Source organism: Rattus norvegicus, chromosome 9, assembly GCF_021556685.1.
Source record: "Rattus norvegicus strain SHRSP/BbbUtx chromosome 9, alternate assembly SHRSP_T2T, whole genome shotgun sequence".
In the NCBI taxonomy this organism is placed as follows: Eukaryota; Metazoa; Chordata; class Mammalia; order Rodentia; family Muridae; genus Rattus; species Rattus norvegicus.
In genome coordinates, this window is record NC_141542.1 from 69,381,999 (window position 1) to 69,454,087 (window position 72,089).

Genomic DNA, 72,089 nt, shown 5'->3' on the forward strand with positions numbered 1-72,089 from the left:
CTTTATGACTAGCAGTCTCCTGCTATTTCTACCTCATTTATTTCACAGTTCAAGCTTCCTTCCAGGCTCTGGAGCCATACAGAGGGTCCCTCAACATTCACCTAGAAGTATATTCTTTCACTTCAGACTGCGCTGAGATCACAGTTAGGAAACTAGAAAACTTAGAGGAAGTTAAAACTGCCTCCTCCCAGGATAATGCAAAGGCTTCCTGCTTTACCTCTGCATTATTTAATGGTCAATCCCAAGAATTGAAGCCATGAGAATGTTGTAGTTTCCTATCCCAGAACTATTTTAGGGTTCCTTTCACTGCTATAAAACTGTGGTTGAAAATAATGGGTAGAGTTCCTTCCATTTCATAATTCTATGAAGTTACATTCAATTTAAATTCCTTCCACTTTTTTCCCCTCTGTCACATCGTTAGCAACATTTTTGTGTCTTACGAAAACTTAATCCTATTCAGTTTATTTTATATATATATATATATATATATATATATATATATATATATATATATATGCACGCATGTGATCCATCTGAAATATCTCATACTTCCAATTGCTCAGGCAGTGTCTTGGCAGATTATTTTATTTTAACTAAATATTCAGGCACATTAAATAGTTTCTTAAAAGAAGTTTTTCTTCTGTATTTTGCTGCGTCAAAAAAATATCTTGACACTTAAAACTAAAAACCTTATGCATTAGAAGTAAGTTAGTACAGGAGGCAAATGGTTGGGTGGGAAATGCCTTAGAATGTCTGAAATTTGCTTTCATTCTTGGCTGGTCCTTAAAGAGACAGTGTCAAGTAGATGGAGCTCTATGTACTGTAAGACAAGAGATATCCACAGGGAACAATACAGGCAGGCAATGACGGTTGGGGTGTGATTACCAGCAGTTTATAGAAAAATTCTACTGGCTAAACCTCAGACTCTAAATAAATCCTGAATGTGTGTGTGTGTGTGTGTGTGTGTGTGTGTGTGTGTGTGTGCGCGCGCGCGCGCGCGCACGTGCGCGTGCGAGCGCGAGCGCAGTGGGGATGGCTTCCCCTCTGTCTTGGACCTTTGTCCAGATTAGCCCAAAGAGTCTCACATTTCTTCAACACTGGAGGCATACAGCTGTGACTGTTGTGTGGGAACAAGGACTTTTTGCTTGACAGTCTCTAGAGACTTCATAACTCAAAACATATCAGGAGTGAAAGGTGTCTTAGGTGCCATAGAGTCCAAGAACAGATCCAAGAGGTAGAAAGTCTCTGTTCTACTTTATAGAGAGTAGCCTGAACTCAGAAAAGAGTCTGGCTCAAGAAACCACATACCCACAAAGGTTTTTGAGAGGAAATTTCTCTAAAGTGTAGGTAGCTAAAGTGCTATGAAAAGCTGATAAGGGTTAATTTGTTTTCTGACAATGACATAGCAACTTTAATGTATTCAACAGACACATGAAAAAGTAAGTATGAATTCATTGTTGCTTTTTTAATATTCTGCTATAGATGTATCATGGCAATCCAATGATGATGGTTACATTATTCCTCCCAATACACATCAACCCCAGTATAAATCTTCTTAATTTCATTATTTTTCACATATAATTAATTAGCCTTCATAGTACTTGCAGATTTGAAGTTTAGGTATCTGTCCTTCGTGAAACTCATCCTAGTGATTTGCCCATCCAGATCACTCTTGGTCAAGAAACTTGTTTCTATTCTTCATTATACACTGTTATTAGCTAGGTTTTTCACACCTAGAAAAATCATAAACAGATATAAAATGAATCAATTATCTGCATGGCGTTCTAAAAAGGGATAGAAAGTAGGTTAAACGGTAAGGCTATTTCTCGTGTATCTATTTATTACAATCCAAGTTAATATAGAATAACCCAGTAAATAAATATTGAATTTACTTTCTCCTCCTAAGTACCATCTTAGCAAATTTTATTAGTCAAGGTTCTTTAAAGCAAGTGACAAAATGCATGTATAGTCCAAAGAAACTGTATCAGATTGGCTTGCACGATATAGGGCACATCATCTAACAATGGCTGTCTGTATGTTGGAGAGGTTGAGAACTGTTCCAGAAGTGTAGAAACCTGAGCAGTACCAATCTAGCATTCTAAGCTTGGAGGATTCCTAGAAACCCGGTGATCTTTACTCCATGTCATTGGACCAAAAAGCTGGGTTCCAGTAAAGGATGGCTGCAGCCGAAGCAGCAGCAGGTAGATGCACTTGCCAGCCAAGCGTGAAGGCAGGCAGGGATAGCATCACTACCTGTCCCTCAGACCTCTTCCTATCTGGACCTCTGGAAGATCTTGCCCACCATAGAAGAGTGTAGAAGAGCTCCACCTAATAGTCCTTCCAGGAAATACCCTCTCATACCACTAAGCATATCCCTTACTCTTTTCTAATTGAATCAAGTTAACAACCAAGATTAACCATAATAAGAATTGAACACTATAACATTGTTAATACAAAATATATACGCTAGCCAAATAATTCCACTTTTCAATGTGCTTCTAATTCCTGATCAATTCTAACTTTCCAATTTAATATTCTACCAAGACATGTTTGTAGAACAGAAATTACAATATATTCTTTTTTCATACACACTATTTATGAGAAGACATTATTGAAAATGAAAACATTTGAGTCTATTAATGTTAGACTTTTATGTTTGTTTATTTTCAGAGAGAAAAAACACCACAATCGTTTTGTGTATTTATTTATTTGTGTGTGTTTCACACCTTTTTGGGGTAAGGGAGTAGGGGCGTGCCCTGGTTAGCATCAATATTGACAGCTGCCGTTGAAGCCTTAACTCCAATCCCAAGTGTTGAAAGACTAAAGGCTGACAGATGTGAAAAGTTTCTATCCCAGGATTTTACTGAAACTAGCTTGGGGGCATATGAGGCATAAGGAATGCAGTTTCATGAACTACAAGCCATCCACAAGGTTTCTTATAGATCATCACTATACAAAATCTGGATCCTCTTGTCCTGGTGGCAACCCTTAGGGCTGTTCTGGACAGCAAGGGAGCCCCAGACATATTTGCCAGTAGCAGCGTCCAGCATGGTCTGTTTTCAGGCTATGTTGACTTTGACCTGCACAGATTCTACTTGGGTCCTATTAAGCTCAGCAACAACTTTATCTGCAGAATCTGTCTTCTTATAGGTGACTAAGGCACAGTTTCAGGGTGGATCCACGGATAGGTCGATGATATTTCCAAAGGGAGAGAGGGTGAGGAGGGTGAGTGTCATGTCCTCTCCATACACATACAGTGTTCCCCTTCCAAGGAGCCTCCATTCGGGGAATGAGTCTGACCTGTGGAAAGGACCCTCTAGGTCGATCCTGCTCCCGGTCTCTGTCTTTGGCTTTGTCCTGTTTTCTGTCTTGATCCAGGTCTCTGTCTTGCTCATTGTTCCGGTCCCTAACTCAGCTGTGGTCATGCCTTCAATCCTGGTTGCAACTCAGGGAGGGAAGGCTGAGGATCTGGCACCACTAATTTCTTCATAGCTCCAGTCAACGCCCCAAGGTGGGCCATCATCAGCTTCTGCTTCTTTTCCATCTTGTCTCAGTTCCTGAAGCTGATCACTAGAAGACACAAAGCTTTCATACAGAGATTTCCTCTGGGGACCTCTGGATGGCTCCTGTAGGTCGTCATCAGCAGACATACTCCTCTGGAATGACAGGGAGGTGGGGAGAGGCCCCTTCTCCGCGTCCTTTAACTTCCCTTCCAGGGTCCAAGAACGTTTGAAGCCTGAGTTCTTAAGTTTTTAATTCACATTGCCAAAGGTATTTCAGGTTCACTAAGACAGAAGTGACTTCCACCGATTGGAGACATTATATCAACTATGGATCTCTGGGTACAAATTCTTTCCTGGATTCCATTACCTTTATTCTGATACTGGCTATTTAGGCCATCTTTGACAGGAAACAGCAGACTTCTATTATTTTATTGGAAAGTTTTTATTTCCCATGGGGTAATAGATTTTAGGAAACAAATTAGAGAGCATTTCTAAATGTTGTTTTCATTCTTCACCCGGGGAGATCTCTCTGTTTCCTGCAAGACTCCTGGGACATTTTTCGTTAGACTCGTGCTGACCCTACAGTGCAAGAAAGAATCCTTGACATTTAATAAATACTGTGGAAATTGGCGTCTGGATAAGAAAGAGATTATTTTCTTTCTGTGTTTTCTCATTTCATGCTGCACCTTTTGTTAAAGCACCTACAGTATTAGGCTAGTCCCCCACAGGCGGCACATTTCAATGATTGTCTGCCCAGGAGCTAACTGATAGAAACTGCTCTCTAGGTAGCAGATTATTAGTGTATATAGTCTAAAATGAGAAGCGAGGAGGGTGTCATTGAGGGAAAACAAGCCAAATATTTGCTGCATCAAAATACACAGTTGAAAAATCAATTAGCTGATTGGTTCATACAGATTTGTAAAACTAGTGCAAATATGATTAGAAATATTTCACTTTCAGACAAAGTTTCATTATCCATATAAACATAGGTCTCATATGGAGTGCCATGACTTACAGACAGTGTCTGAGTGAGCTCCTCCCACACTTCCTTACATGTACTCTACATTCCAGAATTTGCTTGTTGGCAATTGAAATATTGATATTTAAGAAGAGAACCTGATTCACATGTAATTTCTGTCACAGGTGGTAGAAACAGGATTGGCAAGGAATCCATTGACTAGTTCATTGTGCTCATTGCCAACCAGGCATTTGTTAAAAGTCATCTTCTGAAGAACTAATGGAATCAATGCTAAGTATCATACATAACTTTCAATTTTATACAGAGATTATATATGGATATAAATTTGTATTTTATTGCATGCTTTGTTTTATGTTTGTGTTTTAATGTTGAACCACGGAACTTAAACACTCAGTCTCCTGATATTAAAATGATTCATAATTTTAATCCATAGAATTGCAAACATGAAACAGTGTCTTAGTTTCTTTACCAGTTGCTATAATAAAATACTCTAACATCAGCACTTTAAGGGAGGAAGGATTTATTTTGGCTCACAATATCAAGTGATAGTCCATCATGACAGGGAACTCACAGCGGCAGGAGTCTGAAGAATCTGGACATGTTACATCTGCTGTTAGAAACCAGAAAGTGACAAATCCTTCTGCTCAGCTCAGTTAGTGCTGGGCCCACCCAGGCCATGAAATGGTGCTGCTCACTTTCAGGAGGGCCACTCTGATCCACCATATGATCCTGCACCAAGAATCCATCCCAGCTCATTCCTGCTTCTTCCAGGTTGACAACTGAAATGAAGCATAACAAGTTGTAACCCATTTTTTTGATCCATTTTACTATCAAATATTCACTATTCTACTGTGGCCATAATCATTTATTGTTAAGTTTTTGATGTTACTACTTTAGATTTTACAGTTTTTCCTTTATTGTGGTCATAACATAAAATCTACACTCCTGTAGCTTTAAGCATAGAATACAGCATTGCAGACTCTCATTACAACTGCTGCACATCTGTAAAACTTCTCGCCTTGCTTCCATGACTCTTTATACTCACGTCCTTTTATTCCTCCAGCCCTAGCCACTTTACTCTGGTTTTGTGTGTCTGTTTTAAACACAATATCCCAGTGAAGACACGCACTGCTCTACAACAGACATGCACTCTTAGTGTCCTCCAATCCACCCATATTATTATACTGACGGCACATCCTTCTTTATGTTGGCTTTGACTGTACTTTGTGTGTCCTTTCTGTTGTTTTTCTAAAAAAAAACTCTTTTATTCATTTATTATACATAAGTACAATGTCGCTGTCTTCACACACACCAAAAGGGAGCATCAGAGCCCATTACAGATGGTTGTGAGCCACCATGTAATTGCTGGGAATTGAACTCAGGACCTCAGGAGCAGTCAGTGTTCTTAACCACTGAGTCATCTCTCCAGCTCCTTCTGTTGCTTTCTTTTTTTTTTTTATTAACTTGAGTATTTCTTATATACATTTCGAGTGTTATTCCCTTTCCCGGTTTCCCGGCAAACATCCCCCTCACCCCTCCCCTTCCTTATGGGTGTTCCCCTCCCAACCCTCCCCCCATTGCCGCCCTCCCCCCACCAGTCTAGTTCACAGGGGGTTCAGTCTTAGCAGTAACCAGGGTTTCCCCTTCCACTGGTGCACTTACTAGGATATTCATTGCTACCTATGAGGTCAGAGTCCAGGGTCAGTCCATGTATAGTCTTTAGGTAGTGGCTTAGTCCCTGGAAGCTATGGTTGCTTGGCATTGTTGTACATATGGGGTCTCGAGCCCCTTCAAGCTCTTCCAGTTCTTTCTCTGATTCCTTCAACGGGGGTCCTATTCTCAGTTCAGTGGTTTGCTGCTGGCATTCGCCTCTGTATTTGCTGTATTCTGGCTGTGTCTCTCAGGAGCGATGTACATCCGGCTCCTGTCCGTCTGAACTTCTTTGCTTCATCCATCTTGTCTAATTGGGTGGCTGTATATGTATGGGCCACATATGGGGCAGACTCTGAATGGGTGTTCCTTCAGTCTCTGTTTTAATCTTTGCCTCTCTCTTCCCTGCCAAGGGTATTCTTGTTCCCCTTTTAAAGAAGGAGTGAAGAATTCACATTTTGATCATCCGTCTTGAGTTTCATTTGTTCTAGGCATCTAGGGTAATTCAAGCATTTGGGCTAATAGCCACTTATCAATGAGTGCCTACCATGTATGTCTTTCTGTGATTGGGTTAGCTCACTCAGGATGATGTTTTCCAGTTCCAACCATTTGCCTACGAATTTCATAAAGTCGTTGTTTTTGATAGCTGAGTAATATTCCATTGTGTAGATGTACCACATTTTCTGTATCCATTCCTCTGTTGAAGGGCATCTGGGTTCTTTCCAGTTTCTGGCTATTATAAATAAGGCTGCAATGAACATAGTGGAGCACGTGTCTTTTTTATATGTTGGGGCATCTTTTGGGTATATGCCCAAGAGAGGTATAGCTGGATCCTCAGGCAGTTCAATGTCCAATTTTCTGAGGATCCTCCAGACTGATTTCCAGAATGGTTGTACCAGTTTGCAATCCCACCAACAATGAAGGAGTGTTCCTCTTCCTCCACATCCTCGCCAGCATCTGTTGTCACCTGAGTTTTTGATCTTAGCCATTCTCACTGGTGTGAGGTGAAATCTCAGGGTTGTTTTGATTTGCATTTCCCTTATGACTAAAGATGTTGAACATTTCTTTAGGTGTTTCTCAGCCATTCGGCATTCCTCAGCTGTGAATTCTTTGTTTAGCTCTGAACCCCATTTTTTAATAGGGTTATTTGTTTCCCTGCGGTCTAACTTCTTGAGTTCTTTGTATATTTTGGATATAAGGCCTCTATCTGTTGTAGGATTGGTAAAGATCTTTTCCCAATCTGTTGGTTGCCGTTTTGTCCTAACCACAGTGTCCTTTGCCTTACAGAAGCTTTGCAGTTTTATGAGATCCCATTTGTCGATTCTTGATCTTAGAGCGTAAGCCATTGGTGTTTTGTTTAGGAAATTAAATCCAGTGCCCATGTGTTCCAGATGCTTCCCTAGTTTTTCTTCTATTAGTTTGAGTGTGTCTGGTTTGATGTGGAGGTCCTTGATCCACTTGGACTTAAGCTTTGTACAGGGTGATAAGCATGGATCGATCTGCATTCTTCTACATGTTGACCTCCAGTTGAACCAGCACCATTTGCTGAAAATGCTATCTTTTTTCCATTGGATGGTTTTGGCTCCTTTGTCAAAAATCAAGTGACCATAGGTGTGTGGGTTCATTTCTGGGTCTTCAATTCTATTCCATTGGTCTATCTGTCTGTCTCTGTACCAATACCATGAAGTTTTTATCACTATTGCTCTGTAATACTGCTTGAGTTCAGGGACAGTGATTCCCCCTGAAGTCCTTTTATTGTTGAGGATAGCTTTAGCTATCCTGGGTTTTTTGTTATTCCAGATGAATTTGCAAATTGTTCTGTCTAACTCTTTGAAGAATTGGATTGGTATTTTGATGGGGATTGCATTGAATCTGTAGATTGCTTTTGGTAAAGTGGCCATTTTTACTATATTAATCCTGCCAATCCATGAGCATGGGAGATCTTTCCATCTTCTGAGGTCTTCTTCAATTTCCTTCTTCAGTGTCTTGAAGTTCTTATTGTACAGATCTTTTACTTGCTTGGTTAAAGTCACACCGAGGTACTTTATATTATTTGGGTCTATTATGAAGGGTGTCGTTTCCCTAATTTCTTTCTCGGCTTGTTTTCTTTTGTATAGAGGAAGGCAACTGATTTATTTGAGTTAAATTTTTTTTGGTTCTTTTTTTTTCGGAGCTGGGGACCGAACCCAGGGCCTTGTGCTTCCTAGGCAAGCGCTCTACCACTGAGCTAAATCCCCAACCCTTGAGTTAATCTTATACCCAGCCACTTTGCTGAAGTTGTTTATCAGCTTTAGTAGTTCTCTGGTGGAACTTTTGGGATCACTTAAATATACTATCATATCATCTGCAAATAGTGATATTTTGACTTCTTCTTTTCCGATCTGTATCCCCTTGACCTCCTTTTGTTGTCTGATTGCTCTGGCTAGAACTTCAAGAACTATATTGAATAAGTAGGGAGAGAGTGGGCAGCCTTGTCTAGTCCCTGATTTTAGTGGGATTGCTTCAAGTTTCTTTCCATTTAGTTTAATGTTAGCAACTTGTTTGCTATATATGGCTTTTACTATGTTCAGGTATGGGCCTTGAATTCCTATTCTTTCCAGGACTTTTATCATGAAGGGGTGTTGAATTTTGTCAAATGCTTTCTCAGCGTCTAATGAAATGATCATGTGGTTTTGTTCTTTCAGTTTGTTTATATAATGGATCACGTTGACGGTTTTCCGTATATTAAACCATCCCTGCATGCCTGGGATGAAGCCTACTTGGTCATGGTGGATGATAGTTTTGATGTGCTCCTGGATTCGGTTTGCCAGAATTTTGTTGAGTATTTTTGCGTCGATATTCATAAGGGAAATTGGTCTGAAGTTCTCTTTCTTTGTTGTGTCTTTGTGTGGTTTAGGTATAAGAGTAATTGTGGCTTCGTAGAAGGTATTCGGTAGTGATCCATCTGTTTCAATTTTGTGGAATAGTTTGGATAATATTGGTATGAGGTCTTCTCTGAAGGTTTGATAGAATTCTGCACTAAACCCGTCTGGACCTGGGCTCTTTTTGGTTGGGAGACCTTTAATGACTGCTTCTATTTCCTTAGGAGTTATGGGGTTGTTTAACTGGTTTATCTGTTCCTGATTTTACTGGTATCTGTCTAGGAAATTGTCCATTTCCTGAAGATTTTCAAGTTTTGTTGAATATAGGTTTTTATAGTAAGATCTGATGATTTTTTGAATTTCCTCTGAATCTGTTGTTATGTTTTCCTTTTCATTTCTGATTTTGTTAATTTGGACGCACTCTCTGTGTCCTCTCGTTAGTCTGGCTAAGGGTTTATCTATCTTGTTGATTTTCTCAAAGAACCAACTTTTGGTTCTGTTGATTCTTTCTATGGTCCTTTTTGTTTCTACTTGGTTGATTTCAGCTCTGAGTTTGATTATTTACTGCCTTCTATTCCTCCTGGATGTATTTGCTTCTTTTTGTTCTAGAGCTTTTAGGTGTGCTGTCAAGCTGCTGACATATGCTCTTTCCTGTTTCTTTCTGCAGGCACTCAGCGCTATGAGTTTTCCTCTTAGCACAGCTTTCATTGTGTCCCATAAGTTTGGGTATGTTGTACCTTCATTTTCATTAAATTCTAAAAAGTTTTTAATTTCTTTCTTTATTTCTTCCTTGACCAGGTTATCATTGAGTAGAGCATTGTTCAATTTCCAAGTATATGTGGGCATTCTTCCTTGATTGTTATTGAAGACCAGTTTTAGGCCGTGGTGGTCCGATAGCACGCATGGGATTATTTCTATCTTTCTGTACCTGTTGAGGCTCGTTTTTTGACCAATTATATGGTCAATTTTGGAGAAAGTACCATGAGGAGCTGAGAAGAAGGTATATCCTTTTGCTTTAGGATAGAATGTTCTATAAATATCCGTTAAGTCCATTTGGCTCATGACTTCTCTTAGTCTGTCTACATCTCTGTTTAATTTCTGTTTCCATGATCTGTCCATTGATGAGAGTGGGGTGTTGAAATCTCCCACTATTATTGTGTGAGGTGCAATGTGTGTTTTGAGCTTTAGTAAGTGTCCCCGCCAGCGGGGACCCAGTTATTCAGGGTCCCGAAGAGGCTTTCTACCTATGGGCCAAAATGGGGGTGGAGAGAAGAAGGAGACCAAGCAAAAGTTCTGTTGTCAAGGTCTCATTTATTGGGATGAACATTGCAGCTTTTAAGGCTTTCAGGTAGGGGGAGTGACCTTTGTGAAATATGAAGGAGGGGGAGATGAGGGTATAGGCAGTGATAGCTGGAGGCAAAGAAGTCAGGCGATGAGGTCAGGTGGTGGAGACACTGGGTGTTGACTGAGGAGATAACTGGTATCTGCTCAAGCTGAGGCATCCCTTGAATGTTATACTCCTGTGCTGTAAATTCATGGGAGAGGCTTTCATTCAACAATCTTAAGACTTAATGCTGTCATCTTAGGGGTGAGTCTCTGTGACCAAACAGCCCAGAGTTACCTAGTCACTTTGAACCATTCAGTCAAAAAGCGGCTAGGCCCAAACCCAATATGGCTCCATGCAAGTAAGGTTTCTTTTACATATGTAGGTGCCCTTGTATTTGGGGCATAGATATTTAGGATTGAGAGTTCATCTTGGTGGATTTTTCCTTTGATGAATATGAAGTGTCCTTCCTTATCTTTTTTGATGACTTTTAATTGAAAATTGATTTTATTTGATATTAGAATGGCTACTCCAGCTTGCTTCTTCTGACCATTTGCTTGGAAAATTGTTTTCCAGCCTTTCACTCTGAGGTAATGTCTGTCTTTGTCTCTGAGGTGTGTTTCCTGTAGGCAGCAGAATGCAGGGTCCTCGTTGCGTATCCAGTTTGTTAATCTATGTCTTTTTATTGGGGAGTTGAGGCCATTGATGTTGAGAGATATTAAGGAATAGTGATTATTGCTTCCCGTTATATTCATATTTGGATGTGAGGTTATGTTTGTGTGCTTTCATTCTCTTTGTTTTGTTGCCAAGACGATTAGTTTCTTGCTTCTTCTAGGATATAGCTTGCCTCCTTATGTTGGGTTTTACCATGTATTATCCTTTGTAGTGCTGGATTTGTAGAAAGATATTGTGTAAATTTGGTTTTGTCATGGAATATCTTGGTTTCTCCATCTATGTTAATTGAGAGTTTTGCAGGATACAGTAACCTGGGCTGGCATTTTTGTTCTCTTAGGGTCTGTATGACATCTGTCCAGGATCTTCTGGCCTTCATAGTTTCTGGCGAGAAGTCTGGTGTGATTCTGATAGGTCTGCCTTTATATGTTACTTGACCTTTTTCCCTTACTGCTTTTAATATTCTTTCTTTATTTTGTGCGTTTGGTGTTTTGACTATTATGTGACGGGAGGTGTTTCTTTTCTGGTCCAATCTATTTGGAGTTCTGTAGGCTTCTTGTATGCCTATGGGTATCTCTTTTTTTAGGTTGGGGAAGTTTTCTTCTATGATTTTGTTGAAGATATTTACTGGTCCTTTGAGCTGGGAGTCTTCACTCTCTTCTATATGTATTATCCTTAGGTTTGATCTTCTCATTGAGTCCTGGATTTCCTGTATGTTTTGGACCAGTAGCTTTTTCTGCTTTACATTATCTTTGACAGTTGAGTCAATGATTTCTATGGAATCTTCTGCTCCTGAGATTCTCTCTTCCATCTCTTGTATTCTGTTGGTGAAGCTTGTATCTACAGCTCCTTGTCTATTCTTTTGGTTTTCTATATCCAGGGTTGTTTCCATGTGTTCTTTCTTGATTGCTTCTATTTCCATTTTTAATTCCTTCAACTGTTTGATTGTGTTTTCCTGGAATTCTTTCAGGGATTTTTGCGATTCCTCTCTGTAGGCTTCTACTTGTTTATTAATGTTTTCCTGTGTTTCCCTAAGGGAGTTCTTCACGTCTTTCTTGAAGTCCTCCAGCATCATGATCAAATATGATTTTGAAACTAGATCTTGCTTTTCTGGTGTGTTTGGATATTCCATGTTTGTTTTGGTGGGAGAATTGGGCTCCAATGATGCCATGTAGTCTTGGTTTCTGTTGCTTGGGTTCCTGCGCATGCCTCTCGCCATCAGATTATCTCTAGTGTTACTTTGTTCTGCTATTTCTGACAGTGGCTAGACTGTCCTATAAGCCTGTGTGTCAGGACTGCTGTAGACCTGTTTTCCTCTCTTCAGTCAGTTATGGGGACAGAGTGTTCTGCTTTCGGGCGTGTAGTTTTTCCTCTCTACAGGTCTTCAGCTGTTCCTGTGGACCTGTGTCTTGAGTTCACCAGGCAGCTTTCTTGCAGCAGACAAGTTGGTCTTACCTGTGGTCCTGAGGCTCAAGTTTGCTCACGGGGTGCTGCCCACGGGCTCTCTGCGGCGGCAGCAACCAGGAAGACCTGTGCCGCCCCTTCCGGGAGCTTCAGTGCACCAGGGTTCCAGATGGCCTTTGGTGTTTTCCTCTGGCGTCCGAGATGTGTGTGCAGAGAGCAGTCTCTTCTGGTTTCCCAGGCTTGTCTGCCTCTCTGAAGGTTTAGCTCTCCCTCCCACGGGATTTGGGTGCAGAGAACTGTTTATCCGGTCTGTTTCCTTCAGGTTCCGGAGGTGTCTCAGGCAGGGGTCCTGCCGCTCCTGGGCCCTCCCCCACGGGAGCCCAGAGGCCTTATACAGTTTCCTCTTGAGCCAGGGATGTGGGCAGGGGTGGGCAGTGTTGGTGGTCTCTTTGGCTCTGCAGCCTCAGGAGTGCCTACCTGACCAGGCGGTGAGGTCTCTTTCCCACGGGGTCTGGGAGCAGAGAGCTTCTGCGGGCCAGGATCCGCGGGTGTGGGCCTTCTGTTGCTTTCTTAGATGACATATATGGGTGTAATTTATATTACATTATATATCAGACAATTTCAAATAAGTCTCTGAGCTCTGTGTCTAGAGAAAAGCATTCGACTAGGATCTCTAAAAATAACATGTCACTCACAGTAGAAAATACTGTACATTGTATCATGTAGTATTTAAAGGCTGAACAGAATGGTGGACAGTATAAACAGTGTAAGTTTATACCTGTATATAAATACTCATTGAATTTTTAGGAGGTAGGATCATATCCTTAGGTTTTTTATTTTGTCACATTTCAAAATTCATTATGGAAACATCTCTAAGTCAAGTGGTAGGGTTCTAGTTTATTATTTTTAATAATTACATAATATCCTTATAATTTTCATAGCCATTCTTCTACTTACAGGGTTACTTTTCATTTCCTCCTCTTTAACTGGAGACCTTTCTGTTCATTTTATTAAGCAACAATATTCTTATTTTTATTTTGGTTTGATTTTTGAGACTGACTGACTTTGCCAACCAGAAGATCCACTAAAACTTTTTATGTTTTATCTGGCCTGGAATTCAATGTGGCCTCCATAAACCAAAATATTCTATTGAGAGATAGACAAATTTTAGTTATGAAATGTTCAAAGATGAACTAATAAAAACACGTGTTAAGGAAAAAGTATGCCATAAATATGGAAAGCCAACATATTCTAACACCCCATGTTCATAAATTTAAAGGAGGTTGTTAATCTTTTTGATGACAAACCTAAAAATTGTTTAATACAAAATATCAAAAATAAATAAAATTTTAAATCATAAATGATATTAAAAGAAGTATGACTGGAGGCTACAGGGATAGATGGCTTAGCAGTTAAAACCATGTTCCTACTCTTACAAAGGGTCCAAGTTGGATTCCTTCCACCCACATTAGGGAGCTCACACAGCCACTTATAACTCCAAGTTCAAGACAATTTGACTCATTTGGCCTTTGTGGGCACATGCACTTATGTGCACATGCCTACACATAGACACACATACTTATAGACATAATTACAAATAATAATAATAAACAATTTTTATAGATAAAGTAAGATCTAAGCAAACAGTACCACCACAGTTCTGGTGAGGGAGCTCTACATTCCCTGGAAACCAAGCTGTTTTGGTCCTCAAACACTGTCTTGTTGGAAGGAAGCAAACAACTTTGTAGAAAACCAAGCTTTTGTTGTCACGATAGACCAAAGTGCAATGAACACTACTCCATAGTCAAACTTAAACATACACAAAACATAAACGACAGCAAACATAATAAAACCCCCAGTAGCTCTTCACCTGCTAATAGGATCGTTGACAGCTGCCACCTCCTCTTCAGTGGGAGGTCTTGTCTTACTTTGGTGCTTCTACTTTATGACTACCATAGAGAAAAAAGTTTCTTCTTGAGAATTTCCTCTGCTGGCTTAGAGCATATAACCTAGTTTCCTTCAATCCTCTACAGTGTTTAAGATTAATACTACAAGAGTTCCATTTGGATATTCTGGAATATTCTGGTTCAGTATGGATCCCTGTGACACATGTTCTCCTTTGCTTCAAATGGCCATATATCAAATGTATTTTTTTTATTAACTTGAGTATTTCTTATATACATTTCGAGTGTTATTCCCTTTCCCGGTTTCCCGGCAAACATCCCCCTCACCCCTCCCCTTCCTTATGGGTGTTCCCCTCCCAACCCTCCCCCCATTGCCGCCCTCCCCCCACCAGTCTAGTTCACAGGGGGTTCAGTCTTAGCAGGACCCAGGACTTCCCCTTCCACTGGTGCTCTTACTAGGATATTCATTGCTACCTATGGGGTCAGAGTCCAGGGTCAGTCCATGTATAGTCTTTAGGTAGTGGCTTAGTCCCTGGAAGCTCTGGTTGCTTGGCATTGTTGTACTTTTGGGGTCTCGAGCCCCTTCAAGCTCTTCCAGTTCTTTCTCTGATTCCTTCAATGGGGACCTATTCTCAGTTCAATGGTTTGCTGCTGGCATTCGCCTCTGTATTTGCTGTATTCTGGCTGTGTCTCTCAGGAGCGATCTACATCCGGCTCCTGTCGGTCTGCACTTCTTTGCTTCATCCATCTTGTCTAATTGGGTGGCTGTATATGTATGGGCCACATGTGGGGCAGGCTCTGAATGGGTGTTCCTTCAGTCTCTGTTTTAATCTTTGCCTCTCCCTTCCCTGCTAAGGGTATTCTTTTTCCTCATTAAAAGAAGGAGTGAAGCATTCACATTTTGATCATCCATCTTGAGTTTCGTTTGTTCTAGGGATCTAGGGTAATTCAAGCATTTGGGCTAATAGCCGCTTATCAATGAGTGCATACCATGTATGTCTTTCTGTGATTGGGTTAGCTCACTCAGGATGATATTTTCCAGTTCCAACCATTTGCCTGCGAATTTCATAAACTCGTTGTTTTTGATAGCTGAGTAATATTCCATTGTGTAGATGTACCACATTTTCTGTATCCATTCCTCTGTTGAAGGGCATCTGGGTTCTTTCCAGCTTCTGGCTATTATAAATAAGGCTGCAATGAACATAGTGGAGCACGTGTCTCTTTTATATGTTGAGGCATCTTTTGGGTATATGCCCAAGAGAGGTATAGCTGGATCCTCAGGCAGTTCAATGTCCAATTTTCTGAGGAACCTCCAGACTGATTTCCAGAATGGTTTTACCAGTCTGCAATCCCACCAACAATGGAGGAGTGTTCCTCTTTCTCCACATCCTCGCCAGCATCTGCTGTCACCTGAGTTTTTGAACTTAGCCAATCGCACTGGTGTGAGGTGAAATCTCAGGGTTGTTTTGATTTGCATTTCCCTTATGACTAAAGATGTTGAACATTTCTTTAGGTGTTTCTCAGCCATTCGGCATTCCTCAGCTGTGAATTCTTTGTTTAGCTCTGAACCCCATTTTTTAATAGGGTTATTTGTTTCCCTGCGGTCTAACTTCTTGAGTTCTTTGTATATTTTGGATATAAGGCCTCTATCTGTTGTAGGATTGGTAAAGATCTTTTCCCAATCTGTTGGTTGCCGTTTTGTCCTAACCACAGTGTCCTTTGCCTTACAGAAGCTTTGCAGTTTTATGAGATCCCATTTGTCGATTCTTTATCTTAGAGCATAAGCCATTGGTGTTTTGTTCAGGAAATTTTTTACAGTGCCCATGTGTTCCAGATGTTTCCCTACTTTTTCTTCTATTAGTTTGAGTGTGTCTGGTTTGATGTGGAGGTCCTTGATCCACTTGGACTTAAGCTTTGTACAGGGTGATAAGCATGGATTGATCTGCATTCTTCTACATGGTGCCCTCCAGTTGAACCAGCACCATTTGCTGAAAATGCTATCTTTTTTCCATTGGATGGCTTTGGCTCCTTTGTCAAAAATCAAGTGACCATAGGTGTGTGGGTTCATTTCTGGGTCTTCAATTCTATTCCATTGGTCTATCTGTCTGTCTCTGTACCAATACCATGCAGTTTTTATCACTATTGCTCTGTAATACTGCTTGAGTTCAGGGATAGTGATTCCCCCTGAAGTCCTTTTATTGTTGAGGATAGCTTTAGCTATCCTGGGTTTTTTGTTATTCCAGATGAATTTGCAAATTGTTCTGTCTAACTATTTGAAGAATTGGATTGGTATTTTGATGGGGATTGCATTGAATCTGTAGATTGCTTTTGGTAAAATGGCCATTTTTACTATATTAATCCTGCCAATCCATGAGCATGGGAGATCTTTCCATCTTCTGAGGTCTTCTTCAATTTCTTTCCTCAGTGTCTTGAAGTTCTTATTGTACAGATCTTTTACTTTCTTGGTTAAAGTCACACCGAGGTACTTTATATTATTTGGGTCTATTATGAAGGGTGTCGTTTCCCTAATTTCTTTCTCGGCTTGTTTCTCTTTTGTATAGAGGAAGGCAACTGATTTATTTGAGTTAATTTTATACCCAGCCACTTTGCTGAATTTGTTTATCAGCTTTAGTAGTTCTCTGGTGGAACTTTTGGGATCACTTAAATATACTATCATGTCATCTGCAAATAGTGATATTTTGACCTCTTCTTTTCCGATCTGTATCCCTTTGATCTCCTTTTGTTGTCTGATTGCTCTGGCTAGAACTTCAAGAACTATATTGAGTAAGTAGGGGGAGAGTGGGCAGCCTTGTCTAGTCCCTGATTTTAGTGGGATTGCTTCAAGTTTCTCTCCATTTAGTTTAATGTTAGCAACTGGTTTGCTGTATATGGCTTTTACTATGTTTAGGTATGGGCCTTGAATTCCTATTCTTTTCAGGACTTTTATCATGAAGGGGTGTTGAATTTTGTCAAATGCTTTCTCAGCATCTAATGAAATGATCATGTGGTTCTGTTCTTTCAGTTTGTTTATATAATGGATCACGTTGATGGTTTTCCATATATTAAACCATCCCTGCATGCCTGGGATGAAGCCTACTTGATCATGGTGGATGATTGTTTTGATGTGCTCTTGAATTCGTTTTGCCAGAATTTTATTGAGTATTTTTGCGTCAATATTCATAAGGGAAATTGGTCTGAAGTTCTCTTTCTTTGTTGTGTCTTTGTGTGGTTTAGGTATAAGAGTAATTGTGGCTTCGTAGAAGGAATTCGGTAGGGCTCCATCTGTTTCAATTTTGTGGAATAGTTTGGATAATATTGGTATGAGGTCTTCTATGAAGGTTTGATAGAATTCTGCATTAACCCGTCTGGACCTGGGCTCTTTTTGGTTGGGAGACCTTTAATGACTGCTTCTATTTCCTTAGGAGTTATGGGGTTGTTTAACTGGTTTATCTGTTCCTGATTTAACTTCGATACCTGGTATCTGTCTAGGAAATTGTCCATTTCCTGAAGATTTTCAAATTTTGTTGAATATAGGTTTTTATGGTAAGATCTCATGACTTTTTGAATTTCCTCTGAATCTGTAGTTATGTCTCCCTTTTCATTTCTGATTTTGTTAATTTGGACGCACTCTCTGTGTCCTCTCGTTAGTCTGGCTAAGGGTTTATCTATCTTGTTGATTTTCTCAAAGAACCAACTTTTGGTTCTGTTGATTCTTTCTATGGTCCTTTTTGTTTCTACTTGGTTGATTTCAGCTCTGAGTTTGATTATTTACTGCCTGCTACTCCTCCTGGGTGTATTTGCTTCTTTTTGTTCTAGAGCTTTTAGGTGTGCTGTCAAGCTGCTGACATATGCTCTTTCCTGTTTCTTTCTGCAGGCACTCAGCGCTATGAGTTTTCCTCTTAGCACAGCTTTCATTGTGTCCCATAAGTTTGAGTATGTTGTATCTTGATTTTCATTAAATTCTAAAAAGTTTTTAATTACTTTCTTTATTTCTTCCTTGACCAGGTTATCATTGAGTAGAGCATTGTTCAATTTCCACGTATATGTGGGCATTCTTCCTTGATTGTTATTGAAGACCAGTTTTAGGCCGTGGTGGTCCGATAGCACGCATGGGATTATTTCTATCTTTCTGTACCTGTTGAGGCCCGTTTTTTGACCAATTATATGGTCAATTTTGGAGAAAGTGTCACGAGGAGCTGAGAAGAAGGTATATCCTTTTGCTTTAGGATAGAATGTTCTATAAATATCCGTTAAGTCCACTTGGCTCATGACTTCTCTTAGTCTGTCGACATCTCTGTTTAATTTCTGTTTCCATGATCTGTCCCTTGATGAGAGTGGGGTGTTGAAATCTCCCACTATTATTGTGTGAGGTGCAATGTGTGTTTTGAGCTTTAGTAAGGTTTCTTTTACGTATGTAGGTGCCCTTGTATTTGGGGCATAGATATTTAGGATTGAGAGTTCATCTTGGTGGATTTTTCCTTTGATGAATATGAAGTGTCCTTCCTTATCTTTTTTGATGACTTTTAGTTGAAAATTGATTTTATTTGATATTAGAATGGCTACTCCAGCTTGCTTCTTCTGACCATTTGCTTGGAAAGTTGTTTTCCAGCCTTTCACTCTGAGGTAGTGTCTGTCTTTGTCTCTGAGGTGTGTTTCCTGTAGGCAGCAGAATGCAGGGTCCTCGTTGTGTATCCAGTTTGTTAATCTATGTCTTTTTATTGGGGAGTTGAGGCCATTGATATTGAGAGATATTAAGGAATAGTGATTATTGCTTCCCGTTATATTCATATTTGGATGTGAGGTTATGTTTGTGTGCTTTCATTCTCTTTGTTTTGTTGCCAAGACGATTAGTTTCTTGCTTCTTCTAGGGTATAGCTTGCCTCCTTATGTTGGGCTTTACCATGTATTATCCTTTGTAGTGCTGGATTTGTAGAAAGATATTGTGTAAATTTGGTTTTGTCATGGAATATCTTGGTTTCTCCATCAATGTTAATTGAGAGTTTTGCTGGATACAGTAACCTGGGCTGGCATTTGTGTTCTCTTAGGGTCTGTATGACATCAGTCCAGGATCTTCTGGCCTTCATAGTTTCTGGCGAGAAGTCTGGTGTGCTTCTGATAGGTCTCCCTTTATATGTTACTTGACTTTTTTCCCTTACTGCTTTTAATATTCTTTCTTTATTTTGTGCGTTTGGTGTTTTGACAATTATGTGACGGGAGGTGTTTCTTTTCTGGTCCAATCTATTTGGAGTTCTGTAGGCTTCTTGTATGTCTATGGGTATCTCTTTTTTTAGGTTAGGGAAGTTTTCTTCTATGATTTTGTTGAAGATATTTACTGGTCCTTTGAGCTGGGAGTCTTCACTCTCTTCTATACCTATTATCCTTAGGTTTGATCTTCTCATTGAGTCCTGGATTTCCTGTATGTTTTGGACCAGTAGCTTTTTCCGCTTTACATTATCTTTGACAGTTGAGTCAATGATTTCTATGGAATCTTCTGCTCCTGAGATTCTCTCTTCCATCTCTTGTATTCTGTTGGTGAAGCTTGTATCTACAGCTCCTTGTCTATTCTTTTGGTTTTCTATATCCAGGGTTGTTTCCATGTGTTCTTTCTTGATTGCTTCTATTTCCATTTTTAATTCCTTCAACTGTTTGATTGTGTTTTCCTGGAATTCTTTCAGGGATTTTTGTGATTCCTCTCTGTAGGCTTCTACTTTTTATTAATGTTTTCCTGTGTTTCCCTAAGTGTGTTCATGTCTTTCTTGAAGTCCTCCAGCATCATGATCAAATATGATTTTGAAACTAGATCTTGCTTTTCTGGTGTGTTTGGATATTCCATGTTTGTTTTGGTGGGAGAATTGTGCTCCGATGATGGCATGTAGTCTTGGTTTCTGTTGCTTGGGTTCCTGCGCTTGCCTCTCGCCATCAGATTATCTCTAGTGTTACTTTGTTCTGCTATTTCTGACAGTGGCTAGACTGTCCTATAAGCCTGTGTGTCAGGAGTGCTGTAGACCTGTTTTCCTCTCTTTCAGTCAGTTATGGGGACAGAGTGTTCTGCTTTCGGGCGTGTAGTTTTTCCTCTCTACAGGTCTTCAGCTGTTCCTGTGGGCCTGTGTCTTGAGTTCACCAGGCAGCTTTCTTGCAGCAGAAAATTTGGTCTTACCTGTGGTCCCGAGGCTCAAGTTCGCTCGTGGGGTGCTGCCCAGGGGCTCTCTGCAGTGGCAGCAACCAGGAAGACCTGTGCCGCCCCTTCCGGGAGCTTCAGTGCACCAGGGTTCCTGATGGTCTTTGGCTTTTTCATCTGGCGTCCGAGATATGTGTGCAGGGAGCAGTCTCTTCTGGTTTCCCAGGCTTGTCTGCCTCTCTGAAGGTTTAGCTCTCCCTCCCACGGGATTTGGGTGCAGAGAACTGTTTATCCGGTCTGTTTCCTTCAGGGTCCATCGGTGTCTCTGGCAGGGGTCCTGCCGCTCCTGGGCCCTCCCCTACAGGAACCCAGAGGCCTTATACAGTTTCCTCTTGGGCCAGGGATGTGGGCAGGGGTGAGCAGTGTTGGTGGTCTCTTCCGCTGTGCAGCCTCAGGAGTGCCCACCTGACCAGGCGGTTGGGTCTCTCTCTCACCGGGTCTGGGAGCAGAGAGCTGCTGTGGGCCGGGATCCGCGGGTGTGGGACTTCCGGTATACACAGAACGTGCCCAGTCCTAGAGAAATTCTGCTTCCGTGTGTCCCAAGCTCACCAGGCAGCTTTCTTGCAGCAGAAAATTTGGTCTCACCTGTGGTCCCGAGGCTCAGGTTCGCTCGTGGGGTGCTGCCCAGGGGCTCTCTGTAGAGGCAGCAACCAGGAAGACCTGGCCCCGGCGGGAGCGAGGGCAGAGGGCCAGGGTGGTCTCCACAGCCCTGGGCGGCTTCGTGCTGCGCTCTGCTTAGAGGGGCTAGAGCCGCCGGTGGCTGGCGTCTCTCATATCAAATGTATTAAACTGCAGGCAGCTTCTTGTGGTCAATAGCTAGAATTAAGTAAGATATAGTATCTTAGTTATAAAATCATAATTTCCTTTATGCTGAAAAGCAATTAAACAATCCTCTTTTATGTCTGTTACAGACTAGAGTTTAGTCAAAATTATCTTGAACTTCATATATAAATAAAATTATACACCTGAGAATAGCACTTTAAAAAACTAATGTATGAACAAAAGGAAAAAGTAAATGAAAGGGTCTCCGTGGTGACAGAACTTTAAGTATATTTATCACTGTGGTTAGTATATGAGACTTCGTCTATGGTGATGTTGCATAGAACTAAATACATGTGTACATTCACAAGTATAGTAAAAGCAGGAAAATCTGAATTAAATGTGTTCATTACACCAATGTCAATATCCTCGATGTGACGCTATACTGCAATTAATGAGAATCCCACTATTAGTGAAAAGCTGATGAACTATATAAAGATATCTCTGTATTACATCTTGTACTGCTGTATGAACTTTAAGTTTCATTAAAACTTCTAATCAAAAATGTTAAAGAATATCAAGGTCTATAAGGAAATTTATATTATTTGAGTGCATGTTTTACTCAAAATCTGTGAATATAAGCGATAGAATTTTTGTGAAAATAAACATATCAATAGACTAAACTATGATATTTAGAGCTATATCAATATATTCATGATTAGCCATACACATTCATAAAGATTTCCAATTCAAATGCCCTTGCTTAGATCACTGGATAGTACTGAAAACGTCCAGCAAACTATACATGACACATGACCTATTTTTGTCTTTCAATTACTTAAGTACTCTAAGATGATATATTTCAAAGAACAGTAAGCAGCATTTGCTCCATCAAAGTAATTTAATTATATTATTAAAATCTACCATATGTCTAAATTATACTTTTTTAATGAGAAATATATTTTATATAGGTTTGATAGAAACCTATACAATCCATGCTTTTAGTTAAGCATTGGAAAACCGTGTCTAATTATAAAACAAGCAAACAAATAACACTTCCTGATATTGTACAAAGCAAAGGATAATTTCTCAATCAACGTACCATATACCCTCATGAGAGGATAAAGGATAGTTCACTTTAAGGGCAAAGTGCTGGTCTTCTAGTCGCCACTATAGAATTTTGGATAAATTCCCTATCTAATGGCCTTTTCCAAAAACTGCCTTAACTCCAGGAAGTGAGTTTCTTGTTCTGCTCTGTTACCATTAATCTTGATTTCGTTAATTATTTTTCAGCTGGTCTCCTTAATCCTCTTAATTACAGCTTCTTCAAACTTTACCCCTTTGTACTTTATTTGCACTATTATCAGATCATTTCATTATCAATTATCTGTAAAATTAGTTCTTAAATTATTCTTGGTTTTTAATAACTTACTGTTCTCACCCATCAACCTTTCTAAATCAAAGGTAGTATTTTTAGGTACATTTCTTATTCTCTTTCCCAGGGCTATTAATCAACGGCCACAATGATATTCTGTGAAATATCCCATCTCTTCACAGTCCCAGCCTCTTCTATTTCTTTCCTCTTTCTCTTCCTTCTTTTCTGCCATTTTCCCATCCTTCCCTTTTACCTTCCTCTCTCCCTTCCTTTCTTTTATTTTCTCCTTTCCATCCTTTCTTCCTTGCTTACTTTCTTTTCCTCTTTTTCTGGTACTCCTACCACAAAACCCTCTCTTTTAACTATGGTCCCTATGGGTTTATTATGGCTTACTTTGCCTGCATATGATTATGAAATATTGCATAGCCCTAGTATTGGCAACTCAGTCTTAGTAATGTCCTTTTAAAGTTAACAGGTATCAAAAGGCTGAAATGTTTTAAGTTGTTTGAGACTTCCAGTATGGCCAAATATATTGTCAATACAATTATATACTCTATGTTCTGCCCAAGTTTGAATAATTTGTTTATTGAGCAAATGGAAAATTAAATACCTAACACCTTCTAGGCAATGTTTTAGATTTTACGCAGTTAAAAGTGTTTACCAAACAAACGTTTGCTCGTCATATATATTAATTCACAATTAAGCACAGGTACAGTGAAACCCCCAAACTGGACCACTCTATAATTAGAGAGACAGTTTATTTGGGCCTGAGAACTTCTGGTTTATCTCTCAAGGGTGTAGGAAGAAAATAGTGGCTGGCAGGAAAAACCTTGTCAGTTAGCTGAGTGAGGCTGGACAAGCCAGAACATCCTGGGATTTAGCACAGGGGCTTTGATCTGTTGCACGCTGTTTGAGTTAATCAGGAACTAGATGTCTGTTGCCTTAGGTAGCTGACAATTAGGGGAAGACAGGGAATTAATGGCTTATCCTGACTCCTGACAAACAAAACCTCCTTCACAAGAATTCTGGGGAACGCTACATTTAGTGGGGTTTTTGGTGGGTGTTGTTGTTGTTGTTGTTGTTGTTGTTGTTGCTGTTGTTTGTTTGTTTGTTTGTTTGTTTTATTCGACAGCAGCTACTTGAGGTAGGAGGTGTCTGCTTTGGAACTAACACCAATCAGTTGTTTGAGTAAACAACTTGTCTCTATTTAAGACAAGTTGAGCAAGTGAGGATGTGAAAGAATAGATGCACTTAGAAAAAGTCTGGAATCATTTGGAATACAGCCCCTCTAGTGGAGCATACCTACTAGTCAACAACCCAGAACCTTTGTACTAGGTAGAACACAAGGGGAAAGATAGTCACAGTAGGAGTTTCCTATAGGTGAACAACCTCAGACTTTCCTGAAGGGGGAAGCTGCAGTCACTATTTCTACCCATCATTCACAAACACTTGTAATTACACACGTGGTAAATATTCACACTTGGACCAGAGGGAGGGTTTGTCATTCCTCAGAACCTCACGCATAAGTAAGGGGAACACTGTACCATCTTCATGTGTCTAAGGCATGGATGCTTAATGTGGCTGTGCCCACATCAAACAATCCAGTACCTTATCTACTCTTACACATTCACTCAGTCTTCCTTGGCTTCTTATATCTTCACTCTATCTTGACATTGCGTCTCATCACTTAGGGACCCCATCCATAAAGTCCAGAGCTCTCAATCTTTGGAAAAAATAGTTGTAGAAAAGACAGAGCTGAGAGCCAGTAGTTTCCAGGAACGCTGACAAACCTAAGAGCAGAGGTAAGACCACCACTTCTGCTCCGGGCAAACTGCATGGAGTCCTCAGAACACAGGAACCCAGGAGAAGTATCTGGTACAGGGTCCTTCTAGTTTCTACCTGCACACAGATCTGATCCTGTGACACAGCTCTCTGTACTCAGATTCTGCTGGGAGAAAGGTAGTCTCCAGGAGTGCTGACACACAGGCTTACAGGAGGGTCAAGCCACTATCAGAGACAGCAAGACCAGCTAACACCAGAGACAACCAGATGGCAGAAGGCAAGCAAAATAATCTAAGCAACAGTAACCAAGACTACTTGGCATCATCAGATTGACACAACTGTCAAAGAAAATGTAAAACCCAAAAGCTCCTAACCCAAAACATCCAGGAAATGCAGGACACAATGAGATCAAACCTAAAGATAAAAGGTACATAAGAGAGTGAAGATTTGTAACTTAAAGGGCCAATAAATATCTTCAACAAAATTATAGAAGAAAACTTACCAAACCTAAAGAAAGAGATGTCCATAAACATATAAGAAGCCTACAGAACTCCAAATAGATTGGACCATGTAATGGATTGCACATGCTTGGCCCAGGGAGTGGCATTATTAGAAGATGTGCCCTTGTTGTAGGAAGTGTGTCATTGTGGCAGTGGGCTTGGAGACCCTCCTCCTAGTTGCCTGAGGATGCTCAGTCTGCTCCTGGCTTCCTTCGGGTGAAGAAGTGTAACACAGCTCCTCCTGCACTATGCCTTCCTAGATGCTGCCATGCTCCCACATAATGGACTGAACCACTGAGCCTGTAAGCCAGTCCTAATTAAATGTTGTCCTTTATAAAACGTGCATGAATTAAGGTGTCTGTTCACAGCAATAAAACCCCAAGACAGACCAGAAAAGAAATTCCTCCCATCACATAATAGTCAAAACAACAAATGCACAAAACAAAGAAAGAATATTAAAAGCAGTAAAGGGAAAAGGTCAAGCAACATAAAAAGGCAGACCTATCATAATTATAACAGACTTCTCACCAGAGACTAAAACACCAGAAGATCCTGGACAGATGTCATGCAGGCCCTAAGAGAGAGCCCAGGCTACTGTATCCAGCAAAGCTCTCAAATAACATAAGTGAAGAAACCAAAACATTCCATGACAAAGCCAAATTTACACAATATCTTTCCACAAATCCAGCCCCACAGGGATAATAGATGGAAAACTCCAACACGAGGAGAGAAACTATACCCTAGAAAAAGCAAGAAAGTAATCTTCTTGCAAGAAACCCAAAAGAAAAAAAATCACACAAACATAATTCCACCTCTAAGACCAATCACTAATCATTATTATCTCTTAATATCAATGGACTCAATTTCCCAATAAAAAGACATAGACTAGCAGACTGGATATGTAAAGAGGACCCAGCATTTTGCTGCACACAGGAAGCACTCCTCAGTGACAAAGACAGACACTACCTCAGAGTAAAAGGCTGGAAAATAATTTTCCAAGCAAATGTTCTAAAGAAACAAGCTAGGACAGTCATTATAACATCGAATAAAATCGACTTTCAACCAAAAGTTATCAAAAAAGATAAGGAAGGACACTTCATATTCATCAAAAAAAATCCACCAAGATGAACTCTCTACCCTGAATATCTATGCTCTAAATGCAAGGGCACCTGCATTTATAAAAGAAACCATACTAAAGCACACACATTACACCTCACACAATAGTGGGAGAGTTACAACAGCCCATTCTCAGCAATGGACAAATCATGGAAACAGAAAATAAACAGAAACACAAAGAAATAAACAGATGATCTGAACCAAATGGATTTATCATATATCTATAGAACATTATTCCATCCTAAAACAAAAGACTATACATTCTTCTCAGGACCTCATGGTACCTTCTCCAAAATTGACCATATTGGCCACAAAACAAGCCTTAACAGATACAGGAAAATTGAAATAATCCCATGGATCCTATATATCACCATGGAATAAGGCTGATCTTCAATAACAGAAAAAGACAGAAAGCCCACATACACATGGAAACTGAGCAATGCTCTACTCATTGATAAGTTGATTAAGGAAAAAAATAAAGAAAGATATTAAAGCTGTTTTAGAATTTAATGAAAATGAAGGCACGTAATATCCAATCTTATAGGCCACAGTGAAAGCTATGTTAAGAGGAAAACTCATAGCTCTGAGTGCCTACAAAAACAACTGAAGAGAGCATACACTAGCAGGTTGACATCACACCTAAAAGCTCTAGACCTAGACCATAAAGACACAAATGCACCCAAGAGGAGTAGAAGGCAGGAAATAATCAAACTCAGAACTGATATCAACCTAATAGAAAAAAAAGAGAACTATATAAAAAATCAACAACACCAGGACCTGGTTTTTTTGAGAAAATCAGCAAGATAGATAAACCCTTAGCCAGACTAACCAGAGGACACAGAGATAGTATCTAAATTAACAAAATCAGAAATAAAAAGGGAGGCATAACAACAGAATTTGAGGAAATTAAAAAAATCATCAGGTCCTACTACAAAAGCCTATATTAAACAAAACTAGAAATTCTGGATGAAATGGACAATTATCTAGACAGATACCAGGTACGAAAGATAAACCAGGATTAGATAAACAATCTAAATTATACCTAAAGAATACAAGCAGTTATTAAAAGTCTCCCAATCAAAAAAAGCCCAGCTCCAGATGGGTTTAGTGGAGAATTTTATGAAACCTTCCTAGAAGACCTTATACCAATACTTTCCAAACAATTCCACAAAACAGAAACAGAAAGTGCACTACCCAATTCAGTCTAAGACACCACAATTACTCCTATACCTAAACCACACAAAGACCCAACAAAGAAAGAGAACTTCAGACCAATTGCCCTTATGAAATTCAATGAAAAAAATACTCAATAAAATTCTAAATCTAAGAATACATCAACACAATCATCCATTATGATCAAGTAGGCTTCATCCCAGGAATGCAGGGATGGTTCAATATGTGGAAATCCATCAACATAATCCACTATGTAAACAAACTCAAAGAAAAAAAACCACACGATCATCTCATTAGATGCTGAGGGAGCATTTGAAAAAATTCAGCACTCCTTCATGTTAAAAGTCTTGGGAAGATCAGGAATTCAAGGCCCATACCTAAACATAGTAAAAGCAACATACAGCAAACCAGTAGCCAACATCAAACTAAATGGAGAGAAACTTGAAGCAATCCCACTAATATCAGGGACTACACAAGGCTGCCCACTCTCAGCTTCCTATTCAATATAGTATTCAAAGTCCGAGCTAGCACAATCAGACAACAAAAGGAGGTCAAAGGGGTACAAATTGGGAAGGAAAAAATCAAAATATCAGTATTTGCAGATGATATGATATTGTACTTAAATGACCCCAAAAGTTCTACCAGAGAACTACTAAGGTGATAATCAACTTCAGCAAAGTGACTAGATCTAAAATTAACTGAAATAAATAAGTAACCTTCCTCTACTGAATGGATAAACAGGCAAAGAAAGAAATTAGTGAAATGACACCCTTCACAATAGTCACAAATAACATATAATACCTTGGTGTGACTCTTACTAGGCAAGTGAAAGCTCTGTAGGACAAGAACTTCAAGTCTCTTAAGAAAGAAATTGAAGATCTCCAAAGATAGAAAGATCTCCCATGCTCATAGATTGGCAAAATCAATATTCTAAAAATGGTCATCTTGCCAAAAGCAATCTATAAATTCAATGCAATTCGCATCAAAATTCCAACTTAATTCTTCATAGAGTTAGAGCAATTTGCAAATTCATTTAGAAGAACAAGAAACCCAGGATATTGAAAACTATCGTCAACAATAAAAGAACACAGAGGCGTATGCCAGCAGCAAACCACTGAACTGAGCATAGGACCCCCGCTAAAGGAATCAGAGAAAGAAATGGAAGAGCTTGAAGGGGCTCGAGACCCCATATGTACAACAATGCCAAGCAACCAGAGCTTCCAGGGACTAAGCCACTACCTAAAGACTATACATGGACTGACGCTGGACTCTGACCTCATAGGTAGCAATGAATATCCTAGTAAGAGCACCAGTGGAAGGGGAAGCTCTGGGTCCTGCTAAGACTGAAACCCCAGTGAACTAGATTGTTGGGGGGAGGGCAATAAGGGGGGGAGGGGATGCCCGGAAACCGGGAAAGGGAATAACACTCGAAATGTATATAAGAAATACTCAAGTTAATAAAAAAAAAACAAGTTAAATAGAAAAAAAAGACAAGTTAAATAGAAAAAAAAAAGACAAGTTAAATAGAAAAAAATAAAATAAAAAAGAACTTCTGGGGCAATCACCATCCCTGACCTCAAGCTGTATTACAGAGCAATTGTGGTAAAAATTGTATGGTATTGGTACAGAGAAATGCAGGTAGATCAGTGGAATAGAATTGAAGACCCAGAAGTGAACCCACACATCTATGATCACTTGATCTTTGACAAAGGAGTTAAAACCATACAGTGGAAAAAAAGATAGCATTTTCAACAAATAGTACTAGTTTAACTGGCAGACACCATGTAGACGAATGCAAAATCAATCTACTCTTAAAGCCCTGTGCAAAACTGAAGTCCAAATGCATCAAGGACCTCCATATTAAATCAGATACACTCCAACTAATAGAAGAAAAAGTGGGGAATAGCCTTGAACACATGGGCACAGGGGAATATTTCCTGAACTGCACACCAATGGCTTATGCTCTAAGATCAAGAATTGCCAAATGGGACTTCATAAAATTGCAAAGCTTCTGTAAGGCAAAGGACACTGTCATCAGGACAAAATAGCAACCAACTGATTGGGAAAGGATCTTTACCAATCCTACTCTGATAGAGGGCTAAGATCCAAAATATACAAAGAACTCAAGAAGTTAGATGCCAGAGAGCCAAATAACCCTATTTAAAAAATGGCATACAGAGCTAAACAATTCTCAGCTGAGGAATATTAAATGGCTGATAAGTACATAAAGAAATGTTCCCCATCCATAGTCCTCAGTGAAATGCAAATCAAAACAACCCTGAGATTCCACCTCAAACCAGTCAGAATGACTAAGATCAAAAACTCAGGTGACAGCAGATGCTGGCAAAGATGTGGAGAAAGAGGAACACTCTTCTGTTGTTGTTGGGATTGCAAGCTGGTACAACCACTGTGGAAATCATTCTGGAGTTTCCTCAGAAAAATGGACATTGCACTACCTGACGATCCAGCTATACCACTCCTGCGCATATACCTAAAAGATGCTCCAACATATAACAAGGTCACATGCTCCACTATGTTCATAGCAGCCTTAATAGCCAGAATCTGGAGAAGAAAAAAAATATAAACACATGTCCTTCAACGGAGGAGTGGATACAGAAAATGTGGTATATCTACATAATGAGTTACTACTCAGCTATTGAAAACAATGACTTCATGAATTCACAGGCAAATTGATGGAACTAGAAAATATCATCCTGAATGAGGTAACCTGATCACCAGAAAGCACAAGTGGTATGCACTCACTGGTAAGTGGATATTAGCCTAAAAGCTTGGACTACCCAAGATACACTCCACAGACCACATGAATCTGAAGAAGAATGACCAAAGTGTGGATGCTTCAGCCCTCCTTAAAGGGGGAACAAAAATGTTCATAGGAGGAGGTATGGAGACAAAGTTTGGAGCATGGACTGGAGGAATAATCATTTAGAGCCTGCCCTACCTGGGGATCTATCCCATATACATACAGCCACCAAACCCAGATAACATTACTGATGCCAGGAAGTGGATGCTGACAGGAGTCTGATATAGCTGACTCCTGAAAAGCTATCAGTTACCCAAAACCAAGAATTTTGGTTGTCTTCCTAGCATTCGTTGTTTGGCACAGCAATTGAAGAGAAAGCAGCATCAGATGTATATTTGTCATTTTGTAAAAGTATTTTGCCCTTTTTACACTTTTTGCTAATCAATTTTTAATGATTTTGATTCATCTTTATATCTTATACTCATTGAAAATTTTCTTTCATAACCTGGACCAAAGGCAATTACCAAATAAAATAATAACATTGCAAAACATAATACTCCAAATGGTTCCAGCTCACTTAGAAAAATAAAATATGGAATTGTGTATGTATTTACATATTTTGCTCATAATCACTGCATAATTCCTTTTCACTCAAGAGATTAGGTCAATTATTTTGTTACTTAAATCAAACTACCTTAGTTGAAAGGACCATTTGTCAAAATTACTTTTCAAGTCAGTATAAAACCAACCAATTTCAGCTGCCATTTTATGAGCAAATTTCTGATCTAATCATCTACTCTCACATTACTCTTCTGAACATAACTAAAACCTTTCCAATTCTGGCACCCTCCTGATTTACAATGGGTTAGTGATGCCTAGAGCCTATATGTGAAGCTGTCACCTTAAGTGCAGGATTAATATGGGACACAGCCTCACAGTTGTCTTAGTGTCAGTGAACTGTTGACAGGCAAACAAAAAGGTCCATAAGTACTAGAAAACCTGGATTAATCATTCTATTATCTGCTTTTGTGTTTGATGGATACTTTGTTTTGTTTTGTTTCTGTTTTGTTTTACAGACTCAACTAAAACAGATGGGTGGTCAAGTTTAAAACTCCTTTGATGGAACATTTATCTATTGGCTGTTGGTAGCTTGACATTTCTCATACACTGTGTTTGGATCAATGTGTAGCAATTTATGGTCAGTGATCAGATTTGGTGGTGGTGGGGTTACTCAAAAGGAAATTATACGCTGTTATGAAATACAACTGATTCTACTAATTAGAATTAAAAGGAAAAATGACTTTCCAAAATTCAATCTATAAAGCAATATTAATGTGTAGGACATTTGCCTAAATGTATGAGAACTAAATCTTTGTAGCTGTCTCAGGGGTCTGAACTTCTGCTTAGATATAAAATACTGATGTGATTGTTAAGACTCTAAGGAATTGAATATAATTTGCATGTGAGAGCTTTGTTTCTTATGGTAATTATGAGTCTAGGAAAATAAAAGAATGCAGTCTCCAACAACCTAGGTATTAGATTCAAAAAGAAAGAATCTTTTTTAATTAATAAGAGATATGAAAAGGAAAATAATGTTTGACTATTGAACTGCCTATACAAAGAAAAATCAACAAACAGATTAATTGAAAAAGTTATTCAAACCACTTTGGGGACTCAGTTTGGGAGAAAGAAAGGTGTGATTGACGTTTTGCCATTTAGCTAATTGCTTTGAAACTCTATTCATACAACACAGACATGTTGTTTCTTTTTGAGTATCACAAGGAATTCTTCACAATCTTACCCAGGTGGGAAACAGCATAGAATTAGCTAACCCATAATGAAGTATCTGTTTAGAACATTACAATAACCCTGTTAAGTAAATTTGATATCAAGATTGTTGATATGCTAATATTCTATAAAACTGATGAAGATTTAGAAATTGTAACAAGCAAGATGGAAACTCCAAAGCCTAGGAGAAATGGGGCAAGACACAAACAAGTTCTGATAACAACAAAGATTAAATACAAAGCAAAGATTAACTGTGCTTACTAAGTATGCCAGAGAAAAAAATTAATAACTAATGCTTTATTTAAAACAAGAAGCAAGAATATTAATAAACGCAATTGCTACTAAGCAGCATAATGAAGTTCCATTAAGACTTGAAACTTATCTTCTCTCCTTCCTAATGAGGAGACTCTGAGAATGTAACATTCATTTACTTTCAGTCTCTTTTTCAATAAAACAATGCAAACACTAATATGCCGTACATAGATATAAGTTGGGATTAAAATTTTGATTTTATATATATATATATATATATATATATATATATATATAGTATATGTATATACTATGTAGAGAAAATTTACTCTAATATAAATTTTTATAATAAAACATAATAATAGCAAAATATAGATTAAGTAGAAGATAAATGTATACTCAACAGCATGTAAAGGATTCCAAGAGAAGTAACTTAACATTTGTGAGTTCCTGATTCTCTAGTTTATTGACTTGATATAGAAATATTGTACTTTTCAACACATGCCACCAAATCCACATGCTGATGAACATATTTTATAAAACCTATAGTTGCTTCCGCCTCTGGTTTGGGTGGTTCATTCATTCATTTGTTGTTGCTTGCTTGTGTTGTTGCTTGGGAGATTATCAATAAGTGTGTAACTGTTTAGTAAATACATAAATTTAATTGAGTATTGATCTAGCAAAGATACAGACAATTGTAGCAACAACTAAGTATAACTTTAAACTTTAATGTTCCTCAGTTCTCTAGAGTTAACGCACAATTTAACAGAGACAATGCCTGTGTCCTCGTCATCACTTATGCCACCAGTCATCTTCCTAGTTACAAGTTGGAGGCAGCCTATGAGTGGCCCGATCATTTATTTCTATTTGAGGACTCAAGTTTCACAGTCATTAGAAACCAGGACAGAAGCATGTTATCATAATATTTCCTGGTAACACATAAACATTATCTCTTGTGAGGTAACTCTAGTATCGGATTCTTCTGTTTCAGTATTTCAAAGCCAATGGGAATCAACTTTTCAAATACATTGGGAGGTAGTAGTGTTTTTATTTAAGTAAAAAATAACACTTAATTTTCCTCAATCCTAAATAACAAAAATTTTCTTTGCTGGTGCATCTGTTTATACTAATAATATCTATCTTATTGTTACAAACAGACATATATAACAATAATGCATTATAATCATTTAGAGATATTTTAAAAGAAAAAATATTTTCCACAAATCAAATGTAGGTTCTAATACTTAGACTTGATATCCTTTAATTGTTTCAGAGAACTCAACATACCTAAAAATCTAATGCAAGGAAGCCCACTACTAAAGTGGTTGAGTGAAAAATGTCCTCTACAGCTTAGTGTTTTTGAAGAAGTGTTCCTCAGTTGGTATCCCCTTTGGAAAGGTTTAGAAGGTGTAGTCTTGTCTTGGAAAGCATTTCACTGAGATCAGACTTTGATATTAAAAGCTTCAAATTTTTCCAAGTTGCTCTTTTGTCTCTGTGCTCATGGGTTGATAGGGACTCTCCTCCTGTCACCCCACATCTGGCACTGTGACTGTGCCACTGTTGCCATGCTGCCCTTGCTATTATGGACTCTCCCACTCTGCAACCATAAGCCCAAATAATCCTTTCTTCTACATGTTGCCTTAGTCATGCTGTTCTACCCCAACAGTGAAGAAATAATTAGAACGACTCTCCAGTCAGTGTAGATAATTATACAGCAGTTACTCACAGCCTTATCTACTGAGCCATGGACTTCAAATTCTTACTGAGCACGTTACCTTAAAGCCACAAACTGACACCTTAAAGCTATGTCCAAAATTGTATGACCGCCTCCACCAAATCTGTTCCTTCTCTTATTTCCCCAGACCTTACTTATCTTTCTTGCTCGAAACATTATTTGGCACATGATTTTCTGCATATATTGAAAGGAGATTCAAGCTCTATACACTACTCCTTATCAATATCTCTTGCTTCAGCTCTCTTTGTATGCCAATCTTAACACCAATAGCTTCATAACACCTTATTATTTCATGTCTAGAATACATAAAGTACTAAATAGGACCGCGGTTTTATTTTCCTCCCCTCTCTAATCTTTTCTGAACACAATTGCTTAGTTTATCTTCCTAAAGAGACTGTCATATCATTCACTCTACTCAAAACTGCCTCATAGCTTCCCATTGCTCATTAAATATCGATCATGCACATCTCCCTGTTTATCATGTCTCTATGATCGAACCACAGTCATTCTCCAATCTCCTCATGCCAACTTATCAAACCCACTTATTGAATTTCTGTTCAATGTTTTAGCTGTAGGAACCTTTTTGAACATCATTTGAACCCCTTTAAAAAGAGCTGTCTGTAAGGGGTTCCTGTTAGTGTTTGTTTTAAACTAGCCCTCACCTTGGTGAGTTTCCTTTACTAGAATTAAGAAACCTATTATACCTTCTAAAGCTACTATATTGGTTGTTATACAACTCAAACAAACTTACAGCTAAACTACATTGATATCAGTAGATATTGGCATTCAGTGGGTAACTCCAAGAAGATTTCAGGTTCTTTGTTCCTATGATAAGACATTGGATAGAGATCCCTGCAGTAATGGCAGGAGTACAGGCAGCTTGTCAGTAGATCACACACATTCAATAGTAAAGAATGTTTACTATTCCTGAGTAAAAGGAAACTGTCAGAGATTCAAGCAGAAAAGTGTGGAGACATTGTTACGTTGCACACTCATCATGCATGTTTTTGAAGTCATTTGCATAACACATTTCCATGTGTTCTCTTACATGTAATTGTAACACATATAACTTCATACATGGTACATCTCATTAGCACCTTACATATTCATATCCACTGGGCATAAATTATTGATGGATTAAAAAAGTCAGCTTTTAATGTGCCTCTGAACCTAGAAATGAAAATTTGATTGAGTTAATATCAGCTAATGAAATGTCTAACCTTTCTTTTCCAATTGGTTTCTTTTATATGCTAGTTTTGCAGGCTTTCACAGAACTCTTCTAGACTTCATTTTCTACCCCTCCCTGCTGCCCCCTTATCAACAACCATTTGTCCTATGTCTATGTAATAAGTTTTAAATATCTATTTATATGACACATGGTTTCCTTTGTTATCTGTAATTCATCCACTTTAAATTATGTAAAAACAATTTAAAATGCATTTCTTTAATGAAGCAATGCAAACAAACTTCCCCATAAAGTAGCCCTACTATTTTGTTCAAATTAAACTTAATTTCTCAGTCCCAGAGAAGAGACTGTATTCTATTCTGATTAAGCTTTCAGTTTAGCTTGGTTATTATAAAACATACTTGACTACTGAAAGTTAACATGTCTCTTGTCTATACAAAAGCACAACTCTCACCTCACTAGAGAAAAAAAAGGTATTTTATTCCAGAGCTAAATATGAGTTACCACAGTCCAGTTATGCAGACTCATTTTACTCTAAATTCCATGTTTCAATGTGGTAGCTGTTTCATGATATTTTACAGTGATGTGAAAGTAACACTAGTAATGCCAATGACCCATGAACGTGTTGCACCAGGGATATGTTAGTGATCCCCCCAAAATAGACAGGAGCCAATCTGATGCCATTCACAGCAGGGTCTATATTCTATTGAGCTAGCTCACCCCAAACCCCACCCCAAATGTACCACCATCATGCAAGATGGTTTTGGTGATACCCCAATACGATCCAGAATGAAGTAAGAATTTACTGATACCATGGCCCCCCTTACTTTTTTAAAAGCTCTTCCTGCCATGCAGGTTGCCACATTTATGACCTCTATGCCAGTTTAAATGCTGGGGCTATATTTGTCCTTCTCCTATCCATTTTCTGCTAGGTCTAAGGTGCCTCCCCCCAAAACAAAAGTGCTGATGGCAACGTTCTAAGCAGAAGGACTCTCATCACCTAAAGAGAAGGATCTTTATTAGGTAAACGAAAGTCTAAATTCAACGTTCCTTATCTCATAGGATGGATTCCAGTATACCAGAACCTCCTTAGGTCAACCCCAAAATCTCAATTACCACAGGCAAGGGCATCTAGTTCTGGGCCAATTCAAACAGCTTGTATCAGTTCAAAGTTCCCACCCTGATAACTGTCATAAAAACTCTGCTTGCTTATCCACCATTTTGCTTCTCTCTGCCACTGGCAAGCTAATTCCCAGTAAACCTCTTTTCTATCTACAGAGTGGTCTGATTCAGTGATTTCTCTGTGTCTTCTCTTAAGTACTCTTCCTCTGGGCAACTGCCTGTTCCAGAGTGTTTTCTTTTGGACTCAGATAAACTTGTCCCCAAGCTTTTGTTTAAGGAACCCCAGCTATTTTCTCTACATCAGTAACAGAACAGAGAAAGTCATGAGTCAAGGCACCTTTTCAAAAAGATGGTGGAAACATTAGGTGGGTAGATCACAGAAAAGTGGGGAAGCCTAGCTATATTCCTCAGATGCATTCTTGACTGCATTCTTGCCTGTGGGTTGGTGGGAACTAGAGGTCAGTTTATAGATTCCAGTGGACTTAGTTAATGCTCACAAAGACATTAAGAGGTACAATTAGTGGCTAAAAGAACCAATAAAATTTGGCTTTGGAAATGAAGCACTCCATCCTTTCCAAGGCACTGAAGTTCAAGTTATTCAGCCTTGTAGAAGTTTGAGTGTAAGGAAGTCTTTCCTGGAACTTTCCATCATACTCTAGAACATCTGTAAGTTCAAATCTCGTATTTAAGCATCTGTACTTACTAGTCCCTGTTAGTATCTTTCAAGCAGAAATACAGCAAACTCAGTCGTTGTGAAGTTTTTCCACCTTAAGTGTCCATGAGTTTTGACAGACTCATAAACTTCAATTCTTTGCAAGGTAGGCCAGCCACAAATTAGAGCATGAAGAACCTGACCCACTCTATCTAGCCACAAGTTTTCTCCCATAAGAACTTTGCTCTAAAAAGACATTTCTAAATCATAATCATTGTTCAATCCCTTTTACGCCCTCACCTCTATGGTATTTCAGAACTTCTACTCCTAACACCAAATAGCCATTTTCTAAATTAAAAATCATATAACAGATTTTTAAAATAATGGTTTGATTTATTGCATTTTGGAAAGAAAGATACGTAAAAAATAAAAAAAACTTAATTGTCACTATGGAAATGAAAATGGAAAATATTGCTCTCTTCCATATTTCAGCATTTGCTTTACATAACTGGTTACTTCATGTCCTTTCACTTTCTATTGATGTTTATATAAATCATCTTGAGGAGTAAAATTAGTAATGTCATGGCCTGGGAATGGCTTTCTCAATGGCCTGGGATCCATGTCTTCGAAGTTTACATAACAGGGACATGAGGCCCATTTCTCTAGCAAGTTGAAGCAACACTTGCCTTTAAGATGCAAAGTTCAGAGTTGCAGGGGTAGCTTGGTGATTAAAAATGGTTCCTGCTCGTCCAGAGGAACTGAGTTTGGTTTGCAGCATTCACCTTAGGCAGCTCACAACACCTGTAACTCCACCTGCAGACCATTTGCTGCCCATCCTTGCCCCCACCACCTCACACACTCATAGCACATATATCTATGTATGCAAGTATATAAAAGTAAATCTTAAAAAAAACTGGTATAAATTTTGCAGATTTAGTTTAGAGCTTTAGATAATAAGATTCTTCTGCAGATGGATGTCCAGTATGGTCAGCAACCTTTGCTGAATATGCTGCCCTTTTTCCCAAGGTATATTTTGAATATCTTTATCAAAAGATAAGTAGTCATAGCTGTGTGGATCTATTTCTAGGTCCTCTATTCTATTATAGCTGTTTATATTTCTGTTTTGATGCCAGTAATCAAGGTTACGTGGTCTTTACTCTTCCATAGTGTTGGAACAGGAATGGGCTTTATTATAACTTAGTGGCAGATCCCCTCCAAACCCAGCTATGATGGTGACATCACCCATAGTCGACAGGGATCTGTGAATTTGTTGCCATGGCAATGGCCATACATTCTCAGCATCCATTTGGTTTACCTCCCTCCTTTACATGCGAGTGGTTATGTCACAGCCTAAATAAAAGCCAGACCCTTCCTGACCTTTGTTCCTTCTCTCTCCTTTCCTCCTTTATCTCTGTCACCCTTTTTGTTCCCTTCCCCCACAATAAACCTCTCTCAAGTGGAGCTGCATTGGCCTGGTGTGGTCTGTCCAGATGTGAGCTGCAATTCTATCACAACACATATTATTGACGCAGGATTGAAAGACAGATAAATTATAAGGATATATTAAACCAACTATTCTGTCTAGCTGAAGCATCTAGCCACCAAGGAAGTAAGAATTAAAATGCAATCGGTAGCTGCTGATGGCCATTTTTATTTCTAGATATAAACCTATAAATTGCTGTCTGTCAACAGACATGTTATTTTGGAGAACAGTATGTACACTTTAGTGAAACTCCTCATGCAAACCTAAGGACTCTCATTTGACCTCATCTGATTGTAATTCCATCCAAGGTGTCTTCAGAGCCATGTCAAAAAAAATCAAATTGTTTCTTGGATACTTATACATACATACATACATACATACATACATACATACATACGTACGTACATACATACATACATACATACATACATATGTACATACATATATACATAGTCTAAAGTTTAGACAATTAATAATGACTCCCCTTTGAGGAGGACATACTCATATTTGTATGTCTTACTTCTTGGCTACTGATGTTTCTTTTAGCCTTCTCCTAAGTTATATTAAAATTCTTGTAGCAAAATCTCCAATTCTGCTTCAAATTGCTTTGCCTGGAATTTCTTGTTTCCCAGAAACAAAGAATAGCATAGCTTTGAATTAGAATGGGGCCCTTAAAAGATTGAGGGCCACCTGGTTCCTGGTGGGTCAGCATGGCTGTTCCTCTGTCCAATACCTAACTACTGATAATAAATTTGAATTTAGGTATATAATACTTCCACCAGTGTTTTTTTTTTCATTCAAAATTATTTTGGCTATATTTTTGAAGGATTTGAAGAACTAAGAGGTATGGCCTTGTTTGAATATGTGAGCCTTGTTAGAGGAAGTGAGCTTTGAGGTTCTAAAATCCCATGTCAAGCCTAGATACTTACTCTCTCCCTCCTCCCCTCCTCCTCCCCTCTCCCTCCCCTCCCCCTCCTCCTCTGCTTACAGATCAGGATGTAACTACTGCTCCAGCACTTGCCTACATGATTCAATGGTCCCTGCCAGGGTGCCAGGCTGACAATGGATTAAAGCTCTGAAACTATAAGCAAGCCTAATTTAATACTTTCCTTTGTAATAGTTCCCTTCATCATCATGTGTCTTCATAGTGAGGAAACAGTGGTCTTTTGTATTTCCATATGAATTTTATTAGTGTTTTTCTTTAGTTTGGTGAAGACGAACTTTGGAAGTTGGATGAATATTGTGTTGACCCTACAGATTACTTTGGTAATACAACCATTTGGCAGCACTAATTCTTCCAATCCAGGAAAATGAAAGTCTTTCAAGTACTTAAGATCGTATTCAATAATTTTTTCAGAGTGTTAATATTTTCATTGTAAAAGTCTTTCACATTCTTTCTCAGGTTTATTCTTTGTTATTTTTAAGCTATTATAGAGGAAATATTTCTCCTAATTTCTTCTTCAAATGTTCATTAACTGCTGATTCTCATATGTTATTTTATATCATACTTATTATGTTGAAGTTCATTTTATCTATTCTTAGTTTCTTCAGGGCTTTTATAATGAGAACATGTGGAATTTTGTAAAATGCCTTTTCGGCCTCTTCCAAAATCACTATTCTGTCCTTGGGTTTATTTATATAGTACATCACATTCCTCAAATTGCCTGTGTTTCACTAGTCTTCTATCTTTGGGATAAATTGGACTTGGTCATGCTGTGTGATCTTCTTAATGTTATTTTGAATTATTTTTACAAGTATTGTGTTCAAAATTTTACATCAATAAATTCTTCGGGGAATTTGGTCTGTGGTTTATTTTTGTGTAGTATTATTAGTTAGGTCTGATGTCAGGTTAATATTGCCTTTTTGGCTTAGTTTTATAGCATGTTTTTCATTTCTACTTTGCAGAGTGGTTTGAGAATCATTCAAATTCTATCTTCTTCAGAAGTTTGGTCAATTCAACCATGAATCTACCAGGCATGGGCTTCTTGTTCTCATGTTGTCATTGTTGTGGGGAGATTTTTAAATCTCACTTATTATGGGTCTACATAAAATTGCTTATAAATTCTGAATTTCACTTTGATAAGTCATCTGAGGTTAGAAATTATCGATCTTTTTGACATTGTCCAAAGTTTTTGGGGTATACATATTCAAAGTATTTAATTGGGTGTCATTGAGGTATACAATAACAACCCCTTTGTTATCTCTAATGGATTTGATTTAAAACTTTAAATGCTGAGACTGCTACAGGAAAATTTAAAAAAACACTAAAAATATGTGTAAATAAGAACTTTCTGAATAGAACTCTAATAGTTCAAGGCACCATCCGAAAAAAGAAAAAGAAAAAGAAAGAGATAGTGACATTCATACAGAATGAAAGAAAATATTTCACAATATTTTAGCCAGGAGTTTAATATCTAAAATACACAAAGGAGTGGCAAATAACATCACACACACACACACACACACACACACACACACACGCACACACACAGGAAGAGAGGGAGAGAGAGAGAGAGAGAGAAGAAGAAGAAGAAGAAGAAGAAGAAGAAGAAGAAGAAGAAGAAGAAGAAGAAGAAGAAGGATCCCACTGTGTAGTATGTTATTCCTGCTTGTCCTAGGGTTTGCCCTATGGTTTTATTGCTATGAAGAGACAGCATGATCAAGGTACCACTGATAAAACAAAGCAAGACAAAAATTTCCTTGGGGCTGGCTTACAGTTTAAGAAATTCAATCTATTAACATCAAGGCAGGAAGCATAGCAGCATGCAAGCAGACATGGTGCTGGAGAAGGAGCTAGGAGTTTAAAACTTGATCTGTAGGCAGCAAGAGGGAGTTGTCTCACACTGGGTAGAGCTTGAGTATAGGAGCCCTTGGAGCCCAATCCTACAGATATAGCCTTCCTCTAACAAGGCCATGCTCCAATATGGCCATACCTCCTAACAGTGTCAGTCCCTATTCAAAACGCTTATTGCTTTGCCCTACAAACAAAAAAATTGTCTCATAACTAAATGTTTGTGATGTGGCACTGAATTTTGGATTAATACTTATTCAATAACAAAATTAGCCTTTAATACCTCATTTTTAAAATATAAGAAGGAAATTATGTGTTATTTTTTAACCTTAAGTACTATGGGGAAAGTTTTGAATGACATTGTTTTTCACAATTACTTGATTATTTCATCTGATTCATAAGGGGTAGAAGTCCATATTTCTGCTGGACTTATATATTTCAATACTGCTCATTTAATTAGAGAAGTAACAGGTTGGCAAAAAAGCCTCAACACACTGATAGTTATACTGCACATGCTGTGGAAATGAGGAAATTCAGATAGCCAAATCATTTCTATAGATGACCCTTTCAAATGCTAATTGCCCATAAAATGTATATTCCTGGCAATTTCAGGTCAAAGGTAGCTATCGCCTGAGGGAATGCAGATAAAAATAGTAAAAAATTTTACAACATGTCAACTTGAAAACTTTAAATAAAAATAAAATTCCGAGTAGGTTATATTTATGTATATGTATGTTATACATGTATGCAACAATAATTAATGAAAAAGAGAGGTCATGAATTTGAAAGACAATATTGAAGGGTATGTGGCAGGCCTTGGAGGAAGGAACAGAAAAGGAAAGTCATATATTTATATTACAATCTCATGAATTAAAAGAAACATTTTTGGATGAAATGGAATGAAAATGAAATATTTTACATACTAGCCAAAGTGTTTTAATATAAATTCAAGCTATCCATGCTTTGAATTTAACTAAAGCTGACTTGAGGGTTCACAAAATCTTAGTATGATGTGTCCTCTGAAGTCATCAAGGGATCTTTGAATCCAGACCACTGGCATAGAAGCTATTCCCAGTTAGTCTAAGCTCCCTTGATAAGCTCAACAGGTCCCAAGACTCTGAGTTATCCTCTGTGTTCAGGTCTTGCTTGTATACCTGGACATCTGATGTCACCATGTGAACTCCATAGTTGAGAAGAAGCACTACACAATGAAAGTCACTTAGGCATGTCCTGGCACTGATGGCTCTGAATAGATACTACCAGTATCTTTTATATCACTCTGAAATGTTTTATTTATAATAATACATTAAATAATCAGCCAAAGACCTGGTCATCTGCAATTTTAAGTGGAAATGTTAGATGTTTCATAAATACCATAAACATACACGCTTAGTAATTCAGTCCATGTGTCAGTAATCATTTTCATCCCAGAAAGTTTTAGCTCAGTGTCTAACAGAAAACAATTAGAAATCTAACTCTTTGTACTGATTCAACTTGTATTTTCTAACTTCAAATCAAACCAAACATTTCAGAAAAAAATATTATTTCAATTCATTAAGTGACAATTATCAATGTGCATAAGTTCTGAGAATATAAGCAAAATGGTTAATAATTGCACTAATGTATTTGATTGAAGTCATTTTATTTCGGATAGAAGTATACAAAATACTCGGCAATAATTTCACTCACAACATGTTGCCACATGCCATGCCAAAACGCCTGTCAACATCAAAACCTCCATTGTATTTTCACAAACCATGTAATGATCTGAAGTCAAAGGTTGTGATTATGGAATTAATTCTCTCCCATGCATCGAAGCGGCAAAGCACAATATGCCATGTAAGTCAACATGTTCAGATCCTTCAGGGCTCTGTGGTGATATTTTCTCTTTCTTCTCCCTTGATTCCCTTAAGAAGAGAGAAGAAGAAGGGTGATAAGACCATTATTGGTAGAAGCAGAAACAGTTCACTCTAGTGAACCTATGTGATCGCTTGCCTGTACCACTAAGGTTATACTAGTTGTGAAGTCAAGGCAAAAGAAAACCCATAAACATTATCAATAATAATGAACTTGGAAAGAGGATAAGGTATATTTATTTTGAGACCAGAGGATCTGATTAAAAACAACTAAAAAAAAAACAAAAACAAAAAACAAAACAAAACAAAACAAAAAAACAAAAAGAAAAAACGACAGCAACAAATAGAACACCAAGCATCTTTAAAGACTGAAATTCAAAGTAGATTCAGGACAGGAGACAAAGGCCAGAAAAGGCGAAGAGAACTGGGTAGAGTCACTGTTCTCATTTTGATTATGAGTATCCTACATGTCAGATGTTGCTTAAAGTACTTTACAAGCATCTCTCATCCACCAGTTATCACAAAACTCCTTCAAATCAATATTGTATGACTTCTGGTTTAATGGACAAATAAACTAAAACAAAAGTTAAGCAGTTTACCTGGAGTTAGAGTTCATTTTCTTTAAATATAGCTTATGCATATGTTCTTGTCAATTAGCATCATCTCTGTTCTCAAAATTATCAACAGGAGGTTTGTACAACAAGAACAGAAAGTAAGAAAAGGTGTACATACTTAAAGAACACATAATCTAGTCACCGGAGTAAATACAAAAATAGGAAATCAATAACTTTTTTTTAAAGGAAACAAAATGTAAGCTTCTCTTCCTAGCTAGGAATAAAACACCGGAGCGCATGGTATGAATGTTGCACTAGCCCTTACAGGAGCAATCTATCTCAGGTCACACAGGGAAGTTCTTGTTTGCAGTGTTTACAGCTCTGTGATTTTTCCTGATGTGCTACTTGTCTCTAATGATCAAATAAAGCCAAGTGTATGTGGGTGCAAGGCGGGGTTGCCCCATATTGCCATCACACCTCAGTAACTTAAAGTTGTACATATACACATGGCACTTAGACCCACTTTGAACAAGGTTCTCAGAAGTGAATTCATCTCCATATTAGGCCTTTGTTCTTAACTTTGTCCAAGGAACTTTCTATTTCAGTAATGAATTAAGAGAGCCCCTGCCAACAACCTAGATGTTGGTTGTAAGGAGGAATATTCAGCACTATATACATTATTTTCTTCTAATTATTGCTTTCTGCCAGATCATTTCAGGGAAAAAAGATTTGGCACAAAAGAGGAAGGACAAACCAAATTATATGTATACATGTATGCACATGTGCATGTGCAAACACACATAGAAACATATAATATTTCTGAGCAGAATGAGTGCCAATCATAGAATCAGAAATCAAATCCACGATCTGAATTTTACTTTCCAATACAGGAGAAATAGTCACATTTTTTAAAAGTAGCATCTCTACCAGTCCAATATTATCTATTAAAAGTTCAAGAGCCGAGCACTGGCACTGTTTTTTTTCCTATCTGACCAGTGCCCAGAGTAGACTTTGGGCACTGGTTCCACACCCAGTCCCACAACACCCAGAGGAAACTCAACTCCCAAGTGCTCTAACATGCCCAGGATCACAAGCGAGGAAGTCACAATATCTGCCCCAACACCTGGAGTACCTGGGTCCCCAAAGATGCAGGGATGCAGGAACCACCACCCAACCAGGTGCACAGGTCCCTTCTGCTCTGAACCAGTGCCCTAAGCACACCTTGTGTGTCGGCTCCAAATCCAGTCCCACAAAACACAGAGGAAGCCGGACTCTTAGGTGCTCTAACATGCCCAGGATCACAGTTTGAATCCACACTCAGAGCGTACCTTGAACACTGCCTCTGCACCCACTCCTACAACACTCAGAGGGAGCCCAACTCCCAGGTGCTCAGAAATGCCCAGGATCACAGGAGAAGTCACACATGTGCACAAACACACTGAATAACTGGGTCCCCCCCAGGATCCAGGGACACAGGAACAACCCCTATTCCTGCCCAACCAGTGGAATGGGTTCCTTCTAGTAGGAACCTGGACCTGGAGCACATCTGGGGTGCTGGTTCTGCATCCACTCTTAAAACATCCAGAGGGAGCCTGACTCCCAGCTGCTCTGAAACACACAAGATCACAGGATCACAGAGGAAACTCGACTCCTAGGACATAGGACCCAACAAGAAGCACTGGAGTTCTAACACATTCCAGATCACAGTTGGGGCCACAACATCTTTCCTAGCACGCAGTTTAACTGGGACCCCTACAGAAACCAGGGAGACACAAACCCCCACCAGCCAGAGACACAGAATCCTGTGCACCAGTGCCCAGACCAAACCCAGGGCTCTGGATCCCCACCCACTCCTGCAATACCCTGAGAAAGTTTGACTCCCAGGAGCTCTGCCACACCCACGATCTAGGATCCCAGAATCCCAGAGTCCCAGAATTTCAGAATCACAGAGACAGCTGGACTCTGAGGAATTCTGACAGAACCAGGATCACAATAGGGAAAGGCTTTAGTCAGAGACAGCAAGGGCAGGTAGCACTAGATATAAGCAGATGGAGAGAGGCAAGTGCAAGAACATAATCAACAAAAACCAAGGCTACATGGCATCATCAGAACCTAGTTTTCCCACTATACAGCAAGTCCTGGAGACCCCATCATCACACTGGAAAAGCAACATTTGGATTTAAAATCACATCTCATAATGGTGATAGAAGACTTTAGGAAGGGCATCAATAATTCTCTTAAAGAAATACAGAACACAAGTAAACAGGTAGAAGCACTTAAGGAGGAAACCCATGAGTCTCTTAAAGAAATACAGGAAAATACAACCAAACAGGTAAAGTAAGTGATCAAAAACATCCAGGGTATAAAAAATGGAAATAGAAACAATAAAGAAATCACAAAGGGAGACAACCCTGGAGATAGAAAATGTAGGAAAGAGATCAGGAGTCATAGATGCAAGCATCACCAACAGAAAACAAGAGATTGAAGAGAGAATCTCAGGTGCAAAAGATACCATAAAAAACACTGACACAACAGTCAAAGAAAATGTAAAATGCAAAATCTCCTAGCCTAAAACATCCAGGAGATCCAGGACACAATGAGAAGTCCAAACCTAAGGATAATAGGTTTAGAAAACAGCGAAGATTCCCAACTCAAAGGGACAGTAAGTATCTTCAACAAAATTATAGAAGAAAACTTCCCTAACCTAAAGAAAGACATGCCCATAAACATACAAGAAGCCTACAAGACTCCACATAGGCTGGACCAGAAAAGAAACTCGTTCTGTCACAAAATAATAAAAATACCAAATGCACAAAACAAAGAAAAATATTAAAAGCTGTAGGGAAAAAGGTCAATTAACATATAAAGACAGACCTATCAGACTTACACCAGAATTCTCAACTGAGACTGTGAAACCCAGAAGGTCCTGGGAAGATGTCATACAGACCCTAAGAGAACACAAATACCAGCCCAGGCTACTATAACCAGCAAAACTCTAGATTAACAAATATGAAGAAACTAAGATATTCCTTGACAAAACCAATTTTACACAATATCTTTCCACAAATATCCATCCCTACAAAGGATAAGAGATGGAAAACCTCAACACAAGGAAGGAAACTACACCCTAGAAAAAGAAAGAACGTAATCTTTTTTCAACAAACCCAAAAGAAGATAGCCAAAAATCATAATTACACTTCAAACAACAAAAATAAGAGGAAGCAAAAAATATTTTTCCTTAATATCTCTTAACATCAGTGGATTCAATTCTCCAATAAAAAGTAGACTAACAGACTGGATACATAAACAGGAACCAGCATTTTGCTGCATGCAGAAACACACCTTTGTGACACAGACAGACACTATCTCAGAGAAAGGGTGGAAAAAAGTTTTCCAAGCAAATGGTGCCAAGTAACAAGCTGAAGCAGCTATTATAATATCGAATAAAATCAACTTTCAACCAAAAATTATCAAGAAAAGATAAGGAAGGACACTTCATATTCATCAAGGAAAATCTACCATGATAAACTATCAATTCTAAACATCTATGCTCCAAATGCAAGGGCATCCACATTCATAAAAGAAACTTCACTAAAGCTCAAAGCACACATTGCACCTCACATAACAATACTGGAAGACTCCAACACCCCACTCAGCAATGGACAGATCATGGAAACAGAAACTAAACAGACACAGAGAAACTAACAGACATTATGAACGAAATGGATTTCACTGCTATCTATAGAACATTTCATCCTAAAACAAAAGACTATACCTTCTTCTCAGCACCTCATGGAACCTTCTCCAAAACTTACCATGAATTTGGTCAAAAAACTAGCCTCAACAGATAGAAGATGATTTGAAAATATGCCATACTATTTTCAGATTACCAGAAACTAAGGCTGATCTTCAGTAACAACCAAAACAACAAAAGCCCATATTCAATGCTCTACTAGATGATACTTGTTCAATGAAGAAATAAAGACAGAAACTAAAGACTTTCTAGACTTTAATGAAAATGATGGCAAAACATACCAAAACTTATGGGGAACAATGAAAACAGTGCTAAGAAGAAAACTCATAGCTCTGAGTGTCTTCAAAAGGAAACTGGAAAGAGAATACATTAGCATACCTGAAAGCTATAGAACAAAAAGAGGCAAAGTCACCCAAGAGGAGTAGACCACAGTAAATAATTAAACTCAGGGATGAAATCAACCAAGTAGAAAGAAAATTAACTGTACAAAGAATCAAGAAAACCAGGACCTGGTTCTTTGAGAAAATCAACACAATAGATAAACCCTTAGACAGACTAAGCAAAGGGCACAGAAAAAGTATTCAAATTAACAAAATCAGAAATGAAAAGAGAGACATAACAACAGAAACTGAGGAAATTCAAAAATTATCACATCCTACTACAAACGCCTATAGGAACAAAACTGTAACATCTGGATGAAATGGACAATTTTCTAGACAGATACCAGGTACCAAAGTTAAATCAGGATCAGATAAACCATCTAAACAGTCCCATAACACCTAAAGAAATAGAAGCAGTCATCAAAAGTCTTGCAAGAAAAACAAACAAAAAATAAATAAACAACAACAACCAAAAAAAAAAAAAAAAAAACAGGATCACATAGGTTTAATGCAGAATTCTATCATACCATACTTTCAAAGAAGACCTAATACCAATACTCTTCAAAAACTTCCACAAAATGGAAACAGAAAGAACACTATCCAGCTTACTCTATGAAGCCAAAATTGCACTATAACTAAACCACACAAAGACTCTACAAAGATAGAGAACTTCAGACCAATTTTCCTTATGAATATCAATGCAAAAACACTCAATAAAATTTTTGCAAATGGAATCCAAGAACACATCAATATAATCATCCATCATGATTAACAAGGCTTCATGCAGGAATGCAGGGATAGTTCAATATCTGTAAATCCATCAATGTAAACAAACTCAAAGAAAAAACCAACATGATCATCACATTAGATGCTGAAAAATTATTTGACAAAATTCAACACCCCTGCATGATAAAAGTCCTGGAAAGATCAGGAATTCAAGGTCCATATCTAAACATAGTAAAAGCCATATACAGCAAACCAGTAGCTAATATTAAACTAAATGGAGAGAAACTTGAAGCAATCCCACTAAAATCAGAGAAGAGATAAGGATGCCCATTTTCTCCCTAACTATTCAATACAGTACTAGAAGTCCTTGCCAGAGCAATTAAACTACAAAAGGAGGACAAAGAGATACAAATTGGAAAGAAGTAAAAATATCACGATTTGCAAATGATATGATAGTATACTTAAGTGACCCCCAAAATTCTACCTTAGATCTCCTAAATCTGATTATTAACTTCAGCAGAGTGGCTGGAAATAAAATTTACTCAAACAAATCAGTAGCCTTCCTCTACTCAAAGGACAAACAGGCTGAGAAAGAAATTATGGAAACGACACCCTTCATGATAATCTCAAATAATATAAAATAACTCGGTATGACTCTAACAGAGCACGTGAAAGATCTGTATGACAAGAACTTCAAGTCTCTGAAGAAAGAAATTGAAGATCTCACAAGAAGTCCTATGCTCTTGAATTGGCAGGATTAATATATTAAAAATTAATATATTAAAATCCATTTTACAGAAAGCAATCTACAGATTCAATGCTGTCAAACATTGAACTAAAAGTGGAACCCCAATGGAGGAATTAGACAAAGGACTCAAGGAGCTGAAGGCGTTTGTCTCCCCCCATAGGAAGAACAATATCAACCAACCAGATACTCTAAAGCTCCCACCGACTAAACCACCAACAAAAGAGTAGACATGCAGTGACCCATGTTTCCAGACACATATGTAGCAGAGGATGGCCCTGTCGGGCATCAATGGAGGAGAGGCCATTGGTCCTGTGAAGGCTTAATTTCCCAGTGTAATGCAATACAGGGACAGAGAGGAAGGAAGGAGTCTGTTGGTGTATAGGAAGGGTACCCTCACAGAAGCAGGGTGAAAGGGGATAGGATAGGAGTTTGCGGGACGATAAACTTAGAAACGGGATAATATTTGAAATGTAAATAAAGAAAATATAAAAAAGTTCAAGAACCACAATAAATACCACAATGGTATATAAAGTTGTTATGAAAATGTAATACAGAAATATTTTTAAAATACATAAATAAAACATTTAGCACAACAGACAAATGAATAAAAATTTGAGAGGTAATGAATGTATGGCATCATTCACGCATTTGTGTAATGAATGGATCAAATATGTCTCCCTAGTAAACTTGTGATATTTAACGTTAATGGGTTTTGCTAAAGCAATATCTAAACTGTGGACAATTTGCAGACACCTAAAGAAATAGCCAATTTAAAATATTCCCCCAAAGCATATTAACTTAATGTGTTATTTTGAGGGTGTCAGATTCAATTGTAAACATTTTAATTGGAATTTTTTTCTATTTCATTTAGCTTTACAAAGATATCAAATGGTTTAATATTACAAGTAATTTCACATTTTATTTACAAATTTTTGGAAAGTTAGGAGCCTAGAAGATTACATAAATTTGATTTCGAAATCACCCTGTGTCCAAGAAGACTGTGTTGTATTGTATCTCTGTTCACCTTTCTGTAGTATTCTTACCTTCTACCTACCCTCATAGCAAGTTAAGTTATATGTTATTTTTACCTTATCTTTTATGTTTCTTCACTAAACGTCAATGGTTTGACCAAACACAACTGGTAGGCATCTTCAACTTCATAATGTTTTTTTTCTCAAGTCTATGTTACGGGAAAAGCCTGAGTCTCTTTAGTTTTGGACTCACAAGGACAAAATTTAGAAATTTGACTCTGAAAAATATTGTAAACAATTTCATCAGAGCTTGAAAGAAAAATATCAGGACAAGAAAGGTGTATAAGCAGCTGCTAGGGAAAGGGAAGGAAAGGAAACAAAGAAAACGGTGAATTTGGAGTTAGGGAGGGTCCAAGAAAGCTGGCATGTTCAGCCATGGAGACAGGCTACCCGCTGCATATAGAAATGGTGTAGGAGTTTCAGTGAATGGGGGGAAAGCCTACAGTGTCAAGGAAGTCATATTGTTGAATCACATCCAAAGAGAAGGAGAAAGCTTAAAGTTATAACTCAGAATTAGTAACGTTGCTTAGTGAAGGAAAGGTACCATGAAGGATGTAAGTACATTGGTTCACAAGGAAATAAATATTCCTCCCACCTACTTAGTATGCTGTTAGGTAAACCAGCTTACTGGAGGAGTGGTTTAATGACGAGGTGACTGACAGTCTGAAATACATAGTTTTCTAGTTTTTTGTGCCATTCAGGATATCATATCTCCATTAGGGCCAGAAGTAAAACTCAGATACCATTCATAGACCAGGAGGAAGTAACTTTTTCTTAATAGAACTCAGTGAACGCTATTTACATATTATATTTTAAATGGTAAAGAGGGGGAGTTTTGAGGTTTTCTGGTATTTCTAGTGTTATAAGGTACTAGGATGTCAGTGGGGTACAACGATGACCATGAAGTAGGTTTTCGTGCGCCTTTAGTGGTCTCAGAGTTTTTTTAATTTTCTTCCTTCCTTCCTTCCTTTCTTCCTTCCTTCCTTCCTTTCTTTCTTTCTTTCTTTCTTTCTTTCTTTCTTTCTTTCTTTCTTTCCCCCTTCCTTCCTTTCTTTCTTTCTTTCTGATTTAATATCTTTTAATGATATTAGGTGGTTTTTCATACAATTGTATGTTGAATGTGTTGTACAATGTCAAAACCTCCCATTGAGTATTTGTTTCTTTTCATTTTTGAAAAAATACTTTATATTCTATGTTAAAGTGTTATGACAAAAATTTTTATTGGATATTTTATTTATATTTCAAATGTTATCTCCTTTTCCGGTTTCCCGACCATAACCCCCAATCCCATCCTCCCCCTTCTTCTATGAGGGGGTTCCACCCCAACCACACACTCCTTCCCTGCATTCTTGCCCTGACATTACCTTACACTGGCGGGTTCAGCCTTAATAGGACCAAGTGCTTCTCCTCCTGTTGGTGCCCAAAAAGGCCTTCCTCTGCTACATATGAAGCTGGAGCCATGGGTCTATCCATGTGTACTCTTTGAATGGTAGTTTAGTCCCTGGGAGCTCTGGTTGGTTGGTATTGTTTTTGTGGGGTTGCAAGCCCCTTCAGCTCCTTCAATCGTTTCTCTAACTTTTCCAGTGCAGAACCACATTCTCAGTTCAATGAATGGCTGCTAGCTTTGGCCTCTGTATTTGTCATGCTCTGGCAGAGCCTCTCAGGAGCCAGCTATATCAGGCTCCTGTCATCATGCACTTCTTCAAATTAGCAACATTGTGTGGGTTTGGTGGCTGGATCCCCAGGAGAGGCAGACTCTAATTGGCCATTCCTTCAGTCTCTGCTCTAAACTTTGTCTCCACATCTCCTCCTATGGATATTCTTGCTCCCTTCTTTAAGAAGGAGTGAAGCATCTGGACTTTGCTTGTCTGCCTTCCTGAGCTTCATGTGGTCTGTGGTTTGTATCTTGGGTAGTTCTAGCTTTTGAGCTAATATCCACTTATCAGTGAGTGCATACCATGTGTGTTTTTCTGTGACTGGGTTACCTCACTCAGGATGATATTTTCTAGTTCCATCCATTTGCCTATGAATTTCATGAAGTCATTGTTTTTAATAGCTGAGTAGTACTCCATTGTGTAGATGTACCACATTTTCTGTATCCATTCCTCTGTTGAAGGATATCTGGGTTCTATTCAACTTCTAGCTATTATAAATAAGACTGCTATGAACATAATGGAGCATGTATGTTGTTATATGTTAAAGCATCTTTTGGGTATATGCCCAGGAGTGGTAAAGCTGGGTCCTCAGGTTGTACTATGTCTAATTTTCTGAGGAAGCTCCAAACTGATTTCCAGAGTGGTTATACCAGTTTGCAATCCTACCAACAATGGAAGAGTGTTCCTCTTTCTCCACATCCTCTTCAGCATCTGTTGTCACCTGAATTTTTGATCTTAGCCATTCTGACTGGTATGAAGAGGAATCTCAGGGTTGTTTTGATTTGCATTTCCCTGATGACAAAGGATGGTGAACATTTCTTTAGGTACTTCTCAGCCATTCGATATTCCTCAGTTGAGAATTCTTTGTTTATCCCTGTACCCCATTTTTTGATTATTTGATTCTCTGGAGTCTAATTTCTTGAGTTCTTTGTACATATTGACTATTAGCCCTCAATCTGATGTAGAATTGGTAAAGATCTTTTCCCAATCTGTTTGTTGCCATATTGCCCTAATGACAATGTCCTTTGCCTTATAGAAACTTTGCAATTTTATGAAGTCCAATTTGTTGATTCATTACTTTAGAGCATACGCCATTGGTGTTCTGTTCAGGAAATTTTCCCCAGTGCCCAAGTGTTCAAGGCTCTTCCCCACTTTTTCTTTTATCAGTTTGAATGTATCTGGTTTTATGCGGATGTCCTTGATCCACTTGGACTTAAGCGTTGTACAGGGCAATAAGAATAAATCCATTTGCATTCTTCTACATGCTGACTTCCAGTTGAACCAGCACCATTTGTTGAAAATACTACCTGTTTTCCACAGGATGGTTTTTTAGCTCCTTTGCCAAAAAAATCAAGTTACCATATGTGTGTGGGTTCATTTCTGATCAATTCTATTCCATTGATCTACCTTCCTGTCTCTGTACCAGTACAGTACAGTTTTTTATCACTATTGCTCTGTAATACAGCTTGAGGTTAGGGATGGTGATTCTCCCAGAAATTCTTTCATTGTTGAGGATAGTTTTCACTATCCTGTTTTTTTTTTGTTTTGTTTTGTTTTGTTTTTGTTATTCTATATGAATTTGCAAATTGCTCTTTCTAATTCTGTGAACAATTTAATTGGTATTTTGATGGGGATTACATTGAATCTGTAGATTGCTTTTGGCAAAATGGCCATTTTTACAACATTGATCCTGCCAATCCATGGGCTTGGGAGATCTTTCCATCTTCTGTGATCTTCTTCGATTTCTTCCTTCAGAGACTTGAAATTCTTGTCATACAGATCTTTCACTTGCTTGGTAAGAGCCACACTGAGGTGTTTTATTTTATTTGTCACTATTGTGAAGAGTGTCATTTTCCTAATTTTTTTCTCAGTCTGTTTATCCTTTAAGTAGTGGAAGGCTACTGATTTATTTGAGTTAACTTTATATCCAGCCACTTTGGAGAAGTTGTTTATCAGGCTTACGAGAGCCTAAAATAGGAGATGGGTTGAAATTGAGGCATTGAAGGGCTTCATATTTGTTCTCTTGATTACTTTCAATCTTTGTGAAAGAAGTTGTGGTTACGGGACTCAGACAGAGGAACTTGTATTTTAACAACACGCATACACACACACACACACACACACACACACACACACACTCACTCACCACTGTTGGAAATCAAAGGTTATAAAGGTGAGTTTATACTTAAAAAACATGAGGCTGATAGGAATTCCCCAGCATGAGTCAGTTAATATATACATGGCTGACACTGGACATACATGCATAAAACAGTTGTCACCAGATGTCTGCAGATCCACAAAAGTAAACAGTAATGCATTTTGTTAAATGTCTATTTTGTTACTGTGACACTTTTGTGTGAATATGTCTGTGAAGTCAGCAGTCAGAGGTCTTACACAACACCTTCCTCAGCCTACCGGTGTGTCTATCTGTAGGTTTGTATATTTACCTCTATGTATCCTGGGTGCTAGTCTTTATGTGTATCTATGCCAGCTTGTATGCCCACAAGTACTAGGCCGCCTCCTAACATCTGCTTGCCTAGCATTCTGTGTGATAGCTTCTCCCAGTTCCAACCCGTTTGTAACCCTTCCCATTCCTAACATTGGTACTTGGACCACACATGTACACACAGACACAGACACACAGAGACAACACACACAGATAACACACATGCACACACACACACACACACACACACACACACACACACACACGCTTACATTTTTCTCCTTCCCTCCTTTATTCATAGCGTCTCCCTCCGGTAGAGTAAGATGTGGCTATTAGTCAATCCCTCAACCTATGAAATGCAAACAGCTCACAGTGACATTTTTTCCCGGCATCGTAGTCCACATAGCAAAAATAAAATACATTCTCTGAAAAATCAAACAAGCCTCATATGAATAAATTGTTTTCTTTACCATTTTCATTTTTCCAGAAGAGCTACTTTTACCTGGTAAGGCCTTTCATCGACCGAGTTGGTATCATGCCGACTGACCTTTCCATTATTGTTCCACCAGCTCTCTGGCATTTTGATGTTTGGGCCTGAAATAATAGTCTAGAAGCATGCAGTGGACTTTCTCAGGCAATTTTCTCCCTGAGGATTAAAACTCGGTCTTTATTTTTTTCACATACTCAAAACAAAAAGTCACTTTAAAAATAAAGTGGAAACGCAGTTAGCGGGCTTATTTACACGGTGTGTCCACGGGTGTTGAATGGAAAGGAACACTGCTCTGGACTCTTTTAAAGGTTCTTTTCAACCTTGAGTGGTTTTAGGTTTAGGACCAAATACCATGCATTTCAGAATAATGATCTTTCACATGTAACCCTTCCTGGAATGGAGAAGCTGGGGTCAGCGTTGTCCGTGCGTGGAGCGGGCTTGACTTGCTGGAAATGTCCCTGCACCCTGCTCACTTCTGACTGCATCTTATAATGTCTTTAAAAACTTGACTTTCTCTGATTCAACAATTTTATGTAGTAGAGGCTTTCAGCTGCTTTCAAAAAAATCAAATATAAAAGAAAATCAAAGTCTTTTTCAAGTTACAAAACATTCTCCTGCTGAGCTAACAGATTTCACTCACTTTTGTCTCAAAAGGGGAAAAAAATAGACTCTTCCTAATATTTGCAGCTGTTTCCTAGGCTCATGACTTCAAACAAAAATCTTAACTTTTAATATTTATAAAACACATGTATTAATTTTAATGGTAATTTAAAGAAAATTTGTAAAAAATTAATTATAAAACTGTTTCGATATTTTAGTTTATCGACATGTACAAATTAATAAATTATCTGAAAATATTTTATTTAATTCATATTAGTAAGAAAAACCTTTTGAATCTGTTATCCAAAAACATTTGTAACCTTAAGCTCTCATTTCACCATAGGTTCTATGTCATTTTGTAAATATTCAAGAAAAATTCAAAGGTACGATTGCTGTTAACTCTTTTGATGGGCCAAGCATTTAATGTAGTACTTAATTGTATCTGAGATATCCTGATCTTAGAGAGTTTTCTGTTTTTCAGGAGATAGCAATGCAAACAAGGTTTTAATGTAGGACAATTATCACTGTGCATTTGTGAGATGAAATGCTAAGCACATGTGAAAAGGAATAGCATTGTGTACAGTTTCCATTGAGGCTGTGTCAGTCCTGAACAGGGCAGAAGGCATAGCAATAGGTGTGAGGCAACAAAAGGGATCCAGGCATGGACACAACTGAGAATGGATAGAAACAGACATGGCCACAGCAAATGCTTTCACCCCAATCCAATTCTTCTTTCCACCTGCCATTTTTGTCAAGTTTTCGAATTATGACCCTTTAATTGTCTTGTGCATGCTTTCTACCTACCAAAGTCTAACGATTTTCCAAAATTCTGAAAGGTCTCATATTCTGTGGATTTCACATTGAAGCAAACAATCATAAACATTTTCAAACAGTTTAAATTAAAACCCATACTCTTAATTTTTTATTCATCTTTATTAAATTGGTAAATAATCCCTTGACAGCAATAGTTTCATGTCCTCTCTTAAGGCTGCTTTCCAATAAACATATAAACTTCAGCCATCTTTCTCCTTTCCATGGACATCCATGCCCATATATTGCTAATTGCACGCAGTCTTTGTTTACATTCAAATTAATCTTTTTTCTCCTAAGCTGGTCAGAACCCCATGAGGTAAGCTATTTTTCCAAACAATGTACTATCTTTGTCTATATCTTCTCTGTTGGTCGCCTTTTCTACCTTTATCACTCAAATACTTGGATAACCAGGAATTTATTATAGAGAATTCCAAATCCTACACATTCTTAATTCTATGAATATCATTTAATTAACAAGGGTATCTATTAAGAAGAATGAGAGCTTTTGTTTTTTCAAGCAATTGGATACATGCTGGTTACAGTCTCAAGCCAGACTTTAACGAAGCTCTGGGCAGAACATATTTGATAGAATTATTATTAGCAAGCGAGAACTGAAGTAGATTCAGTGAACTTATAGTCCTCGAACTTGGGGGCTGGTCAATGGGATTGAAGGACAGCTTGGACTACATAAGGATTTCCCGATTAGCGTACACTACAGAGTAAGATTCTATCTCAAATGAACAACAAAATCAGAAGCGCAGGAGTAATAATATATTTGTAAGAAATTTGAATACAGAAAACAAAGATGAAATCTAAAGTCACAGACAGCCTCAAGGAAATTTTCCTTTTAACCTGGATGGAAATTAAACAGAGCAAATGAGACAATACTAATACAATGACATATGCTGACAACAAAATAATAATCACCAATTACTAGATCAGGATATCAGGAAAGGAGCCACCACTAAAGCCAGAAGTGGGGGTGGCCATATCAGATATCTCTTACTGTAGAGAAGAGCAGAATTGGAATATTATAAGAGAAAATCTTGATATATTTTAAAAGAAAATTATTCATACATGTTTACTCTGCAATATTTTGATTGTTGGCTTGGTTCTCATATTTCCAGTATACTTTGTTTCTACTCAGTCTTGATAACTCGCAATCTGCAATACTTTTATTGCTTTACTTCTATGTTACATAAGCTCATTTGATTCTCCATGAAAGGCTATGGATATTCTCTGGGGTTTGTTTGGATTTTGGTGTCATTTGATACTCTAATACTTTCTCTTCTTAGATTTCATCTACAGTAACCCATTCTTAGAGCTGGAGATTCCAGACACATAGAAAGCACATTTCTATCCAACAGAGTCTCTGAGAGATCTGGCTTGCCACCTGTGCGACATTAAAGGACTGAGTACCACTGGTAAAGAGAAAGGGTATGTGTGAGACCCTTGTAGGAAGCAAGCAATAGAAACACTAGGCCAAAAAGAACCAATTCATACTTATGCCACGAATGGAAAATGAACAGTAAAATGACAAGGCTGGCAAGACAGTTCAGTGTTTAAGGACACTTGTTGCTCTTCCAAACAACCCCAGTTGAATTCCCAGCAGCCACATGGCAACTAGCAACCATATGTAATGACATTCTAGGAGATCCATTAACATGTTCTGCCCTTAGTGGGCATCAGACACATGGTGCACAGACTTACATGCAGACAAAATACCCATATATATAGAATAAAAACAAATCAATCCTGTAAATCCTAAAAATGATAGAATTAAATGCATCAATTTTCCATACTTAGGCACCATATTCCTGAACTTAACTGTAAATAAAACTTACATTATGCTAATAAAATAATTATAACTTAAAAATCATGAAATAATTATCTTATTAATTTTTATTTATAAAACATGAACAAATTGTAACTCCAAAATGACTTCTACTTATGTAAAGATTTAAAATTTATTTTATAAAATTAAACAGAAATAAGCAACTGATACAGATACAATTGATAAAGATACAAACAGTCCACCTAGACAAGATAAAACCAATCTAGTTCACTTAAATCTGAATCATCCTCCATAGACTCTATCTTGATCTCCCTCCTTCCTCCTCTCTCCCGCCTTACAAAAACTAAGTCCCCACCCCACTCTCCAATTACGTATGGCCTTGGCATCAACCTACAAAAACTTTTCAGAGAAAATAAGACTGGTAAAATCCATTGCTAGCAGATTCGCAGAATAAGGACGATTATAGATTCTGACTCAAGGTAAAAATAATCAAGCTGACATCTAAAGGAAAACGGAAGACTAATAAAAAGGCAGCCATATGGGTACGTTTAAATTATTGGTAACTACTTAATAAAGGCTCATATGTCAAATATGTAAAAAATCGGTACATGTAAATTTATTAGACAATAACAGTGGTTTCCTCCATCTATATTTTCTAATAAAACTGCATATAGTGTAATAAATTAAAAGGTGTGCCAGACACTGATTGAACCAGCAAAATGGCCCAGCTGATAGAGTTTTAGTGCCCTCTTGGAAGGAGTGGAAGGAGAGAGCTAACTTTAGAAAGCTGTCCTCTGATCTCCAAAGATGTAGCATAACACATGGACACCCCCTGCACCCAACTAAACACTGATAATAAATACTTATTTTAACAAGCCAAAGGGCCCAGGTGAGGATGATTTGATATTACTTGGGAGGGAGAAGAAAGCAATGGAGTGTTTGTCAGGGGAGAGGAACCTTGGTGGAAGAGGAGACAGGGAGAGGAAAACAGGAACATGATCAGGTATGGGCTGGGGAACAGGACTGAACCTCTGAGGGCTAGCAAATGAATGGAAACAAGCAACCTCAGGAGGTAGGAAGAATAGGGACACTCTAAGATGGACCAGAGTCCTGGGAAGTGAGAGACTCTCAGGACTGAAAAGAAGGGAGCTTTGATGAAATGCCCAACAGTAGGGAAAGCAAACTTGTAGAGTCCACCTCCAGCAGCAAGTGGAAGGATGGGGGTTACCATCCCATACTCAAAAACTCTGACCCAGAATTGTTCCTGTGTAAAACAACTGCAGGGACCAAAATGGAGAAGAGACTCAGAAAGGAGGTCCAGTGACCACCTCAAAATGGGATCCTTCTCAAGGGGTAGGTTCCAATGCCTGACACTATTACTATTGCTATGGTGTGCTTACAGACATGACCTCCCTCCAAGAGGCCCAAAAACGAACTGACCAAGACAGATACATATACTCACACCCAACCACTGGACAGAAGTCAGGGACCACTGTGGTTGAATTAGGGAAAGGCTGGAAGAAGTTGTGGAGGAGGGCAACCCCATAGGAAGACCAGTCTCAACTAACCTGGACCCCTGAGATCTCTCAGACACTGAGACACCAATGAGGCAGCATACACTAGCTGGTCCAAGGCCTTGGACACATATACAGCAAAGGACTGCCTGGTCTGGCCTCAGTGCGAGAAGATGGACCTAAACCTTGAGAGACTTGAGGCCCTAGGAGTGTGTGTGTGTATGTCGGGGGTCCTTATGGGGTAGGGATTGGGGATATCCTCTTGGAAACAGGGAGAAGGAGTGGGATGAGGAACTGTGGGAGGGAGGTCCAGATGGGTGATAGCAACTGGACTGTACAAAAATATTAAAGATAATTAAAAAACGATTTTAAAGTCATATCTAATAAAAGTAAGCTAAAAATAAATGACAAATATAAAATTACTAACAGTATAGAAGTAAAAACACAAAAATATAAAAAGAGAAAACATTGATAAATATAGAAATTAAGTAAATATAAGAGAACCTATCAGAATTAGCAAAATAAAAGCAAAATAGAAGGTAATGATAATCACAAACATAATCCAATATACATATCAACATTTCTAAGTAAATATTAGGAAACCAAATTGTCCTAATGTGAGCAAGTGTAATATATGACCATCAGTGTATATTTGGAATGAAAAATTAATTGATACTACAAACTTTATTTGGAAAATATAGACAATTTGTCCAACTTAACTTATAACTACATCAATATTTGCAAAAAATTTAAATAAATATTGACATACACTCAAAATAAAATCTCAAAATTAGTAAAAATACTGACATGATAATATTAAGTGTAATAGAAAGTATTAAGATCTTTATTATATTCACTAATAAAAAGGTGATAACCATGTCTCAAAAATTGGAAATGGGATACAAATGTTCTGTAACATTAGGTGTTCCTTAAATCCTGTGACAGACCTAACTAATACCATAAATAGGAAAGGTATCAAATTTTATATATTAAAAATAAAGTATAAAATTTTCATTGTTAACAATTTTCTTTAAAATTTAATATTTTAATTTTTAACATTATTTAACATGAAGTCATGTGCATGCAGATGTGTGCATGTGTGTGTGTGTGTGTGTGTGTGTGTATGTGTGTGTGTGTGTGTACAAACAATCCACAGCATATGTATAGAAGTTAAAGAAGAATTCTGGGAATCATTTTTATCTTTCTATCATTGGGAAACAGGGATCAGCATGTGTGAATAAGCTTCCTTACCACAGAGAGAGCACAAGGGCACTGGAATTTTCTTTTTAAAAAGTAGAGTAAAATAGGATTAACAAGTAGTGAAGTTAGTATTTTAAATCAAGTGTATTTCTATAATCCACAACTAAAATATTACTTTTGATTGCATCAAAATACCAAACCCTATAAAATATCTTAATTTTTGCATGTTCAAGTTCTAAACGAAAAATATAGAGTACTGTATTTAAAATTTTAAGAAGCCCATATAAAGGGCAGTATGTTTTTTACAACAGTTCATAAAATAGAATTTCTAAATAGTTAATTAGTACAGAAATACTTGCCAAGAAAATTTAGTGATGTGGATTAGTAAATGAAAATCTTCCTAGCCAACTAGTAAAGCTAGTCATAAAAGTAAACCATATCAAGGGTTGCAAAATACAGAAAATAGTCTACTTTTGGAGGGATGCAAACTAGTACTACATTCTTGAAAATACCCCAATGTAATTTACATGAACACATCGATGAAATTATATTCCTAATCATACTCCAACATAAATGTAAAAACATGGACATTGATAAAACAGATTCAGAACTGTTTTTTTTTTCATGAAATTCTAGAACTCAAAACAATGTCAATTTATGTTAGAATGTTTCCATTGCATGTTAAATAATAAAAGGATGAGTAAATGAAAAGAGATGGACAATATAGACCGTAGTTCCACTGAGACCATGTGTGACTCTCTTGGAAGCTGTGAAGAGAGTAACTGTATTTGGAGAAGAGGGAGAGATGATCAAGAGAGGGAAGAATAGATTGGAAGTTCTACTGTTGAGTTCTTTCCTCAAATGAGAAATGGTAGCACAGGTGTTTCCTGTGAGCTATTTCTTTGTAGTTTTGATCATGTTTTGTACTTTTGGGTCTTCATTAAAACAGTGAATTTTTAAGTCTCAAAAGCATACTAAAATGAGTCATGCAGTTTATTTTTATATGAATTTATCGAAGCATAATTATTTCAATTTTACATTTATATATCTATTACTGATAAGTATACAACACACCATAAAAACCTCTCATTCCCATAAAATTTTATGGTTAGGGTCTTGTAATTCCAAATCCATTAACATATTAAGGCATGGAGAATTTAGAGATGGGGCAATAGTAAGACTATAAAAAATGGGCTGGAGAGATGGCTCAGAGGTTAAGAGCACTGTCTGCTCTTCCAGAGGTCCTGAGTTCAATTCCCAGCAACCACATGGTGGCTCACAACCATCTATAATCAGGTCTGGTGCCCTCTTCTGGCCTGCAGGCATACATGCAGGCAGAAAGCTGTATGATGTATACATAATAAATAAATGTTTAAAAAAAAAAGACTATGAAAAATGCCTGTCTTGAAAATAACATGAACTGAAAACTAATTCTTGGTGTGTATTTATAAAAAAAAATAACCTAGTTAGTAACCACATCTCTGTCGGAGCTTCTAATTTTAATTCCCCACCAGAAAAAAATTTAGCAACTTCAATTAAATGAAAATGTTCGGTAAATCAGGGAGTGGCCTTGAAAAGTTGCTGAACCATTAGCTCATCATTAAATCTCTCTGCATCTTTAGTGCCATACAGAGAAGGGACAATGCCTGGGCTGATTCTGGAGGGCACACTTGAGAGTTACATACCAAAACATGTCATTAACCACAGAGAAAATATTGTGTTCCATGGGGTGCTTTTCTAAAAAACTATCAGCCTAATTCTGCTTGAGCCCCAGTTTCATTAATGATTAGCTCTAACTAATGACTGTCTTTGTTGTTGTGACAATTGTGGTGGAATGTTTTGTTTTTGTTTTGTTTTTCTTGCTTGCTTGCTTTTCTTCTTTATCATCATAGATTTTTGTATCCAAATAACACAGGCACTACTGTTAGATCATGTGTATTGGTTCAAATAGCTTAGTGTCCTCCAAACAGAAACAGCATTGTTCTGTCTGATTTGTGAAATACTATTTTGTTTAGCAACCTCTTCAATTATGATCAGAGAACTCTAACAGAATCGTATGTGAATAAAATTAGCAAAATTATACCTTTTCTAGGAATATTCACTGGCTTGATCTTGTCCAGGCAGCCATTGCTGCCATGAGCTCATAGTGCTGTAGCCCTGTCATTTCCAGGGGACACTGTTTTGAGGCAATCTTCAACCTTTGGCTACCACAATCTTTCTGCCTCCCCTTCCAGAATAGTTATTCACTTTGCAGATATTTACTCTGAACTTTAAGCAGGTATCAGCCTTTGTAAGTAACACTGAAGGAGAAGAGGAGGAGGAGGACGAGGAGGACGAGGAGGACGAGGAGGACGAGGAGGACGAGAATGAGGACGAGGAGGAGGACGAGGAGGACGAGGAGGATGAGGAGGACAAGGACGAGGACAAGAGGAGGACAAGGAGACGGAGGAGGACGAGGAGGACGAGGAGGAGGAGGAAGCATTGATGATGTGTGCGAACTGTAGGAATCTATGGGTACATGGATGTGGGGACTAGTTTTATGGCCACTTGAGACAAGCTATAGTCACCCCAGAGAAAAGATGATTTGTCTCAATTCATCACATGAGAAAATCCCTCCATAAAATGGGTAGTAGACAGGCAATACAGTGGGATATGTTCTTAATTAATGATTTACAGGAGAGGGTAGAGTCAATATGGGTGGAGTCACTGATGGGATGATGGTCCTGGATTCTATATTGCCTCTGCTTTTGCCTCCAGCTTCCTGCCCAATTTGAGTTCCTATCTTGGCTTTCATCAGTGAACTGGATGTGTAATTCAGGATGTGTAAGTCAAATAAACCTTTCCTAACCTAGTTGCTTTTGGTCATGGTGTTTTTTCACAGCAATAGTTAACTCTAAGACAACAGCTGAGGATTTGATATTGTATGCATTTAAAGAAATAACACCAACAAGTTTTCCTCTAAGATCTGGGTATATGCATGCCATGGGTTTTTGTTCAGAGTTATAATACCAGACTGGGATTCCTGTTATGATGTCTTAAAGTTAAGAAAGAAATTAAGGAAGACAAAAAAAATTGGAAATACCTTACATGCTCATGTATTGTTATGATTAATATTATGAAAAAGGATATCCGCCATATTTAATTCAACCTCTACCAAAATTCCAATGAAATTCCACCCCTACAACCACCTGACTTTTCACAAATAAAAAAATACACATTGGAGATAAACATCATCTTCAATAAATGGTGTTGGAAAACTAAATATTACACGCAGAAAACTGGTTACATCTTTATTTCTTATCCTGCATAAAACTCAGCAATAAATGGATCAAGGACCTTAATTAAGTATGGAGGTTCAGAGAACTGAAAATGGATCTTCCATATGATATAACTCTACAATTCCTGAACATATTCCCAAAGATCTCTTGTTACAGAGACAGTGCACATATACGATGTCATAGACTGACAATGACCAGGTATTAGAAACAGCCCTGACATTTATGAAATAGTATACCAATAATAATGCAAAAGTGGTATGTGTGGAATCAGCTGTACGATAAAATGAAATGATGAATTTTGAAGTTAAATTTTGAACTATATTGAATGAGATCACCCACACTCAGAAAGATAAATGCCACATGTTCTCTCTCCAATGTGGATCCTTGCTTCAAAAATTTATATTTGCATTTACTTAGAGTACTGATAAAAGGCATGAAATTAGAAAGACACCATGGCAGCAGCTTAAGGAAGGGAGAGTAAGAGAATTCAGGTGGTATAAAAGAGGAAATGGGAGTAATGACATGATGCTTAGTTAGGGAGGGATAGTGAAAGTGGAAAGGGTTTGAGGGGAGGCTAGGATGAGGGTGTTTGAAAAGGGTCTGAGAAATGCTGTATTATATAAAGAGCCAAAAAATGTACATTTACAAAGTGTTTAAATGGAGGTGCTCTACACAAAAAGTGTTTCTCAATAAACCACTAGGCAAATCAAAAGCTTGTTGCTGAGTGTGGGACACCTTATTTAGAGTTTTAAAGCCAAGTAATTCCCAGAGACCTTCAAAACAATAAAGGTTATTTTCCTTGCTCTTGGTTACACACCCAAACATGATGATAACTCTTTTGCTAAAGACATCACACATTTTGTTCATAGAACATTAAAAAAACAAGCTGATACTGACCCACAAGCTTCCCCTTTACCAGATAACTTTTCTAGTCCTGGAAGGTGCTATATAAGATTGTGGACAAGAAAAATGACCTATAGTCTTATCGTACCCAGATGTGAACCTTGTGAACTACAATTATCAGCCTTTTAGGATATATCAATGGATACAATGGTGGTATGAATATTATGAAAACTATCACTTCCTGATTAATTCAAAGTATGCATATCTTTTCTATCTTTTGGTGATGAAACACAGACAATATAAAATAATATTGTCGTGGTTTGAATGAAAATATTCCCCATAGGCTAATAGGGAGTGGCAGTCTTTGAAAGGATTAGAATATGTAGCTTTGCTAGAGTAGATGTAGCCTTGTTGGAGCAGATATGTCATTGGAGGGTGAGCCCATTTCAGAAGATCAAGTTAGGCCCAGTGGTTTCCTCTCTGCCTGATGCCTGCAGATCCAGATGTAAAACTCTCAAGCTCCTTCTCCAGCCCCATGTCTCCCTATGTGCAACCATACTTACCCACCATAACAATAGTAGAGTAAACCTCTGAACTGTAAGCCAGAAAATTCAATGCTTTCTTTTATAAGAGTTGTTGTGGTCATGGTGTCTCTTCACAGCAGTAAAACCTAAACTAGGGCAAATACAATATGAAAAATACGCAACATATTTTAAGGTTTCCTGCAACCCAGATTTATTTTACAATCTAACTACTCGATAACATGACAATTTTTAGTAAATTTTGGGACCTTGATTAAACTGAGAAGTTGGCTTTTTACTATATATGTGTTTGCATGAGAGTACATATGGGGAAGTGATGTCTTATCAATGTGGTGTGCACATGTGTCCTCTTACATGTAATTCTCCATTATACTTGTATCCAAAGGCAAAAAAAAATCAACCCTGTGTGTAAAGAAAACTTGCAGTGATTTCGTTTCATCCAGCCTATTTTGAGTTTTAATTTTCTCTCTAAGGGTGTTTGCTCCATTTCTTTTATGTTTATTACCTAATTTTTTTTCCTACTGTCTTAGTGTCCCAGTGAAGGCAGATGGCTATAATCTGGATATGCCAACATCTTTATTTAAAGACCCTAGGAGAGCAATAATAGGAGATCAGAGTTCAGGAGGAAGGAAAAAGACTTCTATAAAATAACTGTCTCTGGAGAATGCTTTGTTTCTTTACTGTTTCAGCATCTGCCAACCATCTCCCCAAGAATCTAACTTCCACCCAAATATTCAACAGCCTTTTTGTTCTAGTAACATTCTTTACTTAAATTCCTCCAGAGCAGGCCTGATAGCTTTTTATTTTTTATTTATTATTGATTGTCTTGTTTTATGCTGATGCCTTGATAGCTTTTTCACCCTTTGTTAAAATCTTATTTTATTTTGCTAACAAAAACAACCACTTTCTGTATTTAATGATGTTTAGTCTTAAATACACTGACTGCTTTCTAGTTCCTTTATTGGTCTTTAACTAATAGTGTATAATTTATTTTAACACTGATCTGCATATCTGACTCACCTGGCATATTACCTAGCACAAACATTTACCAAACATACGGAATTATATTTGTGAAGGAATTTGGTGAAGTTTAATGATTAATAGGAAGTTAGAGCACAATCAAGAACCTTAATTAGAAATATAATCTTTCAGAATAAACTTAAAAGGAGCCATTCATGCTACCCAGATGGAATTTATTTCAACATGATACGGACTGAGGCTAAAATCATAGTACAACTAACCTACTCCTACACCAAACTACCCCAAATCCGCTTGGAATAAGTAGCAGTCATAACCTTTGCCATAGGTGAAAATTCAGTACTCTGAACAGAACAGTAACATAAGAATTGTAATAGCCTGTAATTTATACCATAATTTGTAAACTGCAGACATTCTGTGGTGGTATCCATGGCAACATGCATACAGAGAAATGTAAGATTACAGATGAAAATCAGCCATGACTGAAATATCAAAAGCATAAAGTGTAATTCTGAAAATTGGGATAGATGTTTTTTTGAAAACCAAGTATTATGATTGAAATCACAATATAAAATATGTGCTTGTTATAATCTGGCAATAATGAAATTAAGAAATATCTCTGGATGAAGCAAAAGTATTATTCAATACAATTAAAAATATGTTTATAATATATGGAATCCAGTTTTCAAGTAAAGAAAAAATTTTCTGGGATCTCAAAATTCCACCTGAGTCCCATACACTATTCCTCTCAGTTCTTCCAGAGACACAAGTCAGCAAAGTTCAACTCTGGCCTTTCTGCAGTTAGCAGTATAAGCCTTGGAAAATTAAAGGTTAACTTTCCAGCGTGAGTGATCTAGAATTTACTGCTTTCATATATCATCTTCCTGTTAAAAAGCCGAGCCTTCAATGGTGCCATAATTCTCCTATGGCATAAAATAAAGAACAAATTGGAAGATAAAATAAAGCACATACATTAATCTAAATTAATTAACACTTTTTAAGGTTCTGTTTACTTGCCTTAGTAGATTCTCTCTAAAACAAGTTAGCAATAAATAATGATAACCATGAGTATCTATGAAATAAATTTAGAATGAGGAAAGGAAGTAAACAATAAAGCTGCACATATAATTTCATGATTGATATGAAGCTACTTAAGATTTGAAATTAAGGGTATAACCAAGCACTTACCACTTATTTAAGCTCTGTAAGCATTATCCAGGCCCAGGGCTCAACATGAAAAATACAAAAATAAGCAAAAATATAAACTTGACCCTTCATCACAAAACTTGAATTCCAAAGTACAGTTTTCTTTACCAGAAAAAAAAAAACTGAACCCACATACCAAGAGAGTCTCCGTGCACTACAAAGGCAGGAACATATCTTGCTGAAGGAGATGTAAGGAAAGGTTGCCCAGCTAAGGAATTTTATAAAAAAGTGTAGTCTGTTGAGATGAAAGGCATAGAGAACTCCACACAGCACTGCACTCTGGTTGCTAAGGCTGTTTCCCAGGTGAAGTTAGAAATGGATGCAGCTGTACTCTGTAGGTCAACCCCAGCCCATTCAACACGTTGCTGCGTAGCTGTTTGAAGTTTTTGATGCTAAAGCAATAAAGTAAGTAAAAACTAAACTTCAGTTATACAGTGTAGCACGACAGTCCTTTTTGCATGAGCAGGATCGGTGAGCTAGCGTATTCCATCATCCTCATGGTCAGGATGGTGAGCAGGCCATACTCCAGGGTAAACTGTTGCATTTGGGAACATCGGTGCTAAATTCACCTTTATCTTATACTCGCACTTATGAAAGCGTACTGGTTATATATTATATTATATATACACTAGAACAGCACGAGTAAATGCATGTATGTTAAAAGCAAGATTCAACCTCGAATTACTGAAGTGGGTATTTAAAGCAAGTACTTGAAGGAGGCAAGAACGAATCCTGTCATAATGAAGTATACTTATATCAACATGAGCAATATTTAAACTAATACAGATACACATAAATATTTACCACTTACTGACTCCTTTACAATTTATTTCTCTATTTTGTGATACTGAAGATTGACCAGGTGTGGTGAGTTGACCTCCATAGTCTCTTATATTTGAATGCTTGGTCATTATGGAGGGGTACTAGTTGAGAGAGTTTAGTAGTTATGGCCTTGTTGATAGACATGTGTCACTGGAGGTAGACTTTGGGATTTCAAAAGCTTCCCCTGACTCAGTGTGTCTCGTTTTCTCCTGTCTGTGCATCCAGATTTAGAATTCTTAGCTACTTCTCCAGCACCATGTCTGTTTGCAAGTCACCATGTTCCCTGCCATGATGACAATGGACTAAACCTCTAAAACTATAACCCAGCTCCAATTAAGGCCTTTCATTTGTAACAGTTGCCTTGGTCATGATGTCTCTCCACGGCAAGGAAATAGACACCACGAAACTAGGGTCTCATGCATACTAGGCAGATTTAATACCACAGAACTATAGTTCAGTTTGCATATTTTTAGGGGTATGTTTATATATGTGTGCTAGACTACACACACACACACACAGTAAGGGTCTGTGACTTGCAAACGGTGATACCTCAGACTCAAATATTACACAACAGCAAAGAGCGTTTATTCTGCATAGAATCTGCATGCATACTTCGGGATGGAAGACAGAGGTATGGACTTTGTAGGGTCAATTTCAAGCCTGTTAGGGTATGAGTGGTGACTTTTAACTTTCTGTGCATTGATGGGTTGGTTCTATTTCCAGGGGTGTAGGCACCTTGGTGATTGGTTAAGGCCCTGGGAGATTTGGGGGGCATTTGTTGATTAACTGTACTCGACTCAAGCTAAGTGGTGTGGCAACGTTTACAGCTCCTTGGTCGGATGCCCAGAAGGCAGATTCAGGTTAGGTGGTAAAGCACCTTCTACAACTCCTGAATGGGTGCCTGTGGGGTAGCTTTGGGTTTTTCCTGGAATTGACTTGTTTTAGGCTTTTCCAGTTCTTGGAAACAGAAACTTAGACCCAGTCTCCCAAACTGCCAGTTGGCAGCCTGTCATGGAGTCAGCTGACTATGGCTGATCGACTCAGTCCTCTGAACACAAATTTTTATCAAGTGAAATGTTCAGAAAGAACACTGACTAATGGTAAGTGTCCAGATCTTTGTTTCTATTACTAAGGCATATGGAAGAACTCTCCTTCTTATATAGAGAGCTCTGAAACAGGAGCTAAGCTCAGTTAAGCACTGTTAAATACAACTAAGACTTAGGAACACTATTAGAATTGCTAGCTCTGTGCTGAGCTTCCATTGAGTCTTTACTGTTTAGGTCTCCTGCAAACCATTAAAACTGTTAACCTGGGCCACTAGATAGGGATGAACTTCGCGTTTTCCTTACCACAAGAAAATTGTTACATTTTATTTATATATTCAAAATAAGTCAACATGACCATTTTCTCTTCCATTGTACATTGAGCAACCCACAGTGACAGTATAAATAAGTGGGTTTCATTACATTCCTATAAACACATATGTTATTCATTGATCAAATTCCCCAGTTTATGTATCCTGCCTCCTCGAACCCCTTCCCAGCCCTCAATTGTCCCTCTTCTACTTTCGCTTCATTTCTTTTATTCCTTTTGTCGAAAAATCGATTCTATTTTCATAAACTATATCCTGATTACAGCTTCCTCTCCCCCTACTCTTTCCACTTCCTCCTTCCAGAAACACTCCCTTTCTGTCTCTCATTAGAAAAAAGGAGGCTTCTAAGAGATAATAACAGAGCCTAAGCAATAAAAAAGGAGATGACAAAAAAAAAAAAAAGATCACATCAAGGCTGTAAAAAGCAACCAAACAGAAAGAAATGAGCCTCGCGAGCAGAAACAAGAATCAGAGATGTACTCCATCACGTTCATAAGTCCCATAAAACACTGAGCTGGAAGCTATAATATATACACAGAGGACCTGGTTTGGACCAGTGTAGGCTTTGTGCTTGCTGCTTCAATCTCTGGGAAATCATATGATCCTTGCTCAATTGATTTAGGGGGCCCTTGTTTTCCTGGTGTTTTCTGTCCCCTGGCTCCTTATGTCTCTTTTTCTGTGGGGTTCCCTCAGCTCTGATACAGCCATCCCATTTTGAGCTGTGTGTTCTAAGGACTCTGACACACAAAAGTCTCCCATATGCCTTGTCTATTCTTCAAATCCGTGGCCTCGTTTCCATTAGTTGTTATTAAGCACATATATGCATATGTAGATACATGTTCTTTCTTAATACAACCTGATTTGTCTGCATGGTGGAAAAGGAAGATTGTGAAGACAACAGTAAGCAGTAGCAGCTTGGCAGTCTGGCTACAGCTGATTGCCCTGGAAGTGGCAGAGGCAAAGCAGTAAACAGTGATGAAATGAAAGTGTACTGCAGTTGAAAGAGACAAAGGCATTAGGAAGATACAGGGGAGAAATCATGAACCTTAGTCTTCTGAAAACAGCCAGTAAAATCAAGAAATCTGGTACTGACTACAAACAAAGGCTGACTTACAAAAATAAGTCAACATGACTATTTTCTCTTCCATTGTACATTGAGCAACCCACAGTGACAGTATAAATAAGTGGGTTTCATTACATTCCTATAAACACATGTGTTACTCATTGATCGAATTCCCCAGTTTATGTATCCTGCCTCCTCGAACCCCTTCCCAGCCCTCAATTGTCCCTCTTCTACTTTCACTTTATTTCTTGTATAACAGTACTGAAAGTCTGGTCAACAGCTTTAACACAAATGTTCATTGTCTACTGTTGCTAGTTATAGCTTACTGTCACTGAAAGCCAAGAATTGTCATAGCTTCTAAGGACTCTGATGATTAAAACCCAGAGTTCTGTCTCCAACTTCATATATATATATATATATATATATATATATATATATATATATATATGTGTGTGTGTGTGTGTGTGTGTGTGTGTGTGTGTGTGTGTGTGTTTGTGTATGTGTGTGTGTGTGTGTGTGTGTGTGTGTGTGTGTATAGGTAGGCTAGGCCAATGACTAGATGATTTGGGGCAGTCAAAACCTGGTATTGCCAGCACTGGAAGAGCTTAGCCTCACTTTTCCACAGTACCAATCTTGGTAGAATTATAGGACCCACTCATCTGATTGGACCTCCAAAAAGTGAAACAAGGTTTCTTAGAGAAATGGATACCTCTAGAATTAAAATAGACTATAAAATATGCCAGATAAATACTGAGCCAGGAAGTAAGAAACTGTTTATGTAAATAAACAAATGGGTTAAAAGAAAGAAAGACTACAAATCATGCACTAGCAAATAGAAGATAGAGATAAATGACAAATAGGCATATAGGTAGATAGATGATTGATTGATGACAGACAGATAGATGATACATAGATAATAAGAGTCAGATAGATAATATATCGATAGTCACAGGATCCAATGTAAGAGTTCCAAGTAGACAAAGCTGCAATAAATGAAGCAAAAGAAATAGGGTTGGGTTATATATCGAACGAATCATAAAATAAATACCCATGACTCCATTCTGATACATATAGTTATTAAATGATTTTAAAACAACTTGAGAAGATACCAGCTCTCCATCCTTGTTGATTCCTTTTCCCTATGGGTAAACTGTTTTTAGCAATTCTTTTCACACAGAAAACAATGGAAAGTTTGAAAAAATGGGAAAGAAGATAGTAAGTATACAAAGGAGATCTGTGGCAAACATTAGTTCAGCTAGATCCTTAAGGCCCATGTCGATTTACATATGTGCTTTCTCCACACAACGTTTTTCTCTGGTCTCATCATGATAGAAAAAATAGAGAGCATAGGTTTAAACAAAGAAACATCCTACAGTAGACCTGACTTAATACCTCGCAAAATTGTCAAGATAAAAAACAACAAAGCAAAACAAAACAAAACAAAACAAAACAAAACAAAAAAAAAACCCACAG

General features: G+C 38.0%; 1 pseudogene; it reads right to left on the minus strand.

Annotated features, from left to right (window-relative positions):
* Positions 1-2,936: 2,936 nt before the first annotated feature.
* Positions 2,937-54,680, minus strand: Nelfe-ps1 (negative elongation factor complex member E, pseudogene 1; annotated as a pseudogene).
* Positions 54,681-72,089: the final 17,409 nt, after the last annotated feature.